Consider the following 72,089-nt stretch of genomic DNA (forward strand, 5'->3'; position numbering starts at 1 on the left):
CCCTTAGAACATATTAGATCTAGTGTTGGGACTAGCGCTAGGAGGATATCCTCCCAAACAACCTCCTCGAGCTGAAATAACGGTAAGGAGGGATCTTCTGGCTTGGAAAACACCCTGAGTGAGGATCAAAGAGGTGATTCTGGTGAGGTATCCCCATCAGGAACATCGCGACCAGAAGGGCGGAGTACAGTAGGAAGTAGAGCCCTATCGCGGGATTACGCTATTGATTATATTACGTGCACGACCACATTTGACGAGCTCACTGACCTCCGGCTTAGGTATAGTATTCCTGGTGAAATACCTCTTAAGATCGCAGGAAAGAAGGATACTCCTAGCCGGCCTCCTAGGGGATATGTTACCCTGTTCTTGGAGAGTTTTAAGTATGGGCTGAGGTGCCCCTTGCAACCCTATTTTGCCCGGATACTTAACGGGCTAAATCTAGCTCCTGGTCAGCTGAACCCCCACGGGTGGAGAGTACTCTCTGGTCTGTTCATATTGTGGGACAGATGTTGCCAAAGCGAGCCCACGGTCGATGAGGTGAAGCACCTGTACCAGCTGAAAAGCAGCCCCAAAGATGCCGGCTGGTATTACTTCCAATCAAGTACTAAGACCAGGAAACCCATAACCGACCTTCCTACTGGTGGTGGTGGGAATTGGAAGAAAAAGTTCTTTGTCGCTAGGGGTCCCTGGGGTCAAGTTGTACAGGTTAATGGGAAGGATTATCGCGTCCCACCTCGTTTCGTGGTCCCAGGTTGCCTGCTCGTTTTAGATGTCTTGTCTCCATAGTTGTTCTCACTTTGTTGATTTGTCTCTAACCAAATGTCTATTCGTTTTGCAGGTTCTTGAGGTGTTCACTTTCCGCTTAAACCCGACCAGCTCAAGCGGGTCGAGACTGTACTGGCCAATTCCTGCTCGCACCGGGAGCTGCTGACCACTTATAACCTGGTTGAATTTTGCTTGGTGCCCCCCAACCATAAGATGGAGGATGCTCTGACTAGGAAACGTTCTCGACCTCAAACTACCAAGCGGAACCAGAATAAAGACGCTCCTACTGCGAAGTGGGTGAATATCGTGCAGTAGGTTCCTCCCTTGCAGACTCTACCTCCTCCTCCTCCTGCCAAAGTCGGAGAGACTAGCAGAGCAGCCACCGATCCTGCTTTCTCTTCCCCTCCCGTCGGGCCGATATCTCGTCTGTCTGACAATCGAACAGAACATTTGGCCCCTTATATGAACGAGCTTTCTAAACTCGTGAGCAAGAAGGACCTAGAGGACTTTGACGGCTGCACCCTGGGTAAGTTGGTGGGGGCCATGCAGTATAGCGCCTTCCATCTCGGCTACATGACCACTTACTATAAGGCCAAGGTTGGTCGTTACGATCGGAAGATGAAGGAGGATATTCAATCGGCGATGACCAGAGTTGATGCTGCTGAGAAGAAAGCAGGAGACTTGAATCTCGAGAATCTGAAGCTGATAGAGCAAGAATCTCTTGCTCAAGCAAAGGGTATTACTCTCGAGGAAGAGGTGACTAAGGTCAAGGAGGATCTGCAAAGGCAGAAGATTATGTACGAGGCTCAGTTTGAATCTCTCCGAACTTGGAGAAGGAAGCTGACAACCAATACGACCAGGGACTCCGACATTCCTATTATTACATCATAGCCGTCTTTGGGAAGCAGCACCTTGATCTGAAGATGGATGACCTTGCAGCCGGTGTTGCTCAACACATGGACGAGGAGGCGGCGAAAGAGGATGCCGAAGTGGTGGAGCTAATTATGGTCGAGGAGGAAAATTCTCCTCCTCGTGCAATCCTTGCTGATGTTGGTGAGACGAGTACCCCCCCGGATGCAACTGGTGATACCCCCTTGCACCTGAGGTGGACCAGCCAACTGAGGCTGCTCGGCTTACTGACCCGCCGTCTTCTTAAACATGTTTCTTGTGTTGTAATGAACCTTGTATGTGAAGGCTATCAGCCTTGTTAGTTATTGGCAGATTAATAAAAAATATTTTTGCTTGCTTTCTTGTGTTGTAGTTGCGAGTTATTATCACTATTATTATTATTATTTTTTTAAGAGTCTGCTCGCCTTCGCTTGGTTGAGCAGATCCTGGCACGCTTGGCTTCTGGTCTCGCCATAAGACAGGCTTTGAGACTTGATGAGCCTTTGCATGCCTTAGAAATTTTTCCAATGCTTGGATTCTGCTCGCCTTCGCTTGGTCGAGCAGATCCTGGCACGCTTGGCTTCTGGTCTCGCCATAAGACAGGCTTTGAGACTTGATGAGCCTTTGCATGCCTTAGAAATTTTTCCAATGCTTGGGAGTCTGCTCGCCTTCGCGTGGTCGAGCAGATCCTGGCATGCTTGGCTTCTGGTCTCGCCATAAGATAGGCTTTGAGACTTGATGAGCCTTTGCATGTCTTAGAAATTTTTCCAAAGTTTCAAGTGAATGAAATTCCTTGACGTTTCATTAATTGCAGGATTCAACTTACATGAGATTGCTTTGACATAAAATAAATAACAACGAGCACGAACAGAAATAACTTGAAAACACAAACAATTCTTACTGGAAATATTTCCTGAGGTGTGCTGTGTTCCATGGGCGTTTCACCTCGTGGCCATCTGTGCGAACCAACTTGTAAGCTCCAGGTCCAACTAGCTGCTTGACCCTGTATGGCCCCTCCCAATTTGGTCCGAGTACTCCCTGGGCCGAGTCTTTCGTGTTCTGATTCACTCTCCTTAACACCCAATCTCCGACCTTGAACTGCCATACATTCACCTTCTGGTTATAATACCGAGCAACCCTCTGTTGGTAAATGGCTGATCGCTCGGCTGTTTGCTCCCTCTTTTCCGTTAGCAAATCTAGATTCAGGCACATCTGCTCATCGTTCTCCTGCTCATTGAAATGATCTATCCGGTGCGTGGTCATTCCTATCTCGGTTGGTACGACTGCTTCATGTCCGAAAGCCAAGGCGAACGGTGTCTCCCCAGTTGCTGTTTTGTGGGTTGTCCTGTATGCCCATAAAACACCTGACAGCTCATCAACCCATACACCTTTTTTTGCTCCAAGCCTGATTTTCAAAAGCCTCTTGATCGTCTTGTTGGCTGCTTCTACTTGTCCAATAGATTGAGGGTGAGCAGGCGAGCAATACTTCAACTCTATGCCGAGATTCTGGCAGAAATCCATGAAGCTGTGATTATCGAACTGCCTGCCATTATCCATTACCAAGGCATAAGGGATCCCGTACCGACAGACCAGGTTTCTCCACACAAAGTTTGTTGTCTTCTTCTCTGTGATCCTGCTAAGGGCTTCTACCTCTATCCACTTCGTGAAGTAGTTTATCGCAACTATTGCATGTGTTGCTGCTCCTCGTCCCTTTGGCAATGGGTCGATCAGATCAATTTCCCATTAAGCAAAAGGCCAAGGGGAGGCCATAGAGGTGAGTTTCTCTGGTGGTTGGTTGGAGAAACTTGTAAAACTCTGGCAGCTTACACAGCTCCTGGTCTTCTCCTGCGCATCCTGGTGCATTGTCGGCCAGAAATATCCCTGCCTTAGAACTTTGTGGGCCAGGGACCTCCCACCAGAATGGTTTCTGCAGATTCCTTCATGTACTTCTCTCAGTACGTAGTCGGCATCGTCCTCATCCAAACACCGAAGGAACGGTAGCGTATACTCTCGCCGATATAGTACCCCATCAATCATCGTGTACCTCAATGCCTGGGCTCTGATCTTCCGAGCTCGTAACTTATCTGGTGGTAATACCTCATCTCTAAGGTATGAAACTATCGAATCCATCCACGAGCCTTTTTGTTCTATCTGCATAACCTCCAAATTCTGCTCGATGCTAGGGTTGGTTTTTACTTCCAAAGGGATCGACTTGGGCATTTTCGGGTCTGCTACAGCTGCCATCCTGACCAGAATATCTGCTCGACTATTCTGCTCCCTTGGGATTTGTATCACCTCAACCGCTTCGAATTTCTCCATTATCTGCCTGACTATCTTCAGGTACTGCTTCATCTTCTCCTCTCTCGGTTGAAATCTTTCACTGACATGATTTGCAACCAGCTGGGAATCAGTTCTGATCTTCACTCTATCTGCTTTCACTGCCTTAGCCAATTCCAGACCTACTATCAAGGCTTCGTACTCTGCCTGGTTATTTGTGGCTGCGAATTCTAACTTTACAGCATAAGAGATCTCATCCCCCTCTGGCCCTTCCAAGACAATTCCTGCTCCTGATCCCTGCTCCCCTGATGACCCATCTACAGACATCTGCCATACTTGGGCTTCGCTGCTGTCTGTATCAATATCCAGCTGGTCCAAACATATCTCGGGCTCTGCAAATTCTGCTACGTAATCGGCCATTGCTTGAGCCTTTATCGCTGCTCAGAGTTTGTAATCAATGTCGAACTCGCTCAGCTTTATAGCCCACTTCACGAGCCGACCAGAAGCATCCGGCTTGTGTAGGATTTGATGCAACGGCTGGTTTGTTATTACCGAGACGGGGAATGCTTGAAAGTACGGCCTCAGCTTTTGAGCAACAACCACAAGGGCGAGTGCCCATTTCTCCAACGGGGGTTATCTGGTCTCAGCGTCGAGCAGGGCCTGGCTGGTGTAGTATATCGGATACTGAACCCCTTCTTCTTCTCTCACCAGAACAGAACTTGTGGCCCGATCTGATACCGCCAAATACAGAAATAACTTGTCCTGATCCCTCGGTGTGGACAACAGAGGTGCTTGCTGTAAATATTGCTTCAAGCTCTGGAAGGCTTCCTCGTATTCTGGGGTCCATTCTGTTTTCTTCCCCCTCCTTATCACTTGAAAGAATGACTAACACTTGTCTGTAGCCTTGGATATGAATCGGCTCAATGCCGCTAACCTCCCCGTAAGGCTCTGCATCTCCTTCAGGTTACGAGGAGACCTCATCTGCACGATCGCCTAGATCTTCTCGGGATTCGCTTCAATCCCCCTATGACTCACCATAAATCTAAGGAATTTCCCTGACTCGACCCCAAAAGCACACTTTTCCGGGTTGAGCTTCATCTTGTACTTCCTCAAAAGTCCAAACGTCTCCTCGAGGTGCTTGACATGTTCCTTCGGGATTTTCGACTTGGTTATCATGTCATCCACGTACACCTCCATTGTTCTCCCAATCAACGGCTTAAAGATTCTATTCACCAACCTCTGGTATGTGGCCCCAACATTTTTAAGACCAAATGGCATTACCCTGTAACAGAACAGACCCTGGTTAGTAATAAAAGCCGTGCTCTCCTCATCCTGCTCGTACATGGGGATTTTGTTGTATCCCGAAAATGCATCTATGAAGCTAAGCAGGCCGTGTCCAGCTGTTGAATCTACTAGCTGGTCGATCTTTGGTAAGGGAAAGCTGTCTATCGGGCATGCCTTATTGAGATCTGTGAAATCTACACACATCCTCCACTTGCCATTAGCCTTCTTTACCAACACCACATTCGATATCCACTTAGGATAATTGACTTCCCGAATGAACCCTGCTTTCAAGAGCTTCTCCACCTCGCCATTTATAGCCTCATACCTCTCCTGGTTGAAGCACCTTCTTTTCTGCCTTACTACCCAAGCACCTTTCTTTATTGCCAGCTTATGACATGCTATCTCAGGATCAATCCCTGGCATGTCTTCATGTGTCCAAGCAAACAAATCTGCATGAGCCCGCAAGCATTGCACCAACTCCTGCTTCTACTCTTCTTTAAGTCTCGACCCGATTCTAATCGTTTTTTCTAGATTCTCTAGTCTCAAGCTTATTGTCTCCAGCTCCTCTACAGGTTCTTGTCTGCCATTCTTATTTTCTACTTGGGTATCAAGGGATGTTATTTGCATTGCTTCCCTTGCTGCCGAGGAGTAACAGCTTCGTGCGATTCTCTGGTCTCCTCATACCACTCCAACTACCCCATTCACCCAGTACTTGGGAGCTAAATAATGGTTGGACAGTACCGCTTTGCTCATCCTCAGAAATGGCCGACCTAGGATCATCTGGTAAGGACCCTCTTCATCCACCACCACAAAGTCCAATATCATAGTCCTTTATGTCGGGGAGCTTCCAATCGTGATAGGCAGCTCGACCACGCCCAGAAAGACCAGTTTTCCTCCTCCAAACCCCTTCAAGGAGGTATTAGTGTACTCCAACTTCAGGTCTGCTATTCCGATCTCCTCTAGAGTTGACTTAAACAACACATCAACTGAGCTCCTTGTGTCAACTAGTATCCGGTCAAACTTCTTACTAGCAACAGTGGCCTTGATGACTAAAGCATCCTCGTGGGGGTATAGAATCCATTCTTCATCCTCATCTATCCACATGATTGGCACTTGCCTGACTCTTGCTCGTTTGGCTGCTGGGGTGTTGAAAAATACCTCTTTACTAGTCATGGTGTATCTAGCATAATTCTTCCTCGATCTGTTGGAATCTCCGGCCAATGTTGGGCCCCCAGCTATCACCCTTACTGTAGGCTGCTCACGCCTCAAGTTTCTGTTACTCTGCTCCCCTTCACATGTCGAGGTCACCATCGGAAAAGTCCCATCTATAAACTCGTTCAGGTATCGATTCCTCACCAAATCTTCAACCTGGGTCTTGAGATCTTTGCATTCTGCAGTGGTATGGCCATGAGTGCCATGGAACTTACAATAGCGTCCCCTATCCCTCCTGCTGGGTAGCTTTATTATTGGGGCAAGGAGGTACAGTAGTCCCCGGTCCTTTATGGCCTCGTACACCTCGTCCAGAGACATCTTCAAGGAAGTATACCGCCCATAGTCTTGGTCCTGGTCGATCATGTGCACTGCCCTTTCTCTGTTTGTGCCACTCTGAGTTGGAGGTGGTGGCAACGCTTCTGGTCTGCTCCCTCTACTACCATGGGGGTGTGAGTGAAGATGACCATATGCCGCGTCATGCCTTCTCCAAGGCTCCCTAGCTGGTGAGCGAGGAGGTTGCGCTCTGCTGCGCTGATACTGTGGTGGCCTCTGATGAGGCTGGTAAGCTGTTACTTGACCTCCTGCACCGCTACCTGAGGCATGGTGGTCCCTCCTCTTGATCGGCCCATTTCCTGGTACGGCTCTCTTCTCTTTCCTCTTCGACCCTTCTAGCTAGTCGGTTTTAATCTGTGTTGCCTTTTCCTCATCGATTTCTATGTCTCTCTTAGCCTGCTCGTAAGCGGCTGAATATGTCTGAATAGCTAGGCTTCTCAAGTTGTACCACAACCGTCTGATCTTCACTCCTTCTTTCAACCCCCTTAATGTCTGAGGATGGTTGAAGGCTCCTAAGTCGAGGACAGCACGGTGGAACCTTTTGATGAATTCCCGAAGGGTTTCCTCCTCTCTCTGCTTCATGCTCATCAGCTCCATCATATCATCTTCTGGTGCCATTGCCCCACGAAACTGCTCTGCAAATTCCTGGCACATCTGCTCGAAGGTTTTAATGCTCCCCCGAGGAAATTTCCTGTACCACTCACGTGCACGTCCCTCTAGAGATAGTGGGAACACCCTGCATCTTTCGGCCTGAGATAATCCTTGCACCCCGATTATGTCGTTGAAGCGCTCTATGTGCACCAATGGATCAGTTTGTCCCGAATATCTAAGGTTTGGGAGGCAAAAATCTCTTGGAATGACTGTCCCCATGATCTCTGCAGAGAGCGGGGATTCTCCGTCCAGCATTATCCTCCAACCAGGTGCTCTGTTCCTTCCTTGCATGTCATCAATTACCTGCGCTAGTCTGCCCACTTCCTCCTCCAGCTGCACTACACGTCCAGGATCACGTGCTGTAACTTGATCCCGCTCTTGCTCTACATCATGTAAGTGTTGCCTGAGCTCTGTTTCCTCTGCATTCGCCACCCCGTCGTCCTCTTCAAAAATCTGTCTTCCGGGGGGTTGCTCTTCCCCTCTATGAATTTCTCCCCGCAGAGATAAGTTACCTCTCTCACCACCAAATCTCCTGGTAGTTTGACTTCTCCTCGTACTATCGCGACCTGGTGTCACTCTGTCACCTCTCACCCTTTCCTCCTGGGTTCTCCTTCGTTCACTCCGCAGCTCATGTAGGATGGTTGTCAGGGTCTCCATCTGCTTTTCCATCCGGTCAAACATGGCTTTTTCCCGTGCTTCACTGGCTATCTCCCTCAGCGTCACGGAATCATTAAGCCTCATATCACCCCCTTGTGCACTACTTCCTCCTGCCTCCATTGTTTTTTCACTTGATTTACTCCTCTTCTTGCTGTCAACAGAAGCTTTTTGATCAGCTCCCCATAGACGGCGCCAAAATGTTGATGCGAGATTCTGGTTGCCCTCTTTACCACGACCAGGATCTCTGCTCGATCAACTCTGCCACGACCAGGATCTCTCCTCGTAAGGCTTCTTCTCTAGAAGTTCCTGCGTACACAAAAGCAGGTCAGAGTACGCCGGTTGTTTCCCCGGCGTAAACCCTTCGACGCTCAAGTTAGAAATGAAGGTTTTGTGCCTTTGGAAACACTAGCCACTAATCTTATGACTTATTCCTAGTATCCGATCTAAGAAGCTCTCTTTATCTTAGTTATCATATCAAAAATTCTAACCCTTTTACCTTCGTTGGCTACCTTTTTATAGGCCATTTCTGAACTTAGGCCTTCCCTCCATTCGCGTTCGTTATCTTCCCACCTCTCGCAAGTGGATGCGCCATTTCTGTAGTCGTGGGTGGTCGCGTGGCCTTCGTGCCTTGATTCTCGGACTGGAGAGCACTTCTCGCCAACTATTGTTGACCGGGTCTCCTCGACACAACCCTTAGCAGGAATGTAACAGGAATGGCTTTATGCTTCCAGCAGGAGATTGGCCCCGTGGATGACGTACTCGTGGACGAGCAGGATATTCCTGCTCCTGCTCCCGCTCCCCCGGCTACCAGACTCTTACAAGATATACATGTTTGAGGAACCCCGCTACCAGATGTCTGCTCATCACTGCTGGTCTTCGTCGAGGCATATCCCACAAACAATTATAATTTTCATGAACAAAATGGACTGAATCGCAAATTGACATGTGGATTCTTTTATTCACCGTGTCAACGAGGGCTTCGAGACGATCTCCAAAACCGAGTTGTGAAATTGTCGCATCAGAATTTGAATCCTGGTCTATTAGAACATGCGGCATCGGAACACAATCAACATCTTGGTCTAACGTAAGCCATTAAAATAATTGCGTCCGCGTCATGACATCATACCATCAATACCATAAAAGCAAGAGAAGAATGGGAAAAAGTGACATCACAAAATTATCCTCCTCCTTTTCAACTACCGATATTTAGATTCAGCCTGTCAAAGTGGTAAAAGATTATACTGATGCAAATCAAAAGACATCATTTTCAAAATCATGCGCCTCCATACCATATATTAAACTCATATCACCACATATTTTAATTCTAAAAAATTAGAGATAAAAAAGAATGAAAAATATTGAAGGGGTAGAAACATGAGACTAACCAAGGTGGTTGAACTCATAGCATTCGTACCATTGGACGAAGCAAACAAAATGTTCCTGCTTAACAATTCAAGAAACACTGAGTAACCAAAAAACAAAGTCATTGTAGCTAATATAACCAACAATAAATTTGCACTATAGTAAAATACAAATGAATATAGAACAACTCTGCCAGTGGAAGTAAGTCACAAAACCACAAATACAATGTCAAAGATGATGTATTAATACATATTCAGGTTGATTTTTTTTCTTTATTTTAAAACATATAATTAGCACTTATGACCAGAACATCAACAAGAGAATTTATACAACTCCATGCTTCGTTAGTGTTAATATGCATCCCCCAAAAAGAAAAAAAAAAGCACAGTAAACTATTTTCTACATAACATCCTACAGAAACATCATACTTTGAAGTAATCTAGATATCAAATTTTGACGAAGCTTTGACTTTTATACAGCCTTTTTATTGTTTCATAAATTTTCAATTTCATTTTTATGCTTAAATAAAAAAATTAGACAAAATCTTAATTAAGTAATGATCTGATTAACTCTAAGTGACTCAAAAAATCATTTTTCATGAATAAAGAACTCAAAAGATATTCTTATTAGCTTAAAGAAGAAACACTTTTAAAAAGAACCCAAAAAGTGCTTCTCCAAAAAGTTAATCAAATTACGAATAAAAACAAGACATAAATAAATAAAAAGGAGAACTTACTTTTTTCTCGAAAGAGAAATTCCTTGTTCGAAAAATCTGCGGGAGAAGTGAAACGAATCATGAGAAACCAAAGGGACAAAATCAGAATTGAGGAATTTAGACCGATGAAGAGCAATTGACGAAGATGTTAGGAAATTGAGATTCGTCTCAAGATTACTCCAAATCATTTGTTAAGTAACAAATTAATAAAAAAAATAAATAGAGACTCAATATCAATTTCACAACACAAGATTTACGTGGAAAACTCTAAATTCGGAGAAAAACTACGGTCGTTGTCAAAAGACGCCTAGAGAAAATACATATTATGTGGAAAATTATTACAATCACACTCTTAAAAATAATTTTCTCTCACGCAAGCTCTAAATACACCCAAAACTTTCAATTTAAGAGTAATTATATTTAACTCTCAAATTCCCTCTAAAAACAAGAGAAAATGAATTTTTTTTTTTTTTGGGATGGATTTGCTCTTCTTCCACTCCAATTTGTAGGCAAAATAATGGCCAAAAATTCAACAATTATGACCCAAAAATTCAAACATTACGACACCACCACCCAAGCACCGAATCCGGTGTTTGAAATGTCAAAGTCAAGCACCGAATTTGGTGCTAACTTTAACATTCTCTCACTTCGAGATTTGACTGAGAATCAATCATATCTCCATACTATACTCTCTATTATCTTCACCTATAATCATAATATATAGAGAATTATCATACTCCATCATAAAGAGTATACTCACTTAGAATTAATTACCAATTCTAAGAATTTTATATCGGCACATATTGAAATATCCTGCCAAAATTTATTGTACAACTTCGATGTTGGCTTCTTTGGAAATTCGTTGGCCATTGACATAAATTCCACCACACACCCTGCATCAAAACCAGCCATGCCCTGTGTGCAAATCTTATGGACTCGCTAGTAGTAACACATCCCCTTTCATGGTATTAACGACATGCCATGAGGATGTCATCATCATTTGATCTGGACTCACTTATTAATCTTGCTCCATTTATCCTATGACAATCTCTTTTTAGGTGTCCCGATTGTCCACACCTTGAACGGACTCCTTTCTTCTTAGAATTATTTTTCTTCCAATTTTCCATAAGTGCCAAAGTTGAGATATGTGTAATTTCACTACTTTCACCACTTAGTCTTCTTTCTTCAGAAAGTAAAGTACTAGTAACTTCTTCAAAACTACCATCTCTTTCCTATACATCAAAGTAGGTAACAAGTGTTTGTAAGAAGTTGGAACTGACCACAACAGCCTGAGCGCCTTGTCTCCATCTTCAATTTTAATTCCAATGGCTTCTAGTTCTATCACAATATCATTGAGAACACTAAGGTGATTAGAAATTTTTGTACCTTTAGTCATTCGTAGTGCATGAAATTGCTCCTTCGAGTACAATTGATTTATGATGCTCTTTGTCTGATACAACTTTTCTAGCCTGTCCCAAAGTTCTTTGCCTGTAGGAATATTTGCAAAAACATTCTTTACTAGACACAGTCATATGCTGTTTGAAGCTCTATCATCTAACCCTTCCCCAACTTCATTGCTTATACTAGCTTTTCTAGAGCCACTATTGGAAGTAGGGTATGACTTCCCCTTCAATGCCTTGTGTAACCCAAATTAAATCAATACATCCTTAACTTGAATTTGCCACAAGCCAAAGTTGATTTTCCCATCTAATTTTTCTATTTCAAATTTCATTGGGCTTGAAAATTTCAATCTTGACATTTTTGCTTTATAGATCAGTGTTTGCTCTTCAACACGAACTATTTAGATTGGCTTCCACTACTTTACACGAACAGTACCATATACGTCAACAATGTTTTATACGTAATAGTACTATATACATAAACAGTGCCCCCAACATCAAAACTTCAATCAATGGCTCTGACACTGCTATTAAGAAATTGAGATTCCTCCCAAGATCACTTCAAGCAATTTGTTAAGTAACAAATTAATAGAAAAATTAAATAAAGAACAATATCAATCTCACAACACAAGATTTATGTAGAAAAATCTAAATCCAGAGAAAAACCACGGCCATTGTCAAAAGACAACCAGAGAAAATATTCACTATGTAGAAAATTATTACAACCACACTCTTTGAAATAATATTTTCTCACTCAAGTCGTAAATACAACCAAAACTCTCAATTTAAGAATAATTATATTTAACTCTCAAATTCCCCTAAATACAAGAGGAAATGAATTTTTTTTTTTTTGGGATGGATTTGCTTTTCTTTTACACTCCAATTTATAGGTAAAATAATGGACAAAAAATCAACAATAACGGACTAAAAATTCAAGTATTACGGCACCACCAACCAAGCACCGAAGTTGGTGCTTGAAATGTCAAAGTCAAGCACCGAATTTGGTGCTGACTTTAACAGAAGACGTATCGTGGAAGAGAATAAAGGAGTAGCAGTAAAAGCCATTGAATTGAAGAAGAGCTTTTGGTCTTTCTGGTAGTTGAGATCGATAGAAGAGGATTCTAATCCGATTTGTTTAGAAACTTAATCAAATTGACGAGTTAACTATTATTACTGTTCGAGAGCTTTAACATTTAGGCCTCCTCAAGCATCTCTATTTCATATATAAGTTCATGTTGTTACATTTATTACTTGTTAGTAACAACACAGATCACATGTATAAAATGTATTAAATACAAACTAAACTTGTCATCATTCTATTTTTACTTTAACCTATTTATATATTCTGGTGTTGGGTTATTTTTGAAGAGTTTTTTTAGACGATAGAACATATTTATATTCTAACATTAGTTTATTTATTTTTCTTTTTGTTGATTATTTGTGACTATATATAACGGGTTTTTTTTTAATATTATAATATAATGATATTTATAATTATAACTCTATTTAAACTTTTTAAATCAATATGACTTGAAGCATTTGGATATATAGACCCAAAAAGAGTTAAGAGTCAACTGATTAATGAATAAACATAATTTTTTTTTAAGTGATGAAGTACTAAAAGTAAAGCTCTAGTTCCTTTTGGTATATAAGCCTAAACGTTCCTTGTGAATGAGGTAGAAATATTTGATTAAATTAAATAGTATGCAAGTCTAGGAGTCGCTTGTCATATGTTCGTAAAATATTGTGATAATAACAGTCAATTATTAATATTTATAGAGTTTCATTCATACCACTAATTTTTTATATAATAATATAATTTCTATTTTATTTTCAAACATCTCCCTAATTCAACTCTATTTTTCTTTTTCAACTAGAGTTAGAGACTTGTTTTATAACATGATAAAATTATACATTTATTGAATAAATTAGAATCATTGCGAGCTAAAATGACGCAAATACTTTGACTTATTATAAAACATGTTATGATTTAGTCTAATTAAAAGAAAATAATGTCATCCAGAGTTCTAGACACAACAATATCGCCTTCCTATTCTTCATTATTCTTAAAATTAATTGCCACCTCGGCTTCATTCATATTAGTAATGGGGATTGTTCGACATGCAATTAACTTGCGACGCTTTCGCTAAAGCCTTGCTTCGTCCATCAGTCTTTCCTCTCTGCTTGCAGCCAGAAAACGCTGCTCTCTCTCAAGTACATGTGTTCTCAAGAATGATGTTATGTACATATGAATCTCCTTCACTACACTTGCGTACCCATGGTTATGAGTGAAAGATCTGTAGCCAGAGCTATTATTTACAAATAATGTGCTAGATTGGAGTATTGGGTTGTAGTAGATTGAATAAAGTCTTAGTCCTTTTACCTCAAGTCAAATGCCCATTCATTTTATGCTTGCCACTGAACTGTAGAAGTTTTCAAATTTACTGACTCGTTATGAGAGAGTGTGTGTACAGTTTGTTCTACATGCAGCAAGAAATAGTGTACTAACTTCTTTGGCTGGACAAGTCTAATGCCACATTATCTTTGTCCTTGAAACTTGCTATAATCTCTCTCAAACAAAAAAAAAAAAGGAAAGAAAGAAAGAAATTGGCTATTGCTAAATGAAGCTTTGCCAATAGTAGATATTGTTTAGGTACACTGTGGTTTATGTTGGGCATTTTTTGATTGGGTGTAGAACCTAAATTAAACTTTCTAGTAAGAAATTTGCAGTGATAGGACTCATCACACATTATTTTTTGTCAATAAAAAGGCATTAGCTAAAAAACTAAGAATTTGTGAACATTGCAATGATCTTCTTCTTTTGCACTCTTTCTGTTGAAAATATTGAAATTGAAGAATTTGTTTAATGAGACTTTATTCGAACTTATTTCATTGAAAATTGCAGAATTCTTTTAAGTGGAGTGATTAGGATTTATTTTCTTATCTAAATTTATCGATCATTCATGTTTATCTAGTTTAGTAAGTTGATAGTATATAAAGTGAGTTGACATATTTTCTTACTGCTGTTGCATATAAAACTAGTCTTGTGGAATACCATGAACAAATTATTATACAATCCATGGGGCATCTGTTTTGTAGAATGGTGATTTGTTACTTTTAATTTACAGGTTTTATGAGAATCCATCACAAGTGAATGTCTCAATATATTCATTTGCTCTTAGAATTTTTGGCTTTTTTCTGTTTGGTACGTTAGATGTGATTAGACTTATGAGCATCATCTAGCAAATAGTTTCAGAATAATTGATTTGTAGAATTGATTATAGCACCATATGGCCCAACTGACGATTTCTTACCCAGCACGGTCCTGTGATAAACATTTTTACTAAGGCACATTTTACGGTCATTTTTTTTTCTCTCTTAGTTTTGTAAATAATGGCAACGAGCACTTGCAATTTAATTGCTTAACGATGGAAATGCAATTTGTTTTGACCTTTGTTAATTTGGTCGACCATTCAAAATGCCCAGAAGTACATTATCTTATTATTAGTAAACATTTTACAAGTACAAAGCCCATTCAAGAATGCAAAAAGCCTGAAAAGAGAAATCCATTGTATGCTTTAGAAAACCTATAAAATGAAAATAGGTATATTCATTTCTTAATCATTCTCTATCCTTCTACAAACTCCACAAAAAGCAATGTTGCCTTACTTTTTTTTTTGTCTTTATCCATATCTATAAACCACACTAATATGATATATGAATAACGCTACATATCCCAAATGTTATCTCAAAAGGGATACCATATGGGATTAATTTAGCATAACTATATATGCATTTGTATGAGTGTGCGTGTATTAAATGGCTGTAATTTTGTTACAGATTTTTAAGCTTGCGATTACCCTTTAAGAAAGCAAGTTCCATGCCTATTATAAGCATTCTTCCACCACTCTTATAAAGTACATACAGTATTCATGCCTTAATTAATGTTCTTTTTGTATTTGTCAGAATTTGTCAATCAAATCCGTGAACTTTTTTCAAAGATCAGTGACAGTAGTGTTGCACCGCATTTGGACTGAAGAAAAAAAAGAAAGAAAGCTGAAATCTTTGAAAAAAATAATAAAATAATATTATTATTATTTTAATTGAAAAAGAGAGAGAAAATGAAGCTATAACTAGAAGGTTTTATTTCCCTCATCTATATCCAATTGTTCTTTTTTTCTTCATTTCCATTTTGAGAAGTGAAAAGAATTGTGAGATTTGAATAGTTAGTGAATGAGAGATTGGGTATATTGGGTTTTGGATAATGAGCTAAAATATTACATACTTGTAATTCTCATTTTACTAATGAAATATTTTCCTTTTATCTTTACCTGTGGACGTAGATTAAAAGTCGAACCACATAAATTTTAGTGTCCCTATGTAATTCTATTGTCTCATTATTTCTTAATTTCACTTTAGTTGTGTGTCTACTTCACCAATCAATTTTCCAACAGTGGTATCAGAGCTATTGGTTGTATTTTTTTTAGTTGGGGAATTGTTTGCATAAATGGCATTATTCACGTATACGGTACTGTTTACGAGAAACGGTGGGAGTGATACAAGAATTTTGCGGTGCAAAACAGGAAATAAAAGTTTTCTTGTAAAGGCGATATGAGCCTAAGGAGTTTGGATTTTAATTAAGACTATTGTGACCCCTCCAGTCTTTTCTGGGAACTTTCCTAATGTGCATTTTCACACATACTCACAACTATTCAAGGTACTACACTAGTTTGTGTGCGGTATTTATCAACAAAATAGCAGCAAAGTTCGAAATTAAGAAGTTCAACTGAAGTAATTTCTCGTTGTGGAAAATAAAAATACGGGCAATTTTAATGAAACATAATTGCTTAAAAGCAATTGAGGAAAGACCTGCAGGAATCACTGATGACAAGTGGAATGAGATGGACGGTAATGCAATTGCTGATCTACACTTGGCACTTGCAGATGAGGTATTACTTAGTGTGGCAAAAAAAAGACAGCAAAGGGCATTTAGGATACTCTCACAGAACTGTACGAGGCGTCACTACATAACAAGATCTTCTTAAAGAGAAGACTTTACACTCTTTGAATGGCGGAATCTACATCAGTGACCGACCATATCAACACTCTGAAAACTTTATTTTCACAACTTACATCATTGGGTCATAAAATAGAGGAAATTAAACGTGCATACCTTATACTTTAAAGTCTACCTAACTCATATAATCAACTCATTATCAAATTAACGAACAATATCCTTACGGAGTACCTAGTCTTTGATGATGTTGCAGCCTCTGTATTAGAAAAAGAGAGTAGGCGCAAAAATAAGGAAGACAGGCAAGCAAATTCACAACAAGCGAAAGCACTAACGATGGTGAGAGGCAGATTAGCGGTACATGGTCCTAGTGGGAGCCACAATCATGGCAGATCAAAATTGAAAAGTAAGAAAAATGTCAAATGCTACAACTGTGGCAAGAAAATGGCATGTCAAAAAAAAAATATTAGAACAATCAGAAGAGAAGAGATGGTAAGAATCCTGACTCATCAAATGCTCAGGGATGTGTAGCAAGTACCTCGAATGATGCCAAAATTCTCTATAGTGAAGCAACAACTGTTTCAAAATGTAGAAAATGGCTACATGACGTCTAACTTATAGACTCAGGAGCTACCTGTCACATAACCTCTCGAAGAGAATGGTTCCACAAATATGAATCTATCTCAAGAGGATCTATATACGTGGGTGATGATCATACCTTAAAGATCACTGGTATTGATACTGTCAAAATAAAAATCTTTAATAGTACAATTCACATAATTGAGGAGGTACGATATATCAAAGTTTAAAGAAAAATCTATTATTTATGTGACAAATAGGTAGTCTTGGATGCAAAACTCATGTAGAAAATAGAATCATGAAGATAGTCAAAGGTGTGCTTGTATTGATAAAGGCAGAAAAAATCGGTGATAATCCATTAATACTTGAAGGAGAAACACTACAGAAAGTTGATGTGTGTGTCGTATCAAATAAAGAAGAATCAGCAATGATGTGGCATCTCAAACTTGGTCGTATGTTGGAACAAAGTTTGAAGATTCTCTCTGAGCGAAAGTTACTTCCTAGGTTCAAATCGGTGAACTTACCATTTTGTGAGCACTGTGTTACAGGTAAAGAGCATCAATTCAAGTTCAGTAGATCTCACACTAGAAGTAAATGCGTTCTAGACTTTGTTCTTTTTGATGTTTGGGAATCACTAGACATATCTAAGGGAGGTGCAAAGTACTTAGTGACTTTTATTGATTATTATTCTAGGAGATGTTGGGTGTATCAAATCAAGAAAACGTCAGATGGGTTTCCAGTGTTCAAAGAATTCAAATCACAGGTTAAACTTGAATCAGGGAAGAGGATCAAGTGTTTGAGAATAGATAATAATAGAAAATACACAGATGGTGAGTTTCTTGCATTCTATATGCAAAAAGTATTCATAGACTATTCACAGTGGCATACACTCCTCAACAAAATTGAGTGGTGGAGCGAATGAACAAAACTCTTACATAAACAATAAAGATTATACTGATGATTGCTGACATACCCAACTCATTCTGGGCAGAAGCAGCCAAAACTGTCTGTTATGTGGTAAATCAGTCGCCATCCACAGTAATTGAGTTGAAGACTAATGGAGATGTGGACTGAAAAGCCAGCTGATTACTCCCACCTATATTGATTTGGATGTCCTATTTATGTGATGTACAACGCCCAAGAAAGCTAGGTTTCGAAGTTGGACCCTACTACCCACAATATCGTTATCAGTAGAAATATTATCTTTGTAGAAGATCAACTGCAAAAGAGAGATGGGGATGATAGCATTGTAAAGAAAAAGTCAGAGATTGTATTTTTATATTTTGAAAATAATCTGGAAAATGAAGATTTAGATTCTTCTGAAGTAACACTAGAGCACGAGGAATAAGAACCAGTCGAGTTAGGGTGGCACTCAGACTATGTCACAGAGATCAATGTTGCATACTGTCTTCTAACAGAGAATGACGAGCCATCAACTTTCCACGAATCTTTAAATAGCTAAGATGTTGCTTTGTAGATGACAACAATGCAAGAAGAAATTGAAGCTCTACACAAGAATAAAACATGGGAACTTGTACCACTGCCACGTGGAAGAAAAACCATTAGAAAAAAATAGGTCTACAACATCAAACGCGATGACAATGACCAAATGGAGTGGTATCGTGCAAGATTGGTATTGAGAGGATATGCTCAGAAAGAAGGCATTGACTTAAAGAGATATTTTCTCCGGCGGTCCGACTCGCGACAGTCAAAGTAGTCTTGGCTGTGTGCTATATTTTACCTATATTCAGAGCAGTTAGATGTGAAAACTGCATTTCTTCATGGAGAATTTGAAAAAGAAATTTATATGTTTCAACCAGATAGTTTTGCTGAAAAGGGCAAAAAGAACTTGGTTTGTGTATATTACATGAGGTTTGAAGTTGATGATTTCATCATTTTGCCGTTGTATGTGAATAATATATTGGTAACATACCCCAACAAAGATTGAGTTCAAGAGTTAAAGGACAATTGGCTAAGAAGTTTTAAATGAAGGACTTAGAACCAGCAAATAAGATTCCAAAAATGCAAATTTACCTAAATAGAAATAATAAGAAGATTTGGTTTTCTCAAAAAAATTACTTAAAGAAAATCTTGCAGTGCTTTAACATGTAAGATTGTAAGCCAATTTTTATCCAACTTCCTGTTAATTTCAAATTATTCTCAAGTATATGTCCTAATAATAAAGCAGAGAGGAAAGAGATGTCTCGAGTACAATATGTATCAGTAGTGGGAAGTTTGATGCTCGCTATGATTTGTACAAGACCAGATATTGCATAAGCAATGGAAGCGGTCAGTTGATATATGGCGAATCCTAGTGGAGAGCATTGGAAAACTGTGAAGAGGATTCTGAGATACATCAGAGGAACCTTAAATGTTGCATTATGTTAAGGAGAATCAAATTTTACTGTCAGGGGCTATGTGGATTCAATTTTTTCGGAGACATTGACAAAAGAAAACACACTACTAACTATGTGTTTACACTTGTAGGAGGTGTTGTAAGCTAGGTTTCGAAGCTGTAGACTGTTATGGCTTTATCTACAACAGAAGTAGAATACATGGCAACTACATAAGCTTGCAAGGAAGCTATTTTGATACACAGGTTATTGGAGGAGCTCGGGCACAAACAAGAGAAAATTTCTATATTCTATTACTGTCAGAGTGCCTTGCACATTGCAAGGAATCGAGTCTTTCATTCTAGGACAAAACACATAAGAGTTCAGTATCACTTCGTTCGAAAAGTAGTGGAAGATGGAAGAGTGGATTTGCAGAAAATCCATACCAAGGAGAATCTAGCAGATGTTTTGACCAAACCAATAAATGCTGACAAGTTTGTATGGAGTAAACGTAAGCAACATGACAATGGCGAAGCATAAAGGATGGTGTGGAGATTGATTGATTCTCAATCTAATCTCCAAGTGGTAGAATGTCAAAAAAGTGAGTGGTGAGCACCGCTCTTCTAAAAGAGCACTGCTGCATTGCATTTGGATTGAAGGAAAAAAAGGAGAGAGAGCTGAAATCTTTGAAAAAAAATATATAATAAAATAATATTATTATTATTTTAATTGAAAAAAGGGATAGGAAATGAAGCTATAAATAGAGGGCTTCATTTCCCTCCTCTGCATCCCGTTCTTCTTTTCTTCTTCAATTCCATTTTGAGAAGAGAAAAGATTAGTGAGTGAGAGATTGGGTGTATTGAGATTCTGGGTGGTGAGTCAAAATATTACAATACTTGTAATTCTCACTTTACTAGTGAAATATTTTCCTTCTAACTTCACTGTGAACATAGGCTAAAAACCGAACTACGTAAATTTTGGTGTTCCTGTGTAATTCCGTTGTTTCATTATTTCTCAATTTAACTTTAATTGCGTGTCTACTTCACTAATCAATTTCCCAACACCATTTTCCTTAGTCTGGTAAGACCTTCACCCTACCTTTCCTAATGTTACATTGAATGCACATAATTTCACAACTTCAACTAGTTTAATTCGAATTTCAATAGTATAATAAGTTTATTTCACATTTTAAATTTTGGGATGATTGTACCAAGGTTTTATTTGGCCGTGCAGTTTGGTCTGGATTTTTTGACTTACTTTATATGGTTTGAATGGAATCTGTTGTCTATATTATTATTTCATGTGAGCTTAATCTAACTTCCTAGTTCTTCTTCAAAACTTTGTTATTGTTGACTTGGGGAGAACAAAATTATTTTAATTGCTTGCATGGAATGACTCCAATACAGGTGTTTTTTTTTTTTTTGTTTTTTAATTGTTTAATTAGAGATCTTGTTGTGCTCCTTAAGTCTTTGTTTGCTTCTCAATTGTTAGGGACTGCTCTTTGCCTGTTCATTACGAATCAAATGCATCAATAATGGATTAGGTAATAGTTTTCTTCAGAATGAAAAATAATTTTTCAAAAACAAAAATTGATTACTATTACAATGGAATTGGTGAGAAGAGATTTAAAATACATCTTTATTTTCCAAGAAAAAAGCTGACACTTTTTCGCATGCCACAACTATATAAAATTGTGGTTGTCGTGAGTCGAGTAAAATGATTAACTGAAGTTTTTCCTTCCGCCCATAGAATTGTCTTTCATTTTGCTTAGAATCATCAATTTATTATTTCGTTTGAGGACTGTATTGTCTTTCTTCCTGTGTAACATTAATAAAATTATTTTATTTATTTTTTTAATTTTAGTGACTTACTTCGTGTTCAAAATACTTGCTCTAATACTTGTGTTCGTGTGCTTTTTTTCTTTTTCTTTTTTTTTTTGGGGGGGGCATAGAATCATCAAAATTGTCTTTTCCATATTTAAGGACTGTCACGAGTTTTGCATCATGCCAATTTTTATTTCAAGATTATATACATATCTCCTGAAAAGCTTAATTTTGACCATCTCTTGGAAAATGTCTAATCTTGATAATTGTCTCATAAATAAGTAACTTGGATATTCCTTGCGTACGATTATGAGAGACTTGTATGTTGCTTGATTTGGGAAACTATATCATGCTCTGAAAATATGGTAATTCTTCAGGTGCCGTGGATACAAGTGAACAGGTCAAGGTAATTACTGTTGATGGTTAAGCCTCAAGTTTTTCTTGTGGCAATTGGGAGGGGAACGCACTAATTTCCTTGTTTCTCTTTGGTGCCGCTGTATGTTGCAAATTGTATACCTCTAAAATCCACTACACTAAGAGCATTTAGCTGCCATGAAAATTAAATAAATCTTCTGCACTCCATTTAAGGACTAAAAATGAGGCATCTATTATGATTCTGCTGTTATAAAGGTGGACCTGATGTGTATTTGGTGCTACTAAACTGATATTTTGCTGAGCATCCTTTCTTAATCCATGTTCTGCATTGGTTCTGGTCCATGTAGGCTTAATAATAGATCTCTGGACACACTGTGGATGAGGACTAACATCATAGTACTATACCTTTCAATTTTCAATTAGAGATATTAAATTTGACAAAATTTCACTTTATTCTGTTGGGGATATTATCTCAAGTTTGAAATACTTCTAGATGCTATTACATGTATTCTTTCAGCCTAGAATTCACATTGAAACTGAAAATTGTGCTTATTTTTTTCACTATGCTCTGATTTTGAGATTAGTTACACCTCTTTCGTGACTTCGTATTAACTTAGGTTTGTTAGTTAAGATTTTCTTAAGCCCAAAATAAATTATGCGGCACAAATGTACATCAATATATGGAAGCACACTAGCTGAACCAGCCAAATATTTTACTTAAAAGCACATGGTCCTAGGAAAGCTTAGGTGTATAGTTTATGACATATGTTGAAACCATAGATAATATATCCAAAATATAAAACTTGGGAAAATTTTGAGCCTGAAACTAAACAAGTCAAATACGTTTGATATTTGAGTTGAGCTTGATAGAATGATAAAACTTGACTTTTACATCACAAATATGGGAAATAGAAGAGGTTTCTGGACTGTTCATTCTTCGTTTGAACCTTAATGGATTAAAATCAACTGAGAAAGGACTTTTCTTGTATTACAGACTTCTGCATCTAATTCTATTAGCTTTTAATGCTTTTGCTTTACGGATGATGACAATGCTATATTTGCTGCAGGATTTGAGTAAAAATAAAAACAACAAGATTTGATTATGCTGTCAATAAAATCCTGCAAGATTGTAGGAAAAAAAAATTGTTTTTGAATTGTATGATATCAGATATGTGTTAAAGATATGTAGGCAGATTTTTTGGCTTTGTTTGTTTCTTTTCATACCAACAAAGTGGTATCAGAGCCCTTATTCTTAAGGGACCTGTAACGTGATTAGAGAGGCTTCCTACACTTCAATATGGCAGGAAATGGTTTCTTATCTGCTCCTCCAGTTTTCACAGGTGAAAATTATCAAATATGGGCTGTGAAAATGGAATCTTACCTGGAAGCATGTGACCTATGGGACTTGGTGGAAGCAGATCCAGAGGATCCACCATTAGCTCATATGAGGAATAACAGGGATGAAAGAAAAAGGAGATATAAGGCCAAGACATGCATTCACTCTGCAGTTTCAGAGACAATTTTCACAAAATCATGACTTGTGAAACAGCGAAACAGGCATGGGATCTTTTGAAACAAGAATATCAGGGGAACGTCAAGACAAAACAAATGCAGGTCCTGAACCTGAGAAGGGAATTTGAAATGCAGAAAATGAAGGAGACAGAAACAGTTAATGACTATAAAGACAAGTTGATGATGATTGCCAATAAAATTAGAATGCTTGGGGAAGAGTTTTCTGATAGAAGGATTGTAGAGAAGATTTTGGTGACCTTGCCTGAGAGATTTGAATCTAAAATCTCTTCACTTGAAGAGTCCAGAGATATGTCAACAATAACATTGGCAGAGCTTGTCAATGCACTGCAAGCTCAAGAACAAAGGAGAGCTTACAGAAAGGAGGAGATGGTTGAAGGAGCATTTCAAGTGAAAGAGGCTGATCAAGCTCAGGGAGGCAGCAAAGAAAAGAAACAGTGGAGTAAGAAGATTTACAAGAAGGGGGAAAGTAGCATCAATGAAGGCAACAAGGGCAAGCACTCCCCGTGTCCTCACTGTAAGAAAACCTCTCATCCGCAAAAGAAATGCTGGTTTAGGCCTGACATTTAATGCAGGGCATGCAAGCAAATGGGGCATATGGAGAGGGTGTGTAAAAACAAACAGCAAGAAGGACACCAAGCTCAAGCAGCAGAACAACAACAGGATGAACAACTTTTTGTTGTATCTTGTTTTTCGAGTAACAGTTCGAGTGATGATTGGCTCATAGACAGCGGATGCACAAATCACATGTCTTTCGATGAATCTCTTTTCAAAGAAGTAAACAAGTCAGAAGTGTCAAGAGTTAAAGTTGGCAATGGGCAGTATATTGAAGTGAAAGGTAAAGGGACAGTTGCAATAAAAAGCTCAGCAGGTATCAAGTTTATTTCTGATGTATTACTTGTTCCTAAAATTGATCGAAATCTGCTGAGTGTGGGACAATTGCTTGAGAAAGGTTATTCTGTTGTATTTAAGAATAAAATATGTGTCATTACTGACCCAAATGGTGTAGTGTTGTTCTCTGTGAAAATGAACAGCAAAAGCTTCAGCTTAAGTTGGAACAAGGATGAATGTAGTGCATATCAATGTACTTTGAACCAGGCTGAGTTATGGCACAAGCGGATGGGGCATTTTCATTATTCTGCATTAGATTACATGCAGAAAAATGATCTTGTGCAAGGAATGACTTTCAATGGAGGAGGAGCATCAGTGTGTGGAGTCTGTCAGCTGGGAAAACAAGCTAGATTGTCATTCCCTGTTAATAAGGCATGGAGAGCAGTTGAGAAGCTTCAGTTAATCCACACAGATGTTTGTGGACCTATGAGGACTGCATCCTTAAATGGTAATAGGTACTTCATGGTTCTTATTGATGATTTTAGTAGAATGTGTTGGGTTTACTTTCTCAAACAAAAATCTGAAGTTGCTAGTGTGTTTTGGAAGTTTAAAACATGGATTGAAAATCAAAGTGGCTGTAAAATCAAGGTGATCAGATCTGATAATGGGACTGAATATACAACTGATAAATTTGCTAAGTTTTGCGAAGCTGCAGGGATTGAACATCAGCTTACAGCAACCTATACACCTCAACAAAATGGAGTCAGTGAGAGGAAAAACAGGACAGTCATGGAGATGGCTAGATGTTTGTTGTTTGAGAAGGAAATGCCAAAAATGTTTTGGGCTGAGGCTGTTAATACTGTTGTATTTCTGCAAAACAGGTTACCAACAAAGGCTTTAAATGGAAAAACACCTTTTGAAGCCTGGTTTGGTTTTAAACCCTCTATTAATAACTTAAGAATTTTTGGTTGCATGTGTTTTACTCATGTTCCAGATGCAAAAAGAGAGAAGTTGGATCAAAAAGCAGAATATGGAGTTTTTGTAGGATACAGTACTCTCACCAAAGGTTATAGAGTTTATCAACCTTTGACGGGAAGAATCATAGTGAGTAGAGATGTTAAATTTGATGAAGCCGGAGGATGGAATTGGGAAACAGCTGAACCAAAGCAAGCTTTTGCAGAAGAAAAAGCACCAGAATTGCTAGATGATGATATAATTGATGATGAGCCAATAAGAGGTACCAGACCACTTACAGAAATTTATCAAAAGTGCAATATGGTTGTGCTTGAACCTGCAGGTTATGATGAGGCTGCTAAAGATCCAAAGTGGCTTGAAGCAATGGAAGATGAGATCAAGATGATTCACAAGAATCAAACTTGGGAGTTGGTGGACAGACCACTACACAAGAAAACTATTGGAGTGAAATGGGTTTATAGAACCAAACTCAATGCTGATGGTTCTGTAAACAAATTCAAAGCAAGGCTGGTTGTAAAAGGGTATGCTCAACTATTTGGTGTTGACTTTTCTGAAACGTTTGCACCTGTAGCACGGCTGGACACCATCAGATTGCTTCTAGCACTTGCAGCACAAAAGCAGTGGAAAATCTACCAGCTTGATGTTAAATCAGCCTTTTTAAATGGCTATTTGGATGAAGAAATCTTTGTTGAGCAGCCTGAGGGTTTTGTTGCAGATCTAAAGAAAGTATATTTATTAAAAAAGGCATTATATGGCTTGAAGCAGGCTCCAAGAGCTTGGTACAGCAGGATTGATGATCATTTGCTGAACATAGGCTTCAACAAGAGCATGAGTGAATCAACTTTGTATATTCAAGTAATTAATCATGAATTGATTGTTGTTTCACTTTATGTTGATGATTTGCTTGTCACAGGAAGCAATGAAGAATTAGTGAAGCAATTTAAGGTTCAAATGATGCAAGCATTTGAAATGACTGATCTAGGAGAGATGACTTTCTTTTTAGGTCTGGAAATTCAAAAGTCACAGCAAGGGATCTTCATTGGACAGCAAAAATATGCTAAAGAAGTGCTAAAAAAATTCAACATGGAGGATTGCAAGTCAGTATGTACTCCTTTAGCTCAAAATGAGAAATTTAGTAAAGATGATGGTGCTGAAAAGATTGACGAAGCATTATATAGGAGTCTTATAGGTTGCTTGATGTATTTGACAGCAACAAGACCTGATATAATGTTTACTGTGAGTTTGCTGTCCAGATATATGCATTGTGCAAGTGAATTGCACTACAAGGCTGCTAAAAGGGTGCTCAGGTATATCAAGGGAACTTTGGATCATGGAATAAAATTTGAGAAGGAAGACAAGCTCATTTTGCATGGTTTTGCTGATAGTGATTGGGCAGGATCCTGTGATGATATGAGGAGCACGTCAGGCTATTTGTTTAGTCTTGGTTCAGGTTGTTTCTGTTGGAGTTCAAAGAAGCAGGAAATCGTAGCTCAGTCTACTGCTGAGGCTGAGTATATTGCAGCTGCTGCTGCAGTCAATCAAGCCTTATGGCTAAGGAAGCTTATGACAGATTTGAAAATGATTCAGGATTATGCAACTGAAATCTTTGTTGATAATCAAGCTGCCATAGCAATTTCTAACAATCCAGTGTTCCATGGGAAGACAAAGCATTTCAAAATTAAGTATTATTTTGTTAGAGAAGTCCAGAAGAATGATGAAGTAAGGCTCGTGTATTGCAAGACTGAAGATCAGCTAGCTGACATTTTGACAAAGGGACTGTCAAAGTCAAGATTTGAGTTGTTGAAGAAAAGAATTGGTGTCTGCAGCAAAAATAGCAAGGAGGAGTGATGACAATGCTATATTTGCTGCAGGATTTGAGTAAAAATAAAAACAGCAAGATTTGATTATGCTGTCAATAAAATCCTGCAAGATTGTAGGAAAAAAAATTTGTTTTTGAATTGTATGATATCAGATATGTGTTAAAGATATGTAGGCAGATTTTTTGGCTTTGTTTGTTTCTTTTCATGTATAAATTCAAATATTGCAGCAATGAATTATAATGCAATTAGCAGCCCCAATTTCTCTGTGTACTCTTTTCTTTGTTTAAAACCAACAACGGATCCTTTCATCCGTTTCTGGTGATCATCAGTCGGTCTTTGCCAAGAAAGAGAATACCAATGCAGTTGTACTTGTTGCAAGCCAGGTCCATTGAGCTGAATGTTCATCCTTTGTCAATCAAATGACAATACTTTGGTCTTTTACCTCGAAGAGATATTACATTAAATGACAAATAAGAAAACTAGTAAAAAACGAGGAAACCAAATTGTTTTTGTTTGTCTTACACTTGAAAAAATTATCTGGGCAGCTTTCGCTCTGAACTGATAGTTTAGGCTTGATATCTCTTTCACGCTTTTGCAGAAAACTCTGCCAGTACTGGTGGCAGTTGTGGAGGAGCTGGGTGGTGCATTCGGTGAATCTGGTTTGCTTGTTCTCATTCTTCTTTGTCTATAAACTTCATCGTTTCTGACATTGAACCAGTATATGACGATTATCATCGACTCATTCCTAGTTAACTTCTGGCTTCGGAGAGATAAAGATCCCTCATGCAACAATGCCAAGGTAGATTGAGTATCGGGGACACTCACATTGATACTCGTCAGGAGCCAAGTTCTTTTTCGGCCATCTTCCAAAAGTCATAATCAACTCGCTAGCTGTTTATCCCCAATTGTCCTGCATCTTGGGCATGTCAATGTAAATTGTATTTTGCATTTTGGGCATGTCTAGTAGTAGATCACCCAATTGGATTTGGAATATGGCTGGTATGTGCTGCTTTGTAGCTGCAAAAACGCCAGCGTTTGGTCATGCCAATTGTAAATTTACAAGAGGGTTCTTTATTAGAAGAAAAAGTAAATGTCATTTTTTTTAAAACAACAGTCCCTACATTTCGTTTTCATGCCAACGAAATTAAAGAAATAAATTAATTGAACATAATAGTCTTTTAAACTCGGTGGACCACATCTAGAAGAAAATCCAACCATTCTATATTTGTTCCAATACCATTGCTTTTTGGTGCAACTACTTTTTCTACCCCTTTTACTTTGGTGGGGTGCAATCACCAGCCCCCAAATATTTTTAACTTTTATTGATATAAATTAATGTCTGATTTGGCAAATGGGGTAAATCTAAATCAACTGACGGTAAATGTATTTTGCGTTCACGGCCCTTATTCGCGAGTGAGTGAAATTTTCCATCCTAGCTAAAAATAAACTTGTCACGGTAAAATTTCTCATACCTATCTATGCATGGCGAGTGAAATCAAAATCAGATTTGTTAGAAAAAGTTGGAAACTTATTTTCAATAGGCAATGGCTATTATTTTACGAGTCAATGTTTCAACTTTCAACATGATGATGTTTTGCTTTCGGCTTTGTCTCCCGAGCTTTTTCCTAGAAATTATTTTATTATCGTCATATGAAAATTACAAATACCATACAAGACATATTATATTAATTCACCTAGACCCGGTTGTTGATCAGCAAAGTCATTAAATCTACAGTTTAATTACATAATAACCTCTATCCAATTGGGTGGCTAATAATTTTCATAACTAATATTATTAACGCAACTGTAAATTCCATTTGTATTATCATTATTATTATTATTATTTCTAGCTGTGGTTTTTGCTGAACCATACAACCTCTGCAAAGTAGCAGCAGCATTTTATCCTGTGGGGCTTTTGCTATTTGTATGAATTCTGCTGGTTTAGCGTAAGCCTTTGGCAGTGTATATATAATTCCAATTTTTCAAATTATAGAAAGTTTTTGACAAATAAATTTTGGGGTTGGTTTGTTGATGACTAAAATTCAGCCACTTTATGTTTATAAATATATTTATTCAAAGCATACAACACAGTCTCTCTAAGAAGCATAAAGATATTATCTTCCTCAGCAGCAGCAGTTTTTTCAGTTTCTTTCAGGTTCTCTCTCACTTCTTCTTCTTATTATTGTTGCTATTTTTATCAGCAATACACTTGATTTTGGTAACAACTGTGTTAATTTTGTTCATTTAGAATATTGGTTTGTGAATTTAAGTTAATTTTGGATTAACATTCCAGAGAGGTTTATATGTTTGTTTAACATCATAATCGTCACTACTGCCCACGGAGTCCATTTTGAGAATCTTTAGCATGTGATGCTAATTTTCAGATTCAAAGTCATACGAGGTCTTAAATTTTGATTAAGATGGAATAAAATCAGTAAAGTTTTGCTTTATATTTGTTTTGTGAAGATTTTGTTTTGTAGTTCTCTCATTGTTGTTGTGAGTATAGCAACCACGTGTTAAGTTTAAACCAAAATAGCTAGGATTTTTCTTATACATGATCAATCAATCAGTGATATTGTTCTAATTGAATTATAAATTCTTCATTCTAGGAATGATCCGGGAAATTACAGTGATATTGTTGATTGGGTTTGTGGCATGGGCGTATCAAGCTACTCGCCCTCCGCCTCCCAATGTTTGTGGCTCCCCTGGTGGCCCTGCCATTACAGCACCTAGAATCAAGCTGAGGGATGGGAGGCATTTGGCTTACAAGGAGCATGGCGTGTCTAAAGAATTGGCCAAATATAAGATTATCTTTGTTCATGGTTTTGGCTCTTCTAGACATGATGCTGCTATTGCAGCAAACCTCTCACCAGTACTTGAAATTCCTCAACTCAATTGAATATCCAACTTCATTGTTGCATTTGAATTTTCATTTGTTCAATGGTTGTGTTGGTTCACTTAACTTCACGGTGCTTGCTTGCATATCATTTCAGGAAGTTGTTGATGAATTGGGGATATACATTGTGTCATTTGACAGACCAGGGTATGGTGAAAGTGACCCCGATCCAAAACGAACAAGGAAAAGTTTGGCACTGGATATCGAAGAGCTTGCTGATGAGTTAGGACTCGGATCCAAATTCTATGTTGTTGGGTTTTCTATGGGCGGCCAGGTGGTTTGGAGCTGCCTCAAGTACATCCCTCACAGGTAATAGAGTATAAGCAAATGGATTGTGCTTAAATTGCCCTGATAACAACACTGGTATTGCTGGAGATCTTCTGCCTTTTCGGCTATGTTAAGAATAAAATAGGACGATATTAATAAAGAACCTGAGTCAAAGAACAAGCAAAAATGCAATTGAATCACAACCTATCAGTATGAAGTTTCATTTTTTAAACAATTTATATGCAATATGGATTTTATTTGAGTACAAACTACTTGTTTTTTTATTTTTGTATTAGAATCTGGTGCTGATTTTTGTAAGCTGGATTTTTGCTTTGCGTACAGGCTAACTGGAGCAGCACTAATCGCTCCAGTGATTAACTACTGGTGGCCTGGCTTTCCTGCCAACTTAACCAAAGAAGCATACTACCTACAATTGCCACAGGATCAATGGGCTCTGCGAGTCGCTCACTATGCTCCATGGCTTGCCTACTGGTGGAATACTCAAAAATTATTTCCTCCATCTGCTGTTGTAGCTCGTAGGCCTGAGATTTTTTCTGCCCAAGATGTACAACTTATGCCTAAGCTGGCTGTGAGACAAATCAACAGGGTACAATTTATGCCTGGCCATTGATTAAAGAATCGACCCTAGGATAAAACCTAGAATTTAGAAATGAATTCATCTGCAGTATCCATCTTCAACGGAAAAGTTTCTGAACCTTTAATTACTAGTCGATCTAAATGATGTTGCGATGCATGTTATCTATACAAGGAAAAAGTGTTCTTAAAATGTCATAACTTAATGTACAAGAAGCTGAGTTGCTCCTATATATATTCTGCAGGCACAGGTAATTCAGCAAGGTGTACACGAGTCTCTATTTCGTGACATGATGATAGGATTTGGGACTTGGGAATTCGATCCTATGGACCTGGAGAACCCTTTTCCTAATAGTGAAGGCTCCGTCCATCTATGGCAAGGTGATGAAGATAGGCTTGTACCTGTAATCCTGCAACGATACATTTCCAAAAAACTTCCATGGATTCGCTATCATGAAATACCAGGTTCTGGACACTTGATTGCAGACGCTGATGGGATGACCGAGGCTATCATAAAAGCACTATTACTTGGTGAGAAAGTAACATTATCATGACTTAACTAGCCTATTAGGTGCCAATCCATTTATTTTCTTTTTCCTCTTAAGTGATGTAAGAGCAAACATTCAAATTATTATTCATAGTCAAGTAAAACAATTTTTAAGTATTGTACTTTGGTTTCCCTTGCATTGAACTGAGCTGAACCTACAAAAAGAAAAGCATGGTTACACGGATGGTAACTGATTACTAGTTCAACGACTTGATGCGCAACTCTCTTGCTGCCATTTTAACCTCAGTTTCCTCATGCTTCCAAAAGGATCCAAAAGGCTTGCACAAGTAGAACTAACAATCACTTTCTCAAGTTCGATGGCATTTTCAAGAATTTCTGAACAATTGGACTTCCAAGTTCCAATGAACTCGATCGATCCACCTCATTGAGAAAATGACATTGATTAATTGTTGTTTACTACCCTTTTTTTTTTTAAAGACAAGAGTTAAAGAGAGATATTTTATTAACAAATGAAAATGTCTAAAGAAAGTACAATAACAGATAAAGTAATTAGTACAAACAACAATACATGTTGATTAAAATGAACTTATTTAAAGGGAAATGGTAAAAACCCTTCTCTGCATATTACAACAACACAATTCTAAATAAAAACAAAAACACAAAACCGATAACAGAAGAAAAGGCTTCAAGCAGCTTCACTGATCCTCATCACCACTGGCAGCAGCACCACCATCAGTATCAGCAGCTGGTTCGGCATCTTCTAAGACATAGCCAAATTTCTCCGAGACTTTCCTTTTCAAGTCTTGCTTTTCTTCGCCACTGAGACTCGTTAATGGCACAATGGTGCCATTCCAGCCATTGCCATTCTTAAACGCGATGGCTACTTCTGCTTCAGCGACTGACCCGACCTCAATGGTCGTAGCTGCAAGCAACTGTTGAGCAATTTCAGCTAGCTCTTCTTCAGCAGCAATCCTTGCAGCCCTTGCTTCATTGAATGCTTGCTGCTCGTGCTCCTCTTCCCTCCTCGCTTCTCTGAAAATCTCTCTGTTTCTGTTTCTTCGAACACGATAAAAATTATCTGTCTCTTGCATTCCTTACGTTTTGAAGTTCTCGAAAATAGTTTTCAAGATCTGAATCCATTTTTTTGTTGGACTTTTCGTTTGAGATGATAAAAAGAATATATTGCAAACTATAAAGTCTTCTTGTATAAATAGCCAAAGGGCATACGAGGAATATGATCAAATTCATAACAATGGAACTGCCATCACGAGAATTTCCGTGTGAGTTGGCGCTGCTAGTCAATTCATCCACAATATGCATGACTGTCCACACAATGTTCAATTTTTTTCTGCATTACAAGTTTGTTTTTCCTTAATGACCATTTACTTGAATATATATATATATTAATTTTGTGAATACATAAGCTACAGTGAATTTTTTTCCCGGATAAAATCATCTGCCATTCTCTGATAATACAGTCAAACTCTACAGAAAATTGGAGCATGATACCTTCTATTGCAAGCCTCTTTTTTTTTTTTTTAACAAATAATTGATGCAATCATTCTGTCGTGCTATTGAACAGAAAAAAAAAGAAAATAATTCGAAACTTTTAAGGTGATTTGCAAATAGTTTTTTTTTTTTTTTTGCTATTTTTAAGCTTCAAAATAATGCTCACATAAAGAAAATGGAAACATACAGCCAGGAATGATGAACAACTTATTCATTATTTGTTTCAAAGAGGACGAGTCCGTGATCCCCCAATGGATTAAAGGGGAAAGGAAATAAATTACAAAAACAACTATAAATTCGGAAGGAAAGTTCAGAAATTCGCTTCAAGGAAACCTCCATTTAAGTTGTAATGATCATCTGAATGAAATACTTGAGGTTCATGGAAATATTTGACTTGCTGGAGAATAAGCAAAGTGAAAATTAATCTACTCTAAGCTTCCTTAGGCAAACCACTTTTGGGGTTGAGAAGAGCCTTACTGTCATCAGAAAGCAAAACAGGACCTCCACCTGGTCTTGTACAGATAAAATAATTGACATCCCCTGAATATTTCTGCGCTGATATGTTGTTAATTTCAGGAGGTAGTGGCAAAGCTTCTATATCTTTCATCCCATCAATACCAGCATCACGTAGGATTGATTTATCACCAAGAACATAACTAGACATAAGAAAAGTAAATGAAAACGCAAATGATTAGAAGAAAATACACTGAAATAAGTTATCCAAAAGGATGATGCACCCAAATCCCTTTAATGTATCTTGTACTGTTAAAGAACAGTGCTGTATTCTCTCAAGACTTTAACAACCAAATACCAATTACCTGTTCAGGTCTGTTTCTGAGTTTGGTGGGAAAAAGAAAAGTAGCCTCTGAAGCAATTCGGTAGCAATCTTTCTATTACGAGCGATCAGAACAGCATTAGGCCCAGCATCAAAAGTATATGCCACCTATAAGATTTATTTTGTCTAAGTCAAAATATTTCAATAACCAGCATAATTTCGAGCACATATCAATTTTCCAGCACTGGATTTCTATATAACTACTTATCTAATATCTATACAGAGGAAACAAAATGAAAAATGATAGTGAAGCTAGTATATTAACATTATGTTGATGATGGGCCAGGCGGGCGAGCTCAACTCTCTTTTTCTTTCAATCTCAAGACCCCTAGCCTTTCTTGGGAGTTAACAAAGTGTGAAATTGAGGGCTATTACCAGATCCTATCATCTCAGTATCCATGACAACAATAACGAGATATTATATCCAGAGTAGGTGGCCCCAAGGGGGAATAAACCCTTGACCACTTGATACATGCCAAAGGGCATAATCACTCAACTCAAATCTTGGACTTACGTGAGAGAGCTCAATCCAATCCCAGAAAATGATTTTCTAATTCAACATCAACTTACTATCTTCTCTTCTGATTGGGTGGGAAAGTATTAGCCACAGAGGTACAAATTCATTATTGAAAACAAATTGAGATAGAATGAGAAAGCCATATGAGGCAACTTTCAGGGAAAGGATATATAAGAATTTTCTCTGGCGGAAGCACTCAAAATAGACAGAACAAAAATATGTTTTAAATGACAGAATTCATAACACCTCCCAGATAACGTTGCAAAAAATGAACAAACCTGAGGTGATCCCACGGAACGATTCCATCTTTCAACATAGCTGATAATTCTGAAACAAGTTTGCAAATCAATAATCAACCAAAGTGATGAAGAAGATGAATAAGCGAATAAACAAACAAACATACATTAGGACTTACCTGTGGGATGTATCATTCATGTAAAATATTGGGGGAGATGTATCCAAGCAAACCGCATGAAATTGATTACTATCAGCACAGGTCAATTGTGCAAAAGACGAAAAATCATGATTTTGGATGGCTTCTTCCATTTGTACTATCCGTTTTGGCACAACTTCCTATATTATGGTCCAAAGCACAAAAGAAATCATCACAGACAATAAAACACTTTTGAAACAAACTAAAAGTTCGATAAATAATTAAGTTAAAAGAAAAAATGGCCTCAAGAAAAAGGACCAAAATAAAAAAATAAAAAAATAAAAAAATAAATTTGCAGAAAACTTTCCCACCAAGAACACCTGGAAATTTCATTATATCATTATCTCGAATGATTACAAGAAATGAGCCTGACACTTCTTAGAACCAAATACCTCAGTTGTTGTAGCAACTGCCAATATCTTCAAGACAATCACTCAGGATGAGAAATTGTACCTTTGCTCTATGTTGTAAAAGCAAACTTGTTTCAACACTCTCACGCATTCCTGTGGTGCTACTTGTTTCCTTCTGCCGTGAACTCACCTTAAACGAAAAAAATAAAATAAGAGCACAAAGTTAAAGGGGCACAGAAGAACCATAACAGAAAAGGTTCCACATGAACTGCTTATTACGAATTATAACATTAAATATTTTGTAAAAATATTATATTTGAAGCTGTAGTTGCAGCAAACACTTAGCAACCTCATCAAATCAATAGCATTATTACGAATTACAACATTAAATATTTTGTAAAAATATTGTATTTGAAGCTGTTCTTGCAGCAAACACTTAGCAACCTCATCAAATCAATAGGTCAAAACAAGACAGAATAGCAATAATAAATTGACTGCACATATCTAACTTGAATCATGGTCAGTTGCAGTGTTGGTCCAACACATTAGGATCAACATAACCTACATTTAGGGGTCCATTAAAGTTCACTGTGTCTCAGTTTCTAAGAAAATAAAGTACAGCTATCGCTGGATGATCCACATAATAAATTCAAAAGCTTTCTACCAGTGAATCAAGTAAACACTTCAGAATGCAATCAAAAAATGCAATTTGAAGAGGGGAACAGAACAACCTAAAACCACTTAAAAAATGCTATGGCTGTTCGTATTTTAGAAAAGATAAATAAATTACAGCACTAAAAGCAATAACAATAACAAGATCATAAGTACATACCACAGCAATAATAATAACAAGATCATTCCAGTGCTCTTCATCAACAAGTTGAACTGCAAGGCTGTCACTTCCATTTCCTTCCTGGAGATGTTGAGAAGGCACTAACATTAGCTACGTGAAAATAAACCTCAAAAGCAGGACTGAACATAGCTATATATACATATATATATAACATACTTTTCCCATTATCCACTTGACAAATCCACCAAACAGACTACGACAAGCACTGCCTGAACCTTGCCTGGATCAGAAAAAGGAAAATATATATATGAACCACTAGCATTCTTGATTCTCTGTTATATGGATGCTATGATGATACAAGATCAAATACACACAAATATCATTTCAGATCAAGCAACTCGAAAGAAGAAAAGTTATGCCAATTAAACCAGACATACTAATTACCTAGCTATAGCAGAAAGCTGGCTCTGATTTTCTTTCAAATTCATCAGCTTAGCCAGTGAAAAAACTGCATAAAACCCAAAAAAGAAAAAGAAAAGAACAATATACCACGATAATCCCTAAAAACTTTCTTTTGAAACAAAAGCTTATAAATCAATAAATAGATAGCATTTGGTTAATAAAATCAACAATATTACCAAGGCAGGCAAAACCAGCAGCAGAGGAAGCCAATCCAGCGGCCGTCGGAAAATTGTTAAACGAAGCAATGTGTAAATGCAATTTCTGCCAGTCCTTCTTCTCAATCTTGATCCCTTTCTCCTTGTCCTCAACATCACAAGCACGACTCCGAATTTCCTTCAAACAATTCTGGTACCTTCCCCCTCCAAGAGAAATTTCCTACGCTAATCAGCAATCACAGTGTTAATCTACAAGCTAAGATCCATATTAAGTTACCGAGCAAAAAATTTTTTAAAAAAAGTTAATTTAATTTAATTTAAATTTTTAAATTATCACAATTTCCGAAATGTTTTAAATAAAATAAAAAATGTCGAAAAAATAGTAAATATAGCGTAAAAATTATACTTTGCCATTGAGCCACATACGATCTTGGTCAAAGCTAGGACTGACGGCAACGGTCGTGGTAGTACAGAGGTGATCGGGATCAAGGGTGACGCTGATGCTATCATTGACAGGCAAAATTAGGGTTTCGTCTCGCTTCCCCCAGTACTTTATCACAGCTATGTTCGTCGGCGTCTGCGCCGTCACCATCAGTACCCATTTCTCCGCCGCCATCGTTATGAAAAAAAATTCTAAAACGTTAACGAAACAGGCTCCTCCTCACTCTAAAGGAAAAGGAAAAAAAAAACGTTTCGTTTCGATTCCGAATCCGAAGTGAGAATGTAGTTAACAGAAACGCAAGTGCGTGCCACTCTGTGTTTGTAGTTGTGAGTGTGCGCGCACTCAAATAGGAGGGACAGCATGGAGGAGACTCAGCTGGAAATACTCTTCTTTCATTTGTTTTTTTTTTGGGGGGGCGGGGGGGGGGGGGGGGGGGGGGGCCCACGCAATAACACCTTTTTTTGGCTTTTTCCGCATTGTAAGAGTCGCCGGATCTCATTTATAGGATTTAACGAATTTGTATCCGAATTTTGACTTTAATTGACAGAATTGAAGTGTGAGGTTGAGCCACTGAGATTGTCCATTTCGATTTTCGGTTCGGGCTGGGCCCAAATCCGAACCGATAACGGTCCGGATCGGGAAGTTCAAATCAAACACAACCGGAATCGATTTACTTTAGTTTAATTTAAAGATTTCTCAGTCAAATTGGGGTGATGAAATAAACACAAGATTTATATGCATTAAATTGAAACTTTAGAAGCCACATATATGTAGATTTCTATTAAAATAAATTTCGGGATTCAAGTCGGGACAATCCGAACCATTTGCCCTCCATCATTTTGTATCCGCTTAGTTTCATCATCCAATGAATTCTACCAAGGGTAGTTTGGTCACTTCGCTTCTGCAGTCCCCACCACACCTTTTTGTCCTTTTCATGTTTCTTGTAAGTGTAGACTGGGTAGTATTAATTAATGGTAAATTATCATTGCGCTACTTTTATTTTATTTTATGTTTATTTAATTATTATAAAATTTTAATATATATTTTTTATTATTTTTTTTATATTTGTATCAATTAGTCACTTTTGTTTTAACACTATTAAATAATTTTACTCCCAAATAAATTAAAATACTATTTTATCTCATAAAAATTTTTAAAATTAAAAATTATGATCATAAAAATATCCCTAAATTTAATAAAAAAAATAAATCCCAAATAGAGATGCTCAACTTATTTTTACTAAATTTAGTTTTTACAAAATTTTAATAATTATTTTTATTAAAAATTATAATTTTACAAAATTTTAATAAAAATAAATGAATTTATTTATTAAAATTTTATAATTTTGCAAAATTTTATTAAAATAACTGAATTTCTTTCTTAAAAGAATAAATCCTAAAATTTTAATAATTTAGGGGATTTTTATTAAATCCCAAACTTTTGCAATTATTTTTATAATTATAATTTTATTAAAAATAAAAATTCTAATTTTGGGATTTATTTTTATTAAATTTAGGGATATTTTTATTATTATATTTTTTATTTTTAAAACTTTTATAAAATAAAATGATCTTTTAATTTATTTGGGGGTAAAATTATCATTTTATTAAAATTATTTAATAGTATTAATACAAAAATGGCTAGTTGATACAAATGCAAAAAGAAATGTGGTGGAAAGTACATGGTAAAATTTTGTAATGGTTGGATAAACATAAGGCAAAATAAAGGTGGTGCAATGATAATGTCCCTTAATAAATTTCTCATTTAGTAATACATACATACATATACATATGCATATACATATACAAATACAAATACAAATGCAAATACACACACACACACACACACTCATATATATATTAAATTTTTTATACTAAAATTTGGTTAGTATGAGATTTTATTAGTTTTGTTATAATTAGAGACATCTTTATAATCGGTAAGTGAGTTTTATGAAGGAAATAAGATAAGAAGGAATAATATTTTAATAAAAATTTGCTAAAAAGTAATTTTTTAAGTTATAGTAAAATTTATTAATATTAGATTAAGCAACTCCAATTCTGATATCCTAGAGTGGAGGAAATAATGCTTTAACACCTTACTTATGATTATAGCAGCAAAAAAATAATTGAAATTTAGATTTATTTTTTCAATACAAAACATAAATATGATAGTATTTGAGCTTAAATAATGAGTTAAGGAAAGTTATCTTTATAGGAAAAACTTTTTAGAAGATATATGAAGTGTAGGGTTTGACTCTCCATCATACTGATGAAAAAAACATTTAAATTTCAGTTTTCTATAAAAAAAGAAAAAATGCACGTTGTATGTACACAAACACTAAAAGCAATGTGTCTAACAATATTTCATTTTATTGATATCATTAGTGTACACAAATCACAATTAATGTATTCATCATCTTTAAATATTTTTATAATAGAAGAAAGTGTATAAAGCCCAATTAGAAGTAACCGATAATTAAAGCTCAAAGGCCACCATATAAAATTCAATAACAGTCCAACACAAAAAATACGAAAATGAACTTACCCAGCCACATAGAGAAACCCGAACCTTGGATCTTAATGTTAAGGAAAGAGCATTATTTTAGAGTATTTATCATTGATCAAAGGTGGTTCTTGAAACTGTAAAATCGTCTAAGTTTTAAAGAATAAATAGGTATTTATATTTTATTTTATTAATTTCGATCACCAAGTCCAAGGCCATGTCCAAACTCCAATGTCCTTTCTGATTGGACCTCAAACGAATATATTCAATGGAAATATTTATTTTTTAAGAAATAATAATAATTATTATTATATTCTATAAAGATTATAATATTCTACTGCCCAATGGGATTAGTCAAGAAACATATTTTGCTGAAACTTTTATGCAACTAATAAGCTTTTAAATAAGAATTATTTGACATGCAAAATCCAAAAACAAGCACAAAAGATGGCCACGAGTTTAAGTTACTGAATCTCATAACTAGAATACCATCAATTTATTTAATAAAAAATTAATAAATTTTAAAATACAGAAATTATGAGATACCATTGTCACACCCATATGGAAACACATGCAATATTTATTATTAATAGTGACTTAAAACTTAGGGGTCTAGATCTAAATTTGTTAAAAATAAATATAACAATTTGACCCAATATTATTATAGTCAACATAATACAATTTTAGTTTATAGCAGTATCTTTTTTTCTTTTTTATAAAAAGAGATTTTGGTATTGGTGCAAGGAAAGCAAGAAAGTGGTATGCCCACGTGAAAGGACCAAATAAAGGTTGATGAATTGAATAAAATAGTTAACTTAATTAATATTTCTTTTATTTATAATGACAAATTGACAATAATCAACAGATCATATGTATATCAACTTAGTACGTGGATATATAAGAATTTTGAAAAAAAAGATTAGCAGAAAGCCGCAAATATGGACACACATTGTATTAATCAAATAGGTCGTACTCAACAAGATCTCAGTGGAATTAAACACTTTATTCTCAAGTCAAATAAAAGAAACAATAATTATAATAATTTCTCCTTATAGCAGCTTGAACATTTTCTTTTATAATATTACATTAAAACCAAACAATATTTATATATGTTGATTAACCATTGAGATTGTCAACAATGATTTTAAAAAATTAAAAATTAATTTTAACATATGATAATTGTTGTTTAAAATCCCTTTAAAGAAAATCATTAAAATTTGTAATAAATTTAATGTATATTATCAAGTACCGACAAAAGTTTCTGACATATCAATTCAATGCTAATTTTTTTTTTTATAATTACATTTTACCATATAATATTTTGCATGTTATTATTTTATCACCAAAACTTTAATATGGTTTAAAAATTGCTGAGATTACAATGGTATTTGAAGAATTTTAAGCTGAAGTTATTTTTTATTTTCCTAGTTCTTTTTAGAATTTTTTTAAATATTCGATTTACAAGTCTTTTTTTTTTTAATTCTAGTTATTAGAATTTTATTCTATTAAAATATTTCAATGATAGATAATACTAGAGACTAACAGTATCGAGAATCTCAATATTCTTAACTTATAGTAATAACCTCATATCTGTCTCTTCAACAAGTGGATATCTTAAATAATAGCTAACGAGAAGATAAAATAAAAATTATGACCAATAGGATTGTAGAGAGAGATGCCAGAAATTTATCCTCAAATTTTGAAAGAAAACAAAGTTAAAATCACCCGCTGATCGTCCAATCAAATATTGAAATCAATATTCCTATCTTTCTTTATGTCACGCCGCTTTTATGCAATTGTGAAAATTAGGTCTTGCTTTTTAAAGCCAAATAGCATGGTAAATTTTCATTTACTCCTTTCAAGTTTTCTTTAATTATTTAAACACCCAAATTAATAGAAGCTTAGGTTTAGGCCACCCATATGAGATGGACCCAACAAACCTAGCCCTAAATATAGTGATTCTCAAAATTAAATTTTAAAAAATTACTCATTTCCTTCTTTTCAAAATATACTGTACAATAAGGTGATTTTACAAAAAGTAATTTTTTAAATAATTTACCAAACATCAAAATTAGCTTCTAACTTTTCAAAATTACTTTTGAATCTTCCAAGAAGCAATTCCAAACTAGCTCTTAAACTGTTTTAATTTGAGTTCTTTGTGACTTCGTCTATCAGCTACTGTCGTTTAATTCGTTAAAAAAGAAATAAAACTCTCTGTATACTTGAGTTCTTCTTAATCAAACCGTATGGAATATCAGCTACTGCGGCCCACTGTATAATGTTGACCATGCATTTAAAGTTCAAAAGTTAGTTTAAAAGCTCGGGATCTAAACAAGAAAGCTGGTAGCAACACTGAACTTCTAAATTTAAAACGCCTAAGCAGCGAGACTAAGGGCCAGTTTGGTAATACTGCAGTTTTTAAAATAATTGTTATTAGTTATGCTGTAGAAATAATCAACTGTGAAGAGAATCAGTTAAGTGTTTGGTAAATTTTATTTTCAAAAGTACTGTGAATTTTGAAAGCAGTTATGAGTGTTTGGTAAATCTTATTGTTAAATGGGTTTAAGAAAATAAATGACTAAAATGTATATAATGTAGGATGAAATTTACTTATACATATAAAAATGTACACGTACAATATCTCGTTGAATCAAACAATTTTTTTTAAATAAAGGATAATTTTTTAAAATAAGGATAATTTTTTTTTTTACTTATACATTGAATATGCATGAAAAGGGTGATGAATCACTTACTGTTATTGAATATGGTGATGGAACACGCACTGGATCTTGCTTTGTTGCACTAGAGAAGTTTTGATAGAACACAAAATATGAAGAAATAGGGTAAACGAAAGGTGTGCGTTAATTATAATAAAAAATTATTAAAATATTAATTTTATTTCTAATTTAAATAAAGATAATTTTGGGTTTGAGTAATAATTGTAAGGATATTTATGAAATTATATTAAAGGATAAAATTGATTCTCAAAATCAGAATCTAAAAGTTACTATTTCCCTGCTTTTCAAAATCAGCTGTAGGAGGAGTTGATTCTAGCAAAAGTGATTTTGAATTTTTTTTACCAAACACCAAAATTAATTTTTAGATTTTTAAAATTACTTTTAACCCTCCCCAAAGCAATCCCAAACGGGGCCTAAATGGAAAAGTCCTAAGAAGAAAAAGACAAAAATAGAATAATTTCGTTCTGTTGAGAGTAAAAGCTCGGCCCACCTTTTTTTTTTTCTTTTTGCGTTCTGTTGAGAGTACTTCATAAATACAAGCGCAAAGCTTTTAGTAACTTTCTCTCTTCAAGTAGCTGTTCTTTGCCTTACCCGAATAATTCGTGAAAACAAGCCCTCCTCCCTAGTTCTATAATAGATCCACCTATACATATGCGAAAGTCTTGTGTTCTCTTAGGTAGCATTTTCTTCTCGAATAGGACTATAAATCATGAGAAATAAGAATTCTAGGATTTGAAGTATAGAATGGGAGCGAGAGTAGGTTGATTACTTACAGTAAAATAGGAACATGAAATAAAAATCAGAATTTCATTTATATATTTACTTTATCTTGAATTGAAAGTGAATTGTTCCAAATTTTAGTTTTATTCTTATTTGAAAATTTTTATTTTTTAATTATAACATGAAGAAAAAATATATTTGTAAAATAACCTATTTATTTTATTATTAATTTTAATTATATTAATTAATAATTATTATTAATATTCTTAATTATGTAAATCATATTTTTTTATTTTTAATTAATCCTCTATGAAAATAATAATATTATTTTTAAGTAATTTTAACTTAGAATCAATCTAAATTATTATTTTAAACTAAATATAATAATTATATTTAAATAAGTGTATATTATTATTTCTAATAAATGTAATATTATTAAATAATATAATAATGTTAGTTAAATAAATATGATATTATTAATTTTTAAATAAATCTAAAATTATTTTATTTTAGTAAATATAATAATGGAAGGGGAAAAAAAGAAGAGGTGAAATCCACTCCCATTTCCCTCCTAGGAGTGGAAATCCCACTTCATAGTTCAAAAATGAGTGGGACCTATAAATTGGGACTCTCACTCCTCTCCTGAAATGAGTCTATAAGTACTGGAGCGGGCGGAATTCACAGTCTCCACTCCCACTATAGTGTATGAACATTTTCTTGTATATTAATTAAAATATAATAACAAAAAGTAAATAAAAATAAAGTAATGTTTTCGGCCATACGTCAATTTAATTGTTAGAAATATGAGTCAATATTGCTTTTTTGAAATCTAAAATCAGTTGAAATAACGACTCCAATCAGCAGACATAAGGGCAGTGAACAATAACTTGAGAATAGAGACATAGATGTTTAACCTAGAAGTTGTACTAACAGCGTAGAACTTGTATCCATGAACACATAAGTTGCATTCCATAACATTAAAGGTGTTACCAATCAACAAATAGAGAATTTGTGAAGGCATGCAAAAGCACTTGTCTTAAGACCAAATTCTATCCTTCAAAGGTCCGATGCAAGAAGGATAAACAAAGTAGTTTGATCTCCAGTACTGCGATTACATTCTCAACACAATAGCTTAGAATAGCAAAAGAAAAATTGATGAAGAAACATGAGACAAAAATATTGTTCTCTTCTATTCTTGTTAATAAAGTTATATCATTAAAGGTTTTATATGTCTCCTTTATATAGAGAAACTCTCTACAATCTTTTGCTAATTCAATATGAATTATTCACTCACTTTCTTTATCTAATTTGAATTAATAATCCATATATCTCACAATTTAATTCAACTTAAATAATTCAAATTACATCTAGATTTAACTTACTCTATTCTAATCGCTTTTGCTTCCCTCCAATGTGAGATATTAATATTTTGAAATACCAATGAAATTCGAATAATTGGTATGTGAGAATTTATATTTAAAAAATTACAAGTAATATTAATTTACAGAGGATTTTCTCTATCCATTCATTTGAGGTAACTAACTTCTTTCTTCAACGAAAAAGAAACATATTTACTTTATCATCTTAGATTCCGTGTTTAATCCATTATAAGGTTATATTTTAATTTATCCCACTTAAGATGAAGATTCCAATTTACCCTATAGTTCTAAAAACATTAATTTACCACAATTTATCATTAAAAAAAATATCATCAATGTGCACTCTCATCTAGCCTAATCTTTTGAATGATAAAGAGAGATAAATTGATGTTTTTAGAATATTTAGAGATAGAGTGAAGATCGTAATTGTAGATGGGAGATTAATTGAAATTTGTCCATATTATAATTTTAAGGCCATCATGAGTAATATGCCTTAAATTGTTCTAATTTCAATTCTTCGTGACTCTGAGGTTGTTTGTTAAATGTCTGAAATCTGAAATTTTATTAATTTAAGACCTTTTTTAAAATATACTTATTTATTTTTTGGAACTTATGTCTAATTTTCAGACATTTATATCTGAATGAAAAAAGTAAACTTTTGTGACTTTTACATGAATGGAAGAAGGTATGAATGACAGCTAAATTTATATTCCAAAAATATCTTTATAAAATAATTTATTTCCTAAATTAAAAAATTTAATCCTCTTTTTTGTTTTAATTTATAAGGACATAAATGTCAAATAATCAAATTTATTTATTTTTATTGTTAAAACAAATAAGATGCCACTTATATTCAGATATTTAAAAAAGAAAAACAAACATGTCATTCATATTTTCATAATCAGACCCATTCAGACTTTAGAAAAATTCAGACCCATTTAGATTTCAAACAAAAAAACAAATGCTACTTTCATCTATTAGCTACTGCCGTTTAATTCGTGAAAGAGAGAAGACAAAAAAAAAAAAAAAAAATGCCGCGTGTGCTCGAGTTCTTCTTAATCAAGCCTTTATTTCACTCTCAATAAAAAAAAAAAAACCCTTTATTTCACTAACCTCTCTCGTGGCCCTTCGTGTAATTTGTTAGAAAAAAAACCTTGTATTATAATAGTACGATATATCCACTCCAAAATTATTCGTTTTGAATGGAACGAATATTCAATAAACAATTGAAGCACTGAATAACGTGATGTTGTTCATGCATTTAAAGTACCAAAATTATTTACATCAAATAGAATATGATTTTGAGTTAAAAAAAGAGTTATCCAAATTTTTGTCCCCCAACAAATGCAATTAATTAAATCCATACAACAAGATGTAGGAATCAATTTCCATAATTACTGACTACATGCCTATTAGGGTTGGGCAAAACCGGGTTCGGGTCAAGTTCGGGTCAACCTGATCAGGTTTCGGGTTGTTCGGGTTAGATAAAAATCAATCCGAATATAATTCGGATCGGGTCGGGTCGGGTCAATAATTCGAGTTTCGTTCGGGTAAGATCGAGTTTGGATTTAAAACGGGTCGAATATAAAGTTATGAAACTTGAAAGTTGAAAGCTTCAAAATCAGGTTCTAGTGGGGAGAAAGTCAGAAACTCGGGTTAGGTTGTGAGGATTCGGCCTTCAAGCAGTAGATCGGTGGCCAGGGCAGTAGATCACGGACAGGTTTTTGGCAGCAGATCAGTTTCACTTGGTGGCAGCAGATGGGCGAAAATGCAATGACAGATCGCGGACGGCTCACGACTAGACGAGGTTTCACTGGGCAGCAGCAGATCGCGACTTCACTTGGCAGCAGTAGATCGCAGTTTCACTTGGCAGTTGGCAGCAGCAGATCGTGATTCAAGGTTGTGTCTTGTGTCGTGGTGTGTGTGAGTCTTCTGGTGGCTGACTGGCTTGTTTGTGTTGAGTGTTGACAGTGTTGCGAACTTGTGAGGTTGTGATTCTTGTTTGTTGTGGTGGTGTGTGGTTGTGCGTGTCTGTGAATTTGTGAGTGAGTGGCTTTGTGTGTGTGTGGCGTGTGGTGTATGGTGTGTGTGTGTGTGTGTTTAGTTTTTTTTTTTTTTTGTGACCAGATCGGGTTTACAATTTTTAATCTGATCGGGTTTCAATCCCGACCTGATCTTACCCGAAAAATTTGGGGGTTTGGGTCGGATCGAGTTGGGTCAGTTAAAATGCCCACCCTTAGTTCAAGGTTAGCATGGAATGACATTTTGAAAATTATCGGTTAGCCGTTTGAAGTTAACGGTTCGCCGGTTATTTCCAGTAACCTGCAAAACAAAATAAGCTTATCCATTTTTGTTAAACGGTTCAAGGTTAGCACAGAATTCTATTCTGGAGATTATCGGTTAGCCGTTTAATTCCAGTAACCTACAAAACTCATTTGCCTTATCCGTTTTTGCTAACCGGTTTAAGCTTAAGGATTTATCCCTCTCTGGAAATTATCGATTAACTGTTTAAAAGTTAACGGTTCACCGTTTATTTCTAAAATCACAATTTTAAACAAAATTTTGCAGGGAATGATTTTTTTCTGATTAAAGTTAATGTTTATCTATATTTCATGAACTCATTTAGAAATATTATACGACTTTTAAGAAATTTTTTATTAATGAAAACTCCAACATTTTTAATCGAAAACATATAAAGTTTGTTATCATCAAAATCAATACAATAAACATATACATGTTAACATTCTCCCCCTTTTTGACAATGACAAACTTTATAACATTTTTACTCCCCCTAAATGTATGGCCAATCAAAAATTTTAAACCAAAAATAATTTTTAGCATAAGTAAAATTTCCAAAACATATCATATTTACTCCCCCTTCATCATCAAAAAGAAAAGAGAGAAAAGTGCAATTTGAACATGGTTAGCAAAAAATAGCAAGACGAAGATATTACCCATTTTGTGTGAGTAGAAATTTTGACAGAGTTTCCCCTTAAAATGAACATATCCTCAAATACAAAACATGGTTAAAACACTTGCATATAAGCTTAGACAAGTATACCAAACTAACAACTCCATCAATTCATCAAACAACACATATATAACCATCAATCATCAAGAAAATTTATGCAATCCAAAAAGAAATATATATGTCAAAATCAGATGATCTAAAACATAACATGAAATGTATGTGCGAATAACATAGACAAAAACTAAGAGGGAGACTGCGAAGAGGAACTGCCTGGGTCGAATCCATAGTATTCAAGGAGGCGTCGCTATCCAACAATGAGTTCGAGCTGTTGGTCTATACTCTGCTGTTGAAAGGTCTAAAATTGGGCTATTGCATGGAGAGAGTATCCATTTTGTTAAGGATCTGCTGCTGCTGCTCGGAAAGTTTGTGAACATCATCAACTAACTTCTGCATAGTTATTTGAATATAAATAAATAAATACTCTTGTTTTGGAGCATATTTAATTAACAAAGCCCGTACTACGTTTGTTTGTGTTGTATTTCTAAGTTTTTATTTCGTTTATCAATAATATATAAATTTACCATTTTTTATATTAATTTACTTTCACTTTTTATTAATTTGTTACTTTTGTTATTATTATTTTTTTCTTCGTGTTTTGATTATTTGATATGCTTTTATATGGCCTTTGTTAATTGTTAGCCATGCAAACAATAATTGAATTCTATATTCCCTTTGTTACTGTAATTTTGGAAGAAAGCTATTGTAATTTATTTTAACATTATTTGTTTCTTTTGTGATATAAAATTTGTTCAAGTCTAACGAATTAATCTGATTTTAAGACTCACTATTGATTAAACAATATAAATTTGAAATAATCCAGACTTAAATATTAAAAATTTTAACTCTTTTTAACTTTCTTGAATTTTTAACAAATATTAAGGAGTATAATATTAATAACTAACTATACAAATCTCTACCGTTGAAAAACTACTTTTTCATTAAATCCAACGGTAAAGAACTAAAGTTCCAAAAAAAAAGTAACAAAAAATGGGGAAAAAGAAAGGTGGATAGATCCCATTGAAAAGTGAAAAAAAAAAAACGAATTTCATGTCTTTTGCAAGTCAACTAATAACAGCCTAATGAAATATTATAAAATATAAAATTCTGTAAAAGTATAATATTAAATATTAGACCTAATGCATTTGAAAGCTCATTTTAGTTAGGCCTAAAATTTATACTAATACCCCATCACTACGTTTCAGGCTGTGCAATGATAATAAAATCCCTTATTTAGGGCCAAAATTTTTAGTCTCACCAATTTTTATAGACTAGGAATCATTGTCCTATTTCAATTAGTTTTCTTATTATCTAAAGTTTATTGTTCTTTTTTTTACTAGTTTAGGAATTTATTTTTCTTTTTCTTCATGGTTTAAGATAATTACTAATGTATAAATAACTCTCTCTTGTATCCATTAAAGTTAGATTTGAATTCAATGTGGCAATTTTTTAGGTTAGTTAATTCTCAGTATTTTGTGAAATCAATGAGTGTTAAACTCTCAGGTTCACAATATTCTTTCGAATCAATGTGACTGTAGATCGTTCTTTCAATATGGTATTCTAAAAATAAACAAAATATTAGTACATTAAACTTTGACTACATCAGTTTGGTATCAAAACTAAAAACCTGGTATTATCAATTTACCCTCATTTACCACCAAATCTTTTCATTTTATTTTATTTTTTTATTTTTTCCATTTAGTTTATTTAAAAAAACCCAAAAAAATCAACAAAACCCGAGGCCACCACAACAACCGATCTATAGCTGCCTGCATCCTTTTTCATTGCCTTTCCATTGATCAACCACCAACACCACAGTCAGAGGAAGCCAGCCACCCAAACCCAACCATGAATGGCACCTTTCCGTTGGTAAATTATTGGAAAAATTACCCAAAATCGTATAACACCGTTGCCTTCGTTCCTCGGATTCCACTATGCGTTGGCCAGCACCACACCATCAATTGACTCCTCTCCACTAGCATAACCTTTCTAACCATTCACCATTGCTGATCAACACATTGATCGTCGGAACCAAAGCCAACACTAAATCACGGTCGTTATCTCTAACTTTTGGCCAAAACACCGCCGTTTCAGACAAACCACCATTACTATCGTACTTACTGACCCTAAATTTTTCAGATCCACCAATCCTTGCTTGATTTTCGTCCACCATCACTAGTAACCTAAACTTTTTGTTTAATTATTATTTTATATGAAAATTTTACTTAAGTTTTAGTTTAGCCCCCAGCCTTTTACAAGCAAATTGAGGAAATGCCTCTAAGAAAAGCCCGTGACCATTATGCCTCTCGTGTAGCAACTTACAATGAGGATGATATTCCTAGAGATAAAGCCATGGCTACTATGACATGTAATATTGATAAGTTAGCTACACAAATGACAAAGTTACTCACTAAACACCATCGTATAATAGAAGACAAAGACATATCAAGTGAAAACTTTGCTAACCCATTCTTCGGGCATCAACATAAAACTGAGTCTATTGACAATAAAAGATGGGAATTTGGGTTGAGAATTAACATTCTTGATTTCCAAGGAAGTGACTAGCCAGAAGAATTATTGGATTGGATTAATGCCATTGAGGAATTTTTTTGAATATAAGGAAGTTCTTGATAATACACTAGTCTTGTTTGCTGCAACTTAGTTATGGCAACAAACAAAACTCACAAGGATGAAGCATGGCAAAAAAAAAGACTGACTCTTATAAAAAGTTGAAAAAGCACTTGCATGGTGTATTTTTACCTCACAATCATGCTAAGTTATTATACCAATAATTATGGAATTTGAGGCAAGGAACTCGATCGGTAGATGTTACACTATATAATTTTATTGATTGGTAGCTCGCAATAACTTAGCAGAGACACAAGAACAATAGGTTTCCTACTACATGAAGGGCTTACAATTATAGTTTCAAGTTATGTTGAATTTATTTTATTTATACCCTGTCTCAGAATCACACTAACATGCTCTATATTTGGAGAAACAACTTAGTTGATATACTAGTGACTCAAACTTTTGGGATTCTTAAAGTGCTATTTATAATAATTCAAGCATGACTTCTTAAATTTATAGTAAATCTAGTGAAAGTAGTCAAAGTAGTAAGACCTAATACTCGGGCTTAAGATTACATTGCTTTAATTAGGGGAAAAATATAAACCAAATGACAAAGTGTAAAAAGGGAGAAAAATACAATAAAGGCTAATTCATAGGCACTAAGAAAAGTGAAGAGCATTAAGAGGAAGAAATTAAAGAGTTTGTCGAAGAGAAACTTTTGATTCTAGTGGCAGTACACAATCCGTTGAAGAACATGGTTATATAGAACCTATATTGATAGTAAATCAAGCATTCTTCACTCCTAAAGGACAAGACAAACACAAGTGATTTCGTCAAAATATTTTTTAGATTACTTGCACAATTGAGGGAAAAGTATGTCGTGTAGCATAGACTTGGGTAGTTACAAGAATGTTTTTTTAGAAGAAGCTATAATTAAACTAAATTTAAAGTCAAAATCTCATTACACTTCGTACAAGCTCACATGGGTCAAGAAAAGAAATCAAGTAATGGTATCTAAATATTGCTTGGTTTCTTTATCCATTGGATCAATCTATGAGTACCAAGTTTGGCGTGACATTGTGGCTATGATTGCTTGTCATCTATTACCTATATCTTTATGTTTAACAACACTATGATTGTTCTTCTATCTAACAAGAAGATCACTCTCAAATAAAACTTGGGTAATTCTTTATGAAGTAAAAGAAGTTTCTAGATGTTTTATTAAAGACAAAGAGGGTCTATGTTTTATTGGAAAAGGAGAACCACAGTAATTCGAAGTTACCTAAAGTTATGATACCTATATTAGAGGAATTTCAGGATTTGTTCCTTAACGGGCTACCATAAGGTTTACCACATCTTAGGGATATACAATAATAAATTGATTTGGTACCCGATTCTACATTACCAAATCAACCTATGAGTCCTATAAAGCATGAGGAATTGAGGTGCTAAGTGGAAGAGTTATTGGGAAGGAGATTTATTCATGAAAGTCTTAGTCCCTGTGCAGTCCCTACTTTGTTGACTCCAAAGAAAGATAGTTCTTGAAGAATATGCGTGGACACTCGAGCTATCAATAAAATTACAATCCAATATCATTTTCAATCCTTATATGACTTATTGGATCAGATAAATGGAGTAATAGTTTTTACCATACTTGATTTGACGAGTGGCTACCATCATATTTTGGATACATTTTAGGGATGAATGGAAAACAATCTTTAAAACTTGTGAAAGGTTATACAAGTGGTTAGCAACGGTTTTTGGCTTATATAATGCTCTAAGTACTTTCATGCGAGTTATGAATCAAGTTCTCATCCTTTTATTGGAAAGTTTGTGATTTTTTACTTCGATGTTATACTTATATATCGTATTAGCCATGAATTACATCTACAACATTTAATGGCAGCACTTTCAGCTTTAAAGGTTGCAAGTTTATATAGTGCAGTAAAAAAATGTATTTTCTTGATAGAGAACATATTATTTTTAGGATATATGGTGTCAAAGGATGGCATATCTATCGATCAAATAAAAATGGATGCTATTCGAGATTAGCCACAACCATCTACTTTACTTGTCATCAAAAGTCTATATAAGTTGGCATCTTTTTACAGGCGATCTATTCCTTATTTCAATACTCTTATGGTACCAATCACAAATTACATAAAAGCAAGATAATTTTCTTGGATAAAAGCAGCTACAAAGGCATTTAAAATTATCAAAAAGAAGTTGGCTACTGCCCCAGTACTTGTCCTACTAGACTTTTCTGTCACTTTTGAGGTACATTATGATGCATCCAAAATAGATATTGGAGTTGTTCTTAGCCAGCAGGGTAAGCCTATAGCTTATTTTCGTGAGAAGTCGAATAGAGCAAAGGCACGTTACAACATTAATGATATGGAGTTTTATGCAGTACTTTAAGCTTTAAATATTGGCGTCATTATCTGATTCATAGAGATTTGTTTTTATAAATTAATCATGCTGCATTGAAACATCTCAATAGTCAAGATAAACTTTCTCATCAATCGCCTTGTGGACAACATTTCTTTAGTAATTTACTTTTATAGTAAAGTATACTTATAATGAGTCCAATAGGCAACTGAGTCACCCATAATTAACTATCTAGATTTGGTTTGCAAAAACAACAAGGCAGATGACTTTATTGAGCACCTTCAAAAGATTCATGTGGCTACACAAGAGTCACTGAAGAAGTCCACCAAAGGTTATAAAATTGCGGCAGATAAAAGGCATCGAGCTTTAGAATTTCAGCTGGAAGATTTTATTTAGGATATCCTAACCAAAGGTAGTTTCTTCATTGGAGAGTATAACAAGCTTTCATCTAGGAAAATAAGATTTTTGGAGATTATGGAAAAGATAAATCTTACTGCCTATAGATTGAAGCTTCTTAATCATATCCGCACTGCATATGTACTCAACATCAAACATCTTAGTCCTTTCAAAAGTGATTCATGATGAAGATGTTACTAATGACAATCCAACTTTGAGGGAAAATTCTCTCCATCCCAGGGGGAATGATGTAGATTAGAAATCCTTATCCTATTTAAATTAGTTTCCTTATTGTCTAATGTTTATTTTTCTTTTTCTTACTAGTCTAGAAATTTTTTTCTCTTTTCATCATGGTTTTGGATAATTTCTAGTAGTATAAATAGCTTTTTCTTATGGCCTTTGAAGGCAAATTTGAGTTCAATAATATTTTCAGTTTTCAAATTTCTGTATGAGTTTTTGAATTTAGTTAATTCTCGACATTCTGCGAAATGAGTCTTAAACCCTTTACGTTCACAATATTCTTTTGAATAAATGTGAATTTAGATAAGCATAAAGTAAGTATAAGTAATAAAGAACACATAATATTTTACGTATTCAGCCCTTTTACCTATATCCACTGAAGTAGTTTATCTCCAATCCACTATATAAATGAAGTATTACATGATTAGCTTTACAAATCAACAAAACCTTATTCAAGGTTGTTTATGTTGAACAATAACTTGAAAGAAATGTAAGTTTTGTGGAGATTACAGAATTTTCTAAGAGAAAAATAAGGGAAAAGTTTCTTTGAGAGATGAGATGGCTAAAATCTTCCATGTAGGTTTAAAAATGTAGAAAGAAACATTAGAAATAGAGGAAGATGAAGATGAAACAGCCTTTCAAGAAATCAGATTTGGAACCCTAGAGTTGGATAGAGCAAAAGGAGAGAGAGCTGATGGAACATGTAGAGCTTATATAGGAGTATTCCTATAGGTATTTTGGTAATTTTAGACACATGGTGTTCATTTAATAATTAGCCTTCCTCAAGTGAGGCTATTTGAGTAATTTGCCTTGTAGTCCTTTGGTGGTGACACCCATGAGCTTATGAAGTAAAGAAACCTCCAGCCACCTTTTTACCTCTACAGCTAGACACGTGATAGCCTGACCCTATAGTCTTATTGCTTTTTTGGTGGTATCAAGAGAACAACTAATGTAGCCTTTTCTCATTGCTTGCTGGAGAATCTCCATTCTTATTGGCTCCTCATCCTCAGCTAAAAGAAGATATTTTTGTTCTTTCTCATAGTGGTGTGCACTGTTCACATGTTGGCCCTAACTACCAAAATCTAGCTTCCGATCATACCCTTTGATATTGTGTATTCTACCAAAACTTTCATTTTCTTCAAGAGGCTTATCTACTATTTCTATGTGAGCTATCTTAGCTTCCAGTTAATCAAATTGACTTCCCTTGGTTGACTTTTTTGCCACATCTCATTGAGCAAATGGCACATGTCAGCACCCAAATTTTGCCTAAGATAATAATATCAATGAAAAAGAAATGGAGTAATCATGGATATCCCAAATCTTTTGTCTTAAATTTTATCTTAAATGATATGTCATTTATTGAGTGGTTGGTAATTCTTTACAAAATCCAAGTAAATTAATTTTTTTATCTGACCAATAATTAATGAAATCCATATCATTTGAAATATTTTTTGGAAATAAAAAAAAAATTAGGGATGTGTAGCATTGCTCGAACTGATGATGGTAGAAGCTAATTACACATAGCCAAATTATTAATTATTTTCAATAGTGATCCTTAAGCAAAATAAATTTATAAAAAATAACTTTATTGTCAATTAAGAAAAATGAGGAGTCAAATATCACATCTATAATTCTCAATTAATCCACTGAAAATTTTAAAATAATCTTCATCTTTCATTATACCACATTTAATACCTACTTTACCCTTTATAATTTTTACCATTTTTCATACACCTACTGTAAAAAACTTTAAAAATCTTATTAAAAATGCAAAAACCATAAAAAATATCCCATTGTGAAAACTTTATAAAGTTAATGATTCATTGATTCCCACCAGGAATTTGATTGCCGGGACTTGCTAATTCCATCTGAATCAATATCACTACAGGTGTAGACATTTTTTTTTTTAAACCATTGCAGCCATGGTTTCCATGTTATAAACAATTGATCAGTTCTTGCCTCTATTTCAACTCTTTTTTCTGCAAACGCTTGCTGGATCCACATCACCTTCTTCGACGTAGCACAAGATGGTATTTACAAAACTTGTAATTTATGGATTGGGCATTGTCGTAAACAATCTTCCAAGTATTTATTCTTTTTACTGAATGAATAACATTTTTTGCTTTGAAACATCAAAGCTATTCAGTTTGATTAATATTTCAGTTTAAAATTGTATATTGCTCTTCAATATTTTGAATGGAATATTAATGACTATTTAAAAATTCATTAAAAAAACTTGTATACGATTGTAGCTGCTGCTAAAGAGACTACTTTAGCTTCCATTGGTTTTGTATCCCCAGAAACTAATTTCTTCCATGATTACAAAAGTGAAGTATATAATTTTTCAGAAGAGATAATTGTTTGAGAAGTTAAAATAAATTAGGGTTTATATAGAAGTTAATTAGCACGTGAGTGTACTTAAAAACTATTTATCCTTTTAAGTAATTTCATGTGAGGATAAAATAGGTATTAGTGTAAAAGTTTATATGAAAATGAGTATTAGCATAAAAGTGATTAGTGGGAACTAATAAAATAAAATAAGGGGTCAAATATCACTACTATTTTGTTCATCCTCCTAGTATAGAGTTTGGGAGTGAGGATATTTTCACCTCATTATTTTTGTAAACCAACTCCACTTTTAGAAAATAATTATATTAAGTTCACATTATATTAAAAAAATACAAATCAGCAAGTAGTTTTAAAAATTAATAAATTAAATCATTTTTTTGTTTGGCTCAAGACTTTTGACAATCTTGACCATATAATATTGCTTTAATATAAGTTTAATGTAACTATTTTATCTTATAATATAAAATGACCAAATTGCCCAAAGAACCATGTGTTATTCTATTTAGTATTTAGTTTTATGACCTATAATATAACATTTGAAATGAAATATAATAAATTTCAATACTCACACTTATAAATGATATAAATTTGACAACATGATAAATTTCATGAGTATGATATCAAAAATATATATTGTTATTTTAATTAATTGAAGATTAACAATCATATTGATAAAGCAGTTCTCAGACAACAAAAACAAAGAATTTTGTATAATTAAAAATTACTAAAGTATGAAGCAATTTTTGAGATAATTCACTACTTTAACATTAAACTGTTAAAAGAAACCTTGTGGTATAAAATAATATAAAAAACATAAAAAAACTTAGTACAAAAATAAATTAAAATAGATTTAAATAATTAATTATTCAAACTTCTTCATTTTATTTTTTAAAAATAATGTGAACTTATTATAATAATTTTACGGATGTATGGTGGCTTTACAAAGTCAATGTTGTGGAAATATCACTGCCCTATTTTGGCTTAGTTTTTATTTGATGAATTATACTACAAAATTTGGTAGTTTTAATGATAAAATCATATGGTAATTATTATAGGTCTGTGATATTTCCACCCCATAGTTTGTAAACCCACCCCATTTTCAGAAAATAATTACAAAAAGTGAACATTATTTTTAAAAAATCTAAATAAAGAAGAATCTTAAAAAATAATTAATAGAATCTATATGAAGTTATTATTTTGTGGCTTACATTTTTTTAAAGTTATATTTGATTACAACGATTGCTTTACTATAAGTTTAAATTGATTGTTTACACTTATAATGTAAAAGTACCAAAATTTACTTTAACTTCAACAAGTTTTTTTTTTAATTTTATATAAAATTTACTGTTTGTAAATGAAGTATAAATACTATCTTATTAATATGATTATTAAGTTGTAGTTAAACTAAAATAATGCTTGATGCAAATTATTAGATTGCCAAATTTCATTTAGATGGGATAATGCAAATAATTATTAGATTTGAATTAAAATTATTACACTAACGGGAAAACGATAACTACACCTCTGTAGTTTGGTTAAATGTTATGTGGACCTCAAGTTTTCAACAATGAACATCATAACCCCTTTTTGTTACTTTTTACTATTTATTTAGATTAAAAAAAAGAATATTTCAATACTTTTGCTTTGCGTTGACTTCGAATTTTAAAAAAGAGTCACTTCTCACTTTGGCCTTTTTTCTCTTTTTTCTCTTTTTTCTTTTTCGATAAGTGTTGAGTGTTAGAAAGTATATATTTATAAAGGAGAAAATCGTTATTTTACATTTCAAGTCTTACTAACACTTCTACTTTTATGTATTTTAGTCTCTTGTAATTTAATTATGTGTGTTTTATTTTAATTAAATATTTTATGTATTTTCAGGGAATCATAGTTATTTTACAATGAACGAGAGTTCAGAAAGCAAAACGGACATCACTTTTAAACTCAAGACAGTCGCAAACCTTAAGAGGAGCATAAAAGGAAAAATGACACTATTCACATATACGGTACTGTCAACGTTACTGTTCACGACACTGTTCACATAGACGGATCAATGACGTAGATTTGACCGATGATGTGGTATTGACTGATGAGGTGTCACGATCCTATGGGACTAAAATTCTTTTGTACTGTTGATCGGTGACGTAGCAGCATGTTAGTGGACTAAAAATCGCGCATACTGTACATGCATATACACATGATTATTTTCAATCAAACCGCATCACTGTTCAAACCGCGTCACTATTCAAACCGCGTGGTCAAACCGTGTTACTATTCAAACCGCGTGGTCAAACCACGTACTGTTGACTGATGACGTGGCGCAATCCTGAGCGTCTAAAATGTTTTTAATTCGATGGCCATGATTTACTCAGTGTATCTATAAAAAGGGGGCTCTCCCCTTTAATTTGGCATCTCTGAATTCATTTTTGAGTTCAAATTTCTATAATTCCTTCTCCATCTTGTATTTTCTACGTATTTTAATAAATTTTCATTTTGCCCCTAGTTCAATTATGAGTAGTTAATTTTCTTTCAAGCTTGGGTTGAAGGTGAAGTCTCAACATGTGTCATGGGCTTTATTTGGTAAATTTATTTTCTCTTCCCCTCTAATTTTTGTGGATCTTTTGATTTTTCGTCGACAAATAGTAATAATCTTGTCTAGATACCGCCCTGGTTTGACCGGCTCCCTAATAAAAGGTTATTATTATTTGGCACGATAAGCCCTTAGCACCATACTGATTAGAGTGTGGTGCATAAGGTGTGGATTCTCCCTTCATGGTTTAATTAGCACTAATAAGGAATATTTAGCCCATGGTGCATGTTGATGCGGATCCAGATACTCAAACTCTTCAATTATTATAGTTTCCACTTTAGTTTAATTCTGCCATTTCAATTTAAATTTTAGGATATTCCAAATAATCTTTACCATAAATCCAACCACCCATATCGAAGATTAATTCTACACGTAATTAAAAATCCACCTCCTCATGGGATTGTCACTCGTCTCCATTAATCTATTCTACAATAGATTCGTGCACTTGCGAGTTCAATAAAATTTGCACAACAAGTTTTTGGCGCCATTGCCGCGGAGGGAAATCTCAGAGTTTACCCAAAGAGAAGACGAGCAGTTTTTTGAAATATAGGAGCAATTCAATGGGCTGCTCTTGAAGTATAAACATCATGGGTATGAGAAATGGCACCAATGCTAATACGTTTTGGAGGGATTACTGCCGCGTGTGCAAGAATGGCTAATGGCAACAAGTGGAGGAGAGCTAATGTCAAAAAGTGCATAAGAGATTTGGAAATTCTTCCAGCGACAAGCGGATAATTCCCAACAACGGAGTCGATCGCTCAGGAATACTAAAAGAATTAAAGGAGTAAATGAGGTTCACATTGGCGAGTCAAGTTCGGGAATTAAAGAAGTTAAAGAAATGGTTGAAGGTCTCTCTCGACAAATAGCATCGTTATCGAGTGATAAATCAATAGAGCCACATGATCATGACTCATACTCAGATTAAGCCAATGCCATAGGTGTAATGAGAAAACCATCAAATTACAACCCATACTCCAACACATATAACCCTGGATGGAGAGACCACCCCAATTTTTCATGGTCTCAAGGATTCCAACAGAGTGGACCAGCAGCTCTAGCTCTACCAATGCAACCAATTCCTCAAGTTTCCCAAGCCTCTCAGCAACCATTTAGACCATACAATCAGAACCAGAACTACTCTCAACCCATACCATGGGAGAATGCATTCCAGAATTTCAGGAATGTTACTCACTCCACGATCAAGCAACAGAACCGCAACATTGATGAACTATGAAATGAGATGAGAGCAGGCTTCAACTCACAAGCCCAATCAGTTTCAAGCCTCGAGAAGATGGTGGGATAGCTTGCTTCTTCAGTTCAAACTTTGGCAATGACTATTGAGAAAAGTAAATTTCCAAGTCAACCAGTGCCTAATCCTAAATGAGTGCATGAAGCAAGTACCAGTGCACCACAGTAGCATGGAGAGGTCAAAGCAATCATGACCTTACGAAAAGGAAAAGAAGTCGACAATAAAGTAAAGATGCCGGTGATAAAAGAAAATCAAATTGTACTTGTAAATGCTGAGGAATCATCATCGGAGGAAAAAGAAGAAACCAACCCATGAGAATACGTTCCCAAAGCTCCTTTTCCTCAAAGGTTAGCTAAAGGAAAGAAGGAAAAATCCACAGGTGAGATTTTTGAAATCTTCAAACAAATAAGTGTTAATATCCCTTTGCTTGATGCTATAAAACAAGTGCCATCTTATGCCAAGTTTCTTAAAGGCCTTTGTACTAAAAAGAGAAATATTCACGTTCAAAAGAAGACATTTTTAACAAAAAATGTTAGTTCTATACTCTAACACAAAATTTCTCTGAAATGTAAAGACCCATGCTCCCCCACTATCTCATGTAGTATAGGGAACTGCACAAGTGAGAATGCTTTGTTGGACTTAAGAGTTAGTGTAAATCTGTTACCCTACTCAGTATTTGTGAAACTTGGACTGGGTAAATTACACCCAACTCCCGTGGTGTTACAACTTACAGATCGATCCATGAAAATATCTCGTGGTATTGTGGAGGACGTGCTTATCTAGGTAGACAAGTTTTATTTTCCTGTTGATTTCATTGTAATTGACACTCAACCAATCCAGAATTTAAGGAAGCACATCCCCATTATCCTAGGTCGACCTTTCTTGGCAACTGCCGATACTCACATTCAATGCAGTACTGGAAATATGCAATTGTCCTTCGGCAACATGACTATGGAGCTAAATATTTTCAACATTACCAAACAACCTCACAATGCAGATGATGGAATTGTTGATGTGGATTTAATAGAAACATTAGTTGATGATGCTTTTCTTTCAAACCTTAGTGATGATCCTTTACAAACATGCTTAACTCACTTTGGTTTGGATTTTGATATTGACAGATCGGTCGATAAGGTCAACGCCCTGCTTAACTCAGCACCATCCATGGACACTAATAAATAGAAGTCAAGAGTTGAACAACTAGTACCATCAAAGAAGAAACTCATCCCATCATCGGAATCACCACCGAAACTCGAGCTCAAACCATTACCTAACACTTTGGAATATATTTTTTTAGGAGAAAAAAGTACTTTGCCGGTAATCATCTCATCATCCCTAAATGACGAACAAAAAGGTAAGTTGTTAGATGTTTTAAAAGAGCACAAACGAGCATTAGGATGGACCATAGCCAACATAAAAGGTATAAACCCAGTAGACTGCATGCATTATATTCACCTTGATGAAAATGCTAAACCTACTAGGGAAATGCAACGTCGGTTAAATCCTAACATGAAAGAAGTTGTTAGAACTGAAGTCTTTAAGCTATTAGATGCAGGTATCATTTACCCTATTTATGATAGTTCATGGGCCAGTCCTGTACAAGTTGTCCCCAAAAAGTCAGGAGTCACAGTAGTTACTAATGTTGATAATGAATTGATACCCACTAGAGTGGCTACAAGATGGCGTGTATGCATTGATTATAGAAAGTTGAATTATGTCACACGTAAAAACCATTTTCCTTTACCATTTATCAATCAAATGCTTGATAGATTAGCAGGCCATGAATTTTATTACTTTCTAAATGGTTACTTAGGATATAATCAGATTCCTATAGCACCAAAAGATCAAGAGAAAACCACTTTCACTTGCCCTTTTGGTACTTTTGCATATAGGAGGATGTCATTTGGATTATATAATGCACATGCTACATTTCAACGATGCATGTTGAGCATTTTTTCTGATATGGTTGAACGATTCCTTGAAGTTTTAATGGATGACTTTTCTGTCTTTAGTGATTCATTTGATCAATGTTTACATCATATAACACTAGTTCTGTAGAGATGTATCGAGAAGAATTTAATCTTAAATTGGGAGAAGTGTCATTTTATGGTAAAATAAGGTATTATTCTCGGTCACATCATTTCAAGCAAATGTATTGAGGTTGACAAAGTAAAGGTGGATCTCATTTCTAATCTTCCTCCACCCAAAACAGTTAGAGAAGTAAGATCTTTCCTTGGGCATGATGGGTTTTATAGACATTTCATTAAGGATTTTAGCAAAGTTTCTAGACCCTTATGCAATCTACTTGCTAAAGATGTACCTTTTATCTTTGATGATTCATGTCTTGTGGCATTAGAAAAATTAAAGTAGTTGTTGACATCATCACCTATCATTCAACCCCCAAACTAGAGCTTACCATTTGAGCTCATGTGTGATGCATCTGATTATGCAGCAGGAGCAGTTTTAGGACAAAAAGTTGATTAAATTTCCTATGTTATTTATTATACTAGTATGACATTGAATGATGCACAGTTGAACTATTCAACTACTAAAAAAGAAATATTAGCAGTAGTGTTTGAAATGGAGAAATTTCAATCTTATCTCATTGGTTGTAAAATAATTGTATTTACAGATCATGCTGCTCTTAAATATCTTCTCACAAAGAAAGATGCAAAAGCTAGACTAATTCGTTGGGTGTTACTTTTGCAGGAATTCGACTTGAAATTTAAAGATAAGAAAGGCACAGAAATGTTGTGGCAGACTATCTCTCTCGTTTCAATTTTGACACAATTACAGAACCATTAACATTGAATGAGTCATTTCCAGATGACCAATTGATGAGTGCGGAAGTGTGACCGTGGTATACTGATATCGTTAATTATCTCGTTACAGGTCAACATCCAGAGCATTGGACCAAGTAGGACAAAGCCAAATTTTTTACAGAAATAAAGAATTTCTTTTGGGATGACCCTTATATGTTCAACTATTGTGCAGATCAAAGTGTTAGGCGATGTGTCCTAGAAAGTGAAATTCAGAATATTCTTTCATTCTGGCATGAACAAGCTTGTGGAGGCCATTTCAGTGCTAAGAAAACAGCTACTAAAGTTTTACAATGTGGTTTCTATTGGCCAACTATATTTCGAGATGCTTACATTTTTTGTTCTTCATGTGATAGGTATCAACGAATGGGGAGCATTACACGAAGGAATATGATGCAATTAAATATAATTTTAGTGGTTGAGATTTTTTATGTATGGGGTATCGACTTCATGGGACCCTTTCCCCCTTCTTTTGGCCATCAATACATATTGGTTGCTGTTGACTACGTATCGAAATGGGTAGAAGCAATTCCATGTAGAACCAATGATTACAAGGTGGTGATAGGATTTTTGAAAAGCAACATTGTTTCACGCTTTGGATTCCCTCGAGCAATAATCAGTGATGGAGGTACCCACTTTTGTAACAAAGTATTCAAAACTCTTTTGACAAAGTATTCCATCACTCACAAAGTGGCGACCTCATATCATCCGCAAATCAGTGGCCAAGTTAAGATCTCCAGTCGAGAAATAAAGCACATATTAGAAAAGACGGTGAGGCCAGACATAAAAGATTGGTCATTAAGACTTGATGATGCATTATGGGCATATAGAACGACTTTTAAGACCCCAATTGGGATGTCACCCTACAGGCTAGTGTATGGAAAAACTTGCCACCTACCTGTGGAACTCGAGCATCGTGCATATTGGGCCATTAAGAAATTCAATTTTGACATGTAGTAAGCTAGCTCAGAAAGAAGATTACAGCTGGTAGAACTTGAAGAAATTCGTAATGATGCATACGAAAATGCCAAGATTTACAAGCAACGAATGAAAGTCTTTTATGACAAGCAAATTATGAGAAAATCTTTCACTCTAAGTCAGAAAGTACTTTTTATTCAATTCTCGCTTGCACCTATTTCCAGGTAAATTATGCTCTCGATGGTCTGGTCCCTTTATTGTTCACACTGTTTTTCCACATGGGGCAATTGAAATTAAGGACCCAAAGAACGGTGTCACATTTAAAGTTAATGGTCAAAGATTAAAGCCATATCTAGAGTACCAACCACATAGAGAGGACACCGAAATAAATTTGAGTGACCCACTAGATTTGAATTGAGATTTTTCTTTTTTTTGGTGATTTGATTTTTTTCTTTCTTTTTACTGTTCTTTTGCTAATTGAAATTATTTTTGCATAAGTGTGTTTGTTTAACAATTAAGTTTTCTCTTATCATTATTAATCATGAGTGCCTTAGCTAAACAGATCCTCCTGGATATTCTTAGACCACTTCAACGTGTAAAATCTCATCTTAAAAGGTAGATTCGATTTTATAAAACACATCATATTTGGGCTCTACAACCACCAGAGTTAGTATCCCATGTTGAGGATTTAGAAAGCCAACTCAGAGACATTAAGGGAGGTGTTTGCAACATCCAGTTGGAGCTTGAGGTAAATTCAATAAGAGGACGATTGTAATTTTTTTTTGTATATTTTAGTTTGTTTCTTTGTTTGTGTGCTTTAGTTTGTTACCCCGGTAAAGTGGCAGATAACGATACTCCGTGACAATCAAGTCGATTATTTCAATTTCCCACAATAACTGATATTTTGAGGCGAAGGTATGGACAGAAACGAGATTCTAGCAAAACTTCACAATTGATTCCCTCCACTTCCTCAGAATGCCCTCCTTACAATCTATAAAGCTCGGTCCGAACGCATGTGATTGCTCATGAGGAATAACATACCTACTGACATCCGCTAGTTAATCGAGGCTAAAGTACGATTGGCAAGTGAGTTACCTCCTAAATTTATTGCATACATGTCTGGTTGTGGTAAAGGAAATTATGCAAGAAAACGATGAGCTCGAAGAATTTCTGTTGCTTGTCATAAGTGTGCCAGAATGAGATGCTATAAAAAATCATATTCTTTAGGAATGGTGTCTGATAACAGGGAAGATAAGATTCAATTCATTAGGGATGGCTTGAATAAAGAGTCATTGGATGATATCCTTTTGTCTCTTAAAACGCATCCCAGTGGATATGTATAAGGAGTGATTCTCCAGTTATGGCCATTATTCCAGAAAGAGCATGCACGATATAGTCTCGGAAATCTGACCATAAACGACCTTATTTGCCATTTTATAAGAAAACTGGATTGGAAGCCTATCATCGACCCATAGAGGGCGTTCAAGCCGTTTCTGGACGTAAACTCAGAGGAAGATGTGAGCCACAGTCGCAACCATCTGTAAATAGCCTTTTTCTTCACTGTTGTTTTATCATTTGCATTATTGTCTTTAATAATTTTATTTTATCATTTTTTCCTTTTTTACTGTTTCCTTTTTGACTCTCGAGCCATGTGCTTTACACGTTAATTGATACTAGCATGCTACCTCATACACAGTTGTGACCCACTACCACCAAGATTCTTAAATATGATTTTTTGTTAAGCACTCACAAATTGTTTTTGATAAGTATCTTAATGGCAGCTACTCCAAATAAACAATTCAAGAATATTTGTGTGCTTTCTGGATTTAACTATGACAAGCATAAAGAGTTCGTTGAGGCAACCATAGATCTTGGTCGAAGTATAGCACAGAGAAAATTACACTTGGTGTATGGAGGAGGTAATCGAGGGTTATCAAAATTGGTCTTAGAAGCTACTTTTGTTAGAGGAAGCCAAGTGTTAGGCATCATTCCAAGAGTCTTAAAACCTTTAGGCAGTTTATCTCACTCACTGACTAAAGAAGAATTAGTCGTCTCAGGTATGCAAAAAAGAATAACTTAAATGCTTAATCATGCTGATACTTTTATTTTCCTGCCAGGAGATCTTTCAACTCTAGAGGCACTTATCACATTAGCATCTTGGGTCCATCTGCACATTCATCATAAACCTATCGGTTTGTTAAATGTCAATAACTTTTATGATGACTTCATCGCATTTCTTAACTATGTAATAAAAAACTATTTCATTCATTCCACAACGAAAATTGTTTTTATTTGTACTCACACTGCTAATGAGCTACTTAGTCTGTTACAAGCTTATAGACCAGAGCCAGACCTTGGGACCTTTGTGTTGGAGTCTCCAAATAATGATGGTAACAGTAGCCGCAGTAAGAAGTATAAATTAGATTTAACTCTCCGCTTGTAAATATTTTCGTCTGTGTTGCACCACCCAGGTGATTTCTTTTAAACTCTATTTCTTTCCTTTCAAACATTGAGGACAATGTTTCGTTCTGGTTGGGGGGAGGGAATAGTTGACAATTGTGTAATCTTGGTTACGTTTTTATTGATTTTTTGTTGTAGAGACTAACCATGGCTAACGTTTTGTGTTAATGATGGCTGAATATGGAGTGTAGTTACTCTAGAAACGCATCTTCTTCGTTTAAAAAAAACAAACAAAATACATTCCAGACATTTTCTTTTTCTTTATTAAGTTTTGACAATTATTTTTCTTCTTCTCTCTAATTTCTCCTTTATAAATATACACGTTCGAATTTTTGAGTCAAAGATGGCTGAATATGGAGTGTAGTGACTCTAGAAATGCATCTTTTCAGTTAAAAAAATACCATTTTCTTTTTCTATCATTTTAAGTGTAACTTTTCTAATTAGTTTTCCTGCATCATTTTTCACCTTTTTGCATGCATATTTTCCTTTCATGTTTAGAATAGGTTGAGGGGTAGAATGTTGTTTGAACTAAATTTTTTTTTGGTGTGATTTGTTTTAACATTGGATGAGATGATGAATTTCAAATTTTAGTATTTGTATTATCTTTAGTCTTAAGTGATGTTACGCCATGTTTGTTACTCTACATGTTGATGTCGGAGACAAATATAAGTTGCTTGAAGGAATGCACATGTCATAATGAATACCAAGTGAGTTTTTGAGCCTGTCATTTTTCTTGAAAAGTAACAATTTTTGTCCATTCTTCATACAGCTTAGCAGTTTATTATTTTATACATGATCTCTATATTTCTTTTGAGCCAACCCTTTAAAAAAAATTATAAAAAAAAAGAAAGAAAATGTGTTGCTACATCTGGAGGTCCATCTAACTAGTAGATATGGAAGATTATTTGGAGCCCTAAAAGACGATGGAAAGGCTATCTTTGACCCGTTTGAGCCTTTCTAGCCATCATTTTTATGAAATATCCATAGTTAACCATTTTGAGCCTTAAAAAAAAAATTTTTTCTTTGTCAACTTATCATCTTGACCCACTCCGATTTGGAGTATTACCCAATATCTTACAAGTTCCATCACTTATTTATGTTTGAGCAAAAAGTAAATAATTATTTTGTTCAATGACGTTGTGCCAAACAAAAGCAAAAAAAAAAAAAAACAACAAAAAACCAAAAAAAATTGTTGTTTCAAAAAAAGAAAAAAAGAAAAAATGATAATAATAAATAAGCAAAATGCATATTGTAATTTACAAAATATCTCTATTTTTTTTTCTCAAACATATATTTTGTTTTTCCTATTTTCCTTCATTTGTTAACCATGACCCTAGGCTATGTTACGTCTTAATAAAAGTCCTTCTTAGTTTTAGGGATGTATAGTCTAAAGTAGAAGCTAGTCTTATGGGCTAAAAAGATGTAGTGATGCATAAAAAATAATAATAAAAAAAATAAAAAAATAAATTGGGTTGACTAGCATTGTGTTTGACTTAAAGATCGTGTTATTTCTAAGCTTTGGGCATATTTCTTTCATCTTGGTGAGAGCATGTAATATTATTTCCTTATTGTCTTTCTCTCAATTTACTATTCATTGAAGTGACTATTTTTATTAGATTTAATTTCTTTGTGAGAGTGTCACTCTACCGGTGAGCTTTTGGGGTTGACATGTCATTCTTGAAAGTGGCTTGATTACTATAATTATGACAAATTCTGCTGGTCTAATGCATGTGGATGGTTGATGTGGGTGTGATATTTCTTTAGACTGGAGATAATGCGTATACTTTTATTTGATTGTTATCATTAGTCTGATTAAATAAATATGAGTGTTTTAAAAAAAAAATTAGATTTGAATTTTGTTTTCGCTTTATTTGCTAGGGACTAGCAATAAGCTGGTTGGGGGGTGTGTTGAGTGTTAGAAAGTGTATATTTATAAAAAAGAAAATCGTCATTTTACATTTCAAGTCTCACTAACACTTCTACTTTTATGTCTTTTAGTCTCTTGTAATTTAATTATATGTGTTTTATTTTAATTAAATATTTTATGTATTTTAGGGGCATCATTGTCATTTTACAATGAATGAGAGTTTAGATAGCAAAACAGACATCACTTTTGAACTTAGGACAGTTGAAAACTTTAGGAGGAGTCTAAAAGAAAAAATGGCACTGTTTACATATACGGTACTATTCACATGTACAGTACTATCTACGTTACTGTTCACGACACTGTTCACATAGACGGATCGATGATGTGGCATTGACTGATGAGGTGTCACGATCCTGTTGGACTAAAATTCTTATGTACTGTTGATTGGTGACGTGGCAGCATGTTAGTGGACAAAAAAATGCGCATACGGTACATGCATATACACAAGATTATTTTCAACCAAACCGCGTCACTGTTCAAACCGCATCACTATTCAAACCACGTGGTCAAACCGTGTTACTATTCAAATCACGTGGTCAAACCGCTTACTGTTGACTGATGACGTGACGCAATCCTGAGCGTCCAAAATGTTTTTAATCCGATGGCCATGATTTACTCAGTATATCTATAAAAGGAGGGCTCTCCCCCTTTATTTGGCATCTCTGAATTCATTTTTGAGTTCAAATTTCTATAATTCCTTCTTCATCTTGTATTTTCTACGTATTTTAATAAATTTTCATTTTGCCCCTAATTCAATTATGAGTAGTTAATTTTCTTTCAAGTTTGGGTTAAAGGTGAAGTCTCAACATGTGTCATGGGCTTTATTTGGTAAATTTATTTTCTCTTCCCCTCTAATTTTTTGTGGATGTTTTGACTTTTCGTCGATAACTAGTAATAATCTTGTCTAGATACTGCCATGGCTTCACCAGCTCCCTAGTACAAGGTTATTATTATTTGGCACGATAAACCCTTAGCACCGTATTGATTAGAGTGTGGTTCATGAGGTGTGGATTCCCCCTTCATGATTTAATTGGCACTAATAAGGAATATTTAGCCCATGGTGCATGTTGATGTGGATCCAGATACCCAAGCGCTTCAATTATTATAGTTTCCACTTTAGTTTAATTCTGCCATTTCAATTTAAATTTTAAGATATTCCAAATCATCTTTACCATAAATCCAACCACCCACATAGAAGATTAATTCTACACGTAATTAAAAATTCACCTCCTCGTGGGATCGACACTCGTCTCTATTAATTTATTCTACAATAGATTCGTGCACTTGCGAGTTCAATAAAATTTGCACAACAATAAGCTAACCTAGTTTGCCAATAATAATAATAATAACTAAAATGGCTTAAAGCGCCTTTGATTATGAGATTGAAGGAATCCGCATGGATTTAAAATAAAAAATGAGAGCAATGGAAGCAATTAAGCTAATCAAAACTAAAACTAACATCCAACATTAAATCCCTCACATATAGACTTCAATTATAAAAAAAATTAAATATTATTGAAAGTGAATATGAAATTATTATTATTATTGTATATTCATTATATTATTTACACAAAGAATTAGCCTATATATAGGCTTTACATAAAGCTAAACTAGGAAACTAAATAAATATAAATATGGCACAAATCTTAAGGACTTAGTGAATTATAATCTTGGAATTAATGGAGATTTATTGTCCTGCTTAACACCTTCTCCAACCCCCCAAACTTAAGATGGGGTAGTAGAAGCAAGCTTGAGTTTCCAAACAAAGTGACCAAAACAACTAGGAAAAAGTGACTTGTTGAAAAGATCAGTTGTGTTAGCTTAGCAGGACACAAATTAAAGCTGAATGGTACCTTGGGGGCAATGTTGTCCAATGAGATGAAAATTTGTCTATGTGTATTTAGTGCACTCATCGAAGACATCGTTGTGAGCGATTTCAATAGCACTTTTATTATCATAGTAAAGAAATGTAGCTCCATAATGAGTAATTCCCATGTACTTTAACCCATAAAGTGAAGAATAGAAAAAGCAACAATGATTTGTTTCTTACTACACCAAGAAATAAGTGAATCCTCTAAAAAGAAGCAAATACCAGTGGCAGAGCACTAATCAAAAGGATCTCCTGCCCAATCAGAAATTAAAAAACCATGTAGTTTTAAAGAAGAATTGGCTGAGAAGTAGAGACATGAAATATAGTACACTTAATATATTGTAGGATATGAATAACAGCTAGATAATGAGAAACCAGTGATATAAAGACATTGGTTATTTAATTAAGATCGATATCAAGCTATCAAGAAAGAAGTCAATAAACTATTGGTGGCCAACTTTTTTTTTTTGTGAAGTTTTGTTATGCAAATTTTATTGAACTTGCAAGTGCACGAATCTATTATAGTATAGATTAATAGTGACTAGTGTCGATCTATGAGAAGGTAGATTTAATTATGTGTAGGGTTAACTTTTCAATTTATTATGCAAATTGTCAAAAGTGATTTATGAGCAGTACTAAGATTTAAAATTAAAAAAATAAAAATGGCAAGAATAAATTAAAGATGAAACAATGCAAATGAAGCAATTAAGTCTCTGGATTCACACTCAACATTTTTACTATTAACTTATTATTCCTTTTTAGTTCTAATTAATTATAATGGGGTATTTCCACTCTTCATAGTCCTTGTTCTGGTGATATGATATCAAGCACTCATTATGGTAGGGGGAAATAATCTCTTGCTAAATGTGGTGTTAAGTACACATTGTGCTAGGTAATAAGAGTCCAACTGTCAACAATATGACAAGACCGTCCACTAAATAACTTAGATGCACTCTCTATCAAAACTAAGTTAAAATTAACCACTAATACTAGTGGGAGATTTTCTTTAATAAATATAATGTAAAGTACTCATCGTGCGAAATAGTAATGATCTTGCACTAGGGAGCTGGTATACCTTGTAAAATCTAAACAAGATTATTACTGTTTGTCAAAGATGAGTAAAACCAATCCACATGAATCAGAAAGAAAGAGTTAATAGACCTAACAAATTTAAGCTCATAGATCATATTGAGGCTTCACCTTCAACTCAAGCTTGAAACTAAAATAGTCACTCGTATTAAACTAGGGGTAAAATAATAATTTTATACCAAAATACATAGAAAATACAAGATGGAGAGATAATTACACAAAATAGAGCTTAGAATTGGAGTTAGAGCTGTCAAATTAACGTGGAGCCCCTTATTTATAGATACAACGAGTAAATCATGGTCACAAGATAAAAACAATTCAGATGCTAAGGTTGCGCCACGTGACAAGCTTTGATTGGATAGAACACGGCATTTAGGCTATGATTTCGTGTATATGCACACAATGTATGTGCATATACTACCACGTCATCAGTCAATAAAAATGTCAACAAGTTTTGATTCAGTGTATTACATGTAATGTTTGCACATTTTTCGATCCAATAATATACCGCCACATTATCAGTTAACAGTAAGCAGTCGAATAGGATGTTGCCACTTCATTAATTGACAATAAATGGTCGAATATGATGCTACCACGTCATCGGACAATGCCACATCAGCTGGGCCACACCAAAACTAACATTCATTCAACAATTACAATTTTACCCTTTATGCCCTTCCTAAGGTTTTTAACTATTTTGAGCTTAAAAATATTGTCTGTTGTGTTGTTCGATTTCTTTTTAATTATGAAATAATCAAAATACCCTAAAATACATAAAATACTCAAATTATAATAAAACACACAAAATTAAATTTTAAAGGACTTAAATATGTAAAAGTAAAAATATTAGTGAGACTTAGAGTATAAAATAACGATTTTACCCTTTATAACATACATTCTTTAGCACTCAACACACTCCCTAACCAACTTATTGTTAGTCCCTAGCAAATTGAGTGATAATGCCTAGTGAAATTCAAACCCAAATTGAAATTTTTTAGGCAATTGTGTTTACTTCTTTAATCAGATTAATGACAACTATAAAATAAAAGTACAAGCATTATCTCTAGCCTTAAAAAGTCACTTCCACATCAACTATTCACACAAATCAGTTAGGTAAACTTATGCGAAATGGTCAATTATGAAATCTACATTAATCAAGTTACTTTCAAGAACGACATGTTGAACCCCAAACTCTCATGGGAAAGAGTGATACTCTCAAAAGAAAATAAACTTAGTAGAAATAGTCACTCCAAGTAATGGTAGATTGAGAAAAAATATTAAAAGAACAATATCACACACTCTCACCAAAATAAAATAATAATGTTCATAGCTTAGAAGGAATATGATCTCAGGTCAAAATAATTACTAATCAAATCAATATTACTTGTATTCATTTTTATGCATCACCATATCTTTTGGTCCATATTACTATATTTTACTTTAGACTATAGTTCCTTAAAATCAAAAAAGACTTTTAATAGGACGTAACATAAGTTAGGGACATGGCTAATAAAGAAGGGATAATAGGAAAAATAAAATATATGTTTGAGAAGAAATAGAGATCTTTTGGAAATTATAAGGTGCTTTTCACTTTCATTTATTTATTTTATTATTTTCATCTTTTTCTTTTTCTTTTTTACCTTTTTTGGGTAATGCACCACTTTTTCTGAAAAATTATCTATATATTTCTCAAACATGGATAGGTGATCGAAAATATAAAATATAGGGTAATACTCTAAATTGGAGTGGGATAGGATGATAAGTTAATAAAGAAATCAATTTTTTTATAGGCCTAAAAGAGGTAACTATAGATACTTCAAAATAGGAATGGCTAGAAAAGGTTCAAATAGATCAAATATGGCCTTTCTATCATTTTTTTTAATTCTCTGAATAGTCTTTCAAATTTATTAAGTCAATGGACTTTCAGATGTAGCAACACAATTTTTTTAATTGGTTGACTTACTTTCTATGACATATACATTCCTTCAAATAGCTCAGTTAATTTTACTCATCAACTTTCTCATTTCACACTTGTCACCAACATTAACATGCAAAGTGGCAAACATGATGTAATATCACCTAATACCAAAGATAATAGAAATACCAAAATTTAGAAGTCATCATGTTATCAAGAGATCACACAAAATATCTCAATTTTGTTTTAGGAGTAAAAAAACTCTAAGACTAAGATGATGTATTTCTAGAGTAACAAAACTCCATATCCAACTATCTTAAACTCAAATTTATCATATGTTAGTCTTCACAACAAAAATT

At 34.8% G+C, this 72,089-nt stretch overlaps 3 protein-coding genes across 3 annotated transcripts; 1 reads left to right on the forward strand and 2 right to left on the reverse strand.

Annotated features, from left to right (window-relative positions):
• Positions 1–6,045: 6,045 nt before the first annotated feature.
• Positions 6,046–6,789, reverse strand: LOC127901847 (uncharacterized). Its single transcript, XM_052439865.1, has 2 exons — positions 6,373–6,789; positions 6,046–6,273 (listed from the first exon to the last, which is right to left on the reverse strand). Exons 1-2 carry the CDS (start codon positions 6,787–6,789, stop codon positions 6,046–6,048), a joined length of 645 nt encoding a protein of 214 aa, XP_052295825.1.
• A 21,896-nt stretch (positions 6,790–28,685) lies between these two features.
• LOC102616911 (uncharacterized) lies at positions 28,686–31,250 on the forward strand. The gene is made up of 5 exons (XM_006485143.4): positions 28,686–28,979; positions 29,434–29,696; positions 29,818–30,029; positions 30,330–30,594; positions 30,827–31,250. Exons 2-5 carry the CDS (start codon positions 29,436–29,438, stop codon positions 31,133–31,135), a joined length of 1,047 nt encoding a protein of 348 aa, XP_006485206.1. The 5' UTR covers positions 28,686–28,979; positions 29,434–29,435; the 3' UTR covers positions 31,136–31,250.
• A 1,544-nt stretch (positions 31,251–32,794) lies between these two features.
• LOC102616609 (diphosphomevalonate decarboxylase MVD2, peroxisomal-like) lies at positions 32,795–36,978 on the reverse strand. The gene is made up of 10 exons (XM_006485142.4): positions 36,550–36,978; positions 36,165–36,363; positions 35,971–36,034; positions 35,743–35,806; positions 35,566–35,646; positions 34,837–34,923; positions 34,366–34,523; positions 34,229–34,277; positions 33,417–33,541; positions 32,795–33,254 (listed from the first exon to the last, which is right to left on the reverse strand). Exons 1-10 carry the CDS (start codon positions 36,757–36,759, stop codon positions 33,029–33,031), a joined length of 1,263 nt encoding a protein of 420 aa, XP_006485205.1. The 5' UTR covers positions 36,760–36,978; the 3' UTR covers positions 32,795–33,028.
• Between the last annotated feature and the right edge of the window lie 35,111 nt (positions 36,979–72,089).

This window comes from Citrus sinensis, chromosome 4 (assembly GCF_022201045.2).
Source record: "Citrus sinensis cultivar Valencia sweet orange chromosome 4, DVS_A1.0, whole genome shotgun sequence".
In the NCBI taxonomy this organism is placed as follows: Eukaryota; Viridiplantae; Streptophyta; class Magnoliopsida; order Sapindales; family Rutaceae; genus Citrus; species Citrus sinensis.

Coding starts and splice junctions, on each gene's coding strand:
- LOC102616911 (XM_006485143.4), top strand. CDS start 29,436: ATGATCCGGGAAATTACAGTGATATTGTTGATTGGGTTTGTGGCATGG. Junction 29,697..29,817: donor TTGCAGCAAACCTCTCACCA/GTACTTGAAATT, acceptor ATATCATTTCAG/GAAGTTGTTGATGAATTGGG. Junction 30,030..30,329: donor CTCAAGTACATCCCTCACAG/GTAATAGAGTAT, acceptor CTTTGCGTACAG/GCTAACTGGAGCAGCACTAA.
- LOC127901847 (XM_052439865.1), bottom strand. CDS start 6,789: ATGATCGACCAGGACCAAGACTATGGGCGGTATACTTCCTTGAAGATG. Junction 6,274..6,372: donor ACACCATGACTAGTAAAGAG/GTATTTTTCAAC, acceptor TACCCCCACGAG/GATGCTTTAGTCATCAAGGC.
- LOC102616609 (XM_006485142.4), bottom strand. CDS start 36,759: ATGGCGGCGGAGAAATGGGTACTGATGGTGACGGCGCAGACGCCGACG. Junction 35,807..35,970: donor CAGCTTTCTGCTATAGCTAG/GTAATTAGTATG, acceptor TTTCTGATCCAG/GCAAGGTTCAGGCAGTGCTT. Junction 34,278..34,365: donor ATGAATGATACATCCCACAG/GTAAGTCCTAAT, acceptor AACTTGTTTCAG/AATTATCAGCTATGTTGAAA.